A 72,089-nucleotide genomic window follows, 5' to 3' on the forward strand; every position below is an offset into this window, starting at 1 on the left:
AACTTTAGCTACAATGATAACACGGTTGATTTAGAAGTCATCAAACGGTTCTGAAGAACTAGTACAATGTTTAGGGCATTTGCTCTGCATACAACCAGGTTTAATCCAAAATGGTTGGTCGCTGAGCACCACCAGGAATAATACTGGAGGGCAGTGCTCGAAGTAATTCCTGAATATCAGTAAGTATGGCCCAAAAGAAAAATAAAATAAAATAAAGTAGCCATAAAGAAATTTTATTCCAGATCTTACACACACACACACACACACACACACACACACACACACACACACACACACACCCATCCATATAAAACAAAATAGTGAAAAGTTTATATCTAGTGTTTGCGTTGAATCCTTTGTTTTGGGACCACACCAAAATCTAAATAAGAAATTCAGATAGAAAGTCAATCCACTAAATTCTCTTAGAATTTAAGGACTGGAGAGATAATATAGAGATTAAGGCACTTGCCTTGCAAGTGGCTGATCTGGATTTAGTCCTAGCACCATATATATATCCTGACCAGCTCTGGAAATAACCCCTGAGCACAGTGCCAGTAGTGGCCCAAAATAAAATAATAAAGGAAGAATTTAAAAACAGGTGATCCAAGGCCAGTGTGATTAGCACAGTGGGCAGGGTGTGTCTACCTTGCACACAGGCCATCCAGTTTCGATCCCTAGCATCCCATATGGTTCCCCAAGCCTGCCAGGAGTGATTTCTGAGTGTAAAGCCAGGACTAACCACTTAGTGCCACTAAGTATGGTCACAAAAAAAATAATAATAATAATAGATGATCCTGTTGAGCTACCTAAAATTTTAAAATGCAGAGCAATTTGTCAAACTTCATCTTTTTACTTAAAATAGATAAATTATATGTCAGATGTCCCATTAGTCATTTAATATAAAATGAGTAAATTTTTTTGAGCACCACCAAAATATGCTTAGAAGTTACTCCTGGCTCTGTATTCAGAAATGATTCCTGGCAGTACTCAGGGTACCATATGTGAAAACAGGGATCAAACCCTGGTCAGCTGTGTGCAAAGCAAGCACCCTACCCATTCTACTATCTATTATCCAGCATCATTTACGATTCTACTATTTTTGGGGGGGCCACACCCGGCTCAGGGGTTACTCCTGACTCTCTACTCAGAAATCGCTCCTGGCAAGCAGGAGGGACCATATGAGATGTCGGGAATTGAACCACCTTTGGTCCTGGGTCGACACTTGCAAGGCAAACACCCTACCGTTGTGCTATCTCTCGGGCCCCATTATGATCCTACTTTTAAAGGATACATTGGTGGACACTGAGCTTCAAGGGAAAAAAATTTTTTTTTTGTTTTTTTGTTTTTGGGCCACACCTGGCTGTGCTCAGGGGTTACTCCTGGCTGTCTGCTCAGAAATAGCTCCTAGCAGGCACGGGGGACCATATGGGACACCGGGATTCGAACCAACCACCTTTGGTCCTGGATCGGCTGCTTGCAAGGCAAACGCCGCTGTGCTATCTCTCCGGGCCCTCAAGGGAAATTTTAAAACAAAATTGTCATCGGCTCTAACTAAGTAGAAGGACCAGAGAGAAAATTCAAAGGGCTGAGCACATGATTTGCATGTGGGGGACCTGGGATCAATTCGCTATGCTGCACAGTCCCATAACATCTCCAAGGGCAAACCCTAAGCAACAATGGGCGTGACAGAAAAACTAATAAATAAAACATTTGGTGGACTCCTGCCCCATTACTTACTATTTCTTTGACCTTGGGGAAGTTTTCTAACCTTTCTGTTAAATGACTCTGTTGAGCAAAGATTCTATTTCCTTCTAGTAAGTGGTGTTAGAAAAAGTAGTAATAATAGAATTATGAGAATTAAGTCTGCTGTGATATGTAAAATGCTTGGAACAGTGCCTAACATATACTTAAGTACCCAACAAAGATTAACTTTTATTTTACAAAACTAATCAGTTGTCCATAACCATTTTTTAAAACCAGTATGATCTCATTTTTATTGAATAACAGTAAATTTCTACTTGATAATCTTGTGACTGATAGATAAGATGTTGGAAGGATGGGCCCAGAGAGATAGCACAGTTGTGTTTGCCTTGCAAGCAGCCGATCCAGGACCAAAGGTGGTTGGTTCGAATCCCGGTGCCTGCTAGGAGCTACTCTGAGCAGACAGCCAGGAGTAACCCCTGAGCAACGCCGGGTGTGGCCCAAAAACCAAAAACCAAAAAAATAAAATAAAATAAAGATGTTGGAAGGAAAGCAATGTCATTTCTTCTCCAAATACAAGTCCTTTTAATAAGCCATTAAGTCACTCACCTTTTTTTTTTTAAGATTGAACAATTGGATGAAACTCCGTTTCTTTTCCTGACCGAAAAAAAATTTTTTTTGGTTTTTGGGTCACACCTGGCAGTGTTCAGCGGTTACAACTGGCTCTATGCTCAGAAATCGCTCCTGGCAGGCTCAGGGGACCATATGGGATGACGGGATTTGAACCACTGTCCTTCTGCGTTTAAGGCAAATGCCTTACCGCTGTTCTATCTCTCCAGCCCTGACAAAATTTTTCATAGTTGGGTTTCAGACATACAATCCTACCACCAGTATCGACCTCCCTCCACCATGATCCCAGAGTGTATCCTTTACCACCACCCTTTACTTCCCGGCCTGCCCGTATAACAGTCCCATTTAAGTTTAGATTGTTTTAAAGTTTAAGTCTCTTGAGTCTATTGTTGTTGACTTTGGCTGTAGTTTTGACCATTTTTTTTCCTTCACCAATGCACCTGAGGTCACTTGACCCCTAATCGCCATCCTTTTTTTTTTTTCTTCTCTTCTTAATTTTATTTTTTAAAAAAATTCAGAAATATGAGGTCAAAGTAACCTGTGTTCTAAGGTTCTTTGAAAAAAAGTGGGATAAAAAGGGGTGTTGCAGTTTTTTGCATAGGTGCAGCAAAAGTTGGGGAAAATAGAAAGGAACAATCTTTGGCCTAAAAACTGGGTGTCCCTACCCATGAAGCAATCTGCCATAAACCAACTAAAGGTTCTGGGCATACTAAGATGTCTGACCCCAAAATCTTTCTTTATGGTTTCAGGAAAAGTTCTCACATTTGTTGCAGTCCTGACAATATTTTTTGCAGAAATTCGCTTGGCCACTGGAGGGCTCTCATAACCACTCATTAATGCTTCTAAAGGTGAGTCAATAAAAATAACAACCAAAAAGTCAACGTTACAAAATGTTTAATAGCACAAACTGAAGCATCTCTTTTCAAGAGCAATTTGGCAAAAAGAAAAAAATGATTAAAAATATGTATACTCGAGGCTGGAGTGGTGGCACAAGTGGTAGGGAGTTTGCCTTGCTACTCGCTATCCTAAGGCAGACTGGGGTTCGATTCCCCCCATGTCCCATATGGTCCCCCAAGCCAGGAGCAATTTCTGAGCTCACAGCCAGGAGTAACACCGGACGTGGCCCAAAAAAACAAAAAATATATACATATGTATACTCTTATCTACCCTTTTATGTTGTTGGGTTAGTTTGTGGGGGTTACTTGGGGACTCACATCTGGCAGTGCTCAGGGGCAAATTCCACAGTAAGTGCTCGGGGACCATATGGTGGTGGAGATAAAAACTCAAAACATCAAAAAATACCAAAATATTCACTCCAGTCCTTTGAGCTAACTCCCCATTCATGTTCTAGCATTTAATAGCTTTCTGGGAAAATTATTGTGAATGTGTTCAACTGATGTTTTTTCAAAGGTTCTGTGAAGTAGGTGATATTTTGTACAAATTTGTTTTGTTTTGGGGTCATACCAGGTGATGCTCAGGGTTACTCTTGAGTATCTACACTCGAGGAGAACCATATAGGATGCCGGTAGGGATTAAACTCAGATTGATCACGTGCAAGGCAAATGCCCAAATAATTGTACAATTTATTTCTCTAGCCCCTATTTTGTGTAAATATCAAAACCTCAAGTGCTAAATTTCAAAATAACGTATCAGTGGAGTTTTTTACATTAAATATTTTTGGAAAATTCACAGTGAATTATTAACCACCAATTCCTTTGGGTAGTGAGATTATTTTTTTATTCTATAGGTAATTTCTAGTTTTTCATAATAAATGAGTTTTGTGATAACTTTTAATTTTACAATGTTTTACAGTCTTTAAGTCACTGAAGGCCTGTAAAGAACGTACATGTGTGACCGCTGAGGACAATGTCATTACCTCACCAGCAGTTCTCATTTTCAGGACACAGTTCAAACTCTTTAGGATACAAGATCACACAGGCCCTTTCGAGCCCAGGGCGTCTTCTGGCACCCCATACTCTCTATGCAGCTCCCACCCCAAGCAATGACACACCCATCATAATGAATTCCTTGGCAGTTCCTCACAGAGAACATTTTCTCATGCCCTGTGCTTTATACCTGCCTCTCATCCTGTAGGAAATGACCTCCTCCCACTTTCCAGATAAAGAAAACTAGTTACCCCAATAACCTCCTTACAGGACTTTGTCCTGGCACTTCCTATGAAGTTCCTATGAAGGAATTTGTGCATGCTTTTGTCAAAATATGTGGGAGAGTGGCAGACTATATATACAAACTCAACAACACTAAAAATATGAAATCTAAACTACAGCCACAGAACATGGAAATATGCCTGCCAAAATGAGATGGGAAAGTAGGTGGGAGCATGGGAAATCTGGTGGAGAGATGTTAACATTGATGGTGGGACTGGTGTCGTAATATTGTACACCTAAAACCCAACTATCAATAACTTTGTAAATCAGTTGATAAAAAATTTAATTACCCAATTACTTTTCCATTTTAATTGTGTAGATTATGTTCTTAAATAAATGTATTGCATTATTAGCCTCTAATCTATGTTCATGCAACTTTCTGCGTGGAATACAACCAATACAGTCCCCTAGCCCTCTGCATGGAACTGAGCCACAGTGCTTGGAAATGATCTGTTCTTGTGTCTGGAAGTTCAAGGCAGAAACTGTGCCTGACTCATTCCAGTAAGTCTGGTATCTAGCAGTGTCAGACCAGAGCAAACAGTAATCATTGTTGTGGAAGTGAAACTTCTTCCCTTATGAAACAATGGTTCCAACCAAGATTATTGGGGGCGGGGAATGTTTCTGGTCCTATTCTGTGGTGTCCTCCACATTTCAAAATGAAGCTGTATGAACAGCATGCAACAGAAGTGATGGCACGTCACTTGCAAGATCTAGCTAGTGAAGAACAGGTTAGTCCAAGTTTGACTAAATAGGAGCTGTTTGCAAAATGAAGTAGGAAGTCTTAAACAGAATAACTGAATTCTTGGAAACACTTTGGAATGATCTTTTTAGAAATCGGGAAATAGTCAAAGGTTTATAGCAACCAAGCAAAAAGCCACTCAAGAAAAAGTTAAATTCAAATAATCATAAAATTTAGAATCATTCTTATTCACCTTTTTTTTACCTCGAGCAGCAATCTTGACTCTGAAGCAACAGGACTCTTTGAAGAGCATTATGTTTTCTGTTCTGACTTGCTTTAGGGAGACCTCAAATACTGATAGAAGACAAGGATTTTCAATGGCATAACTTGAAGAGGAAAAGAGTAGCGGGCACAGCTTGTAAAGTAAAGATACCAGGTAGACTTAACTCACAAGTCTGGGACAGGAATCAAAGGTAGAAACTATCAATAAACTCAGGATGGAAAAGACACTTAGCAGCCTTGGGAAAATTAAAACATTCCAAACTAGCCACAAGCAGGAGAATTTAGAAAGCTCTAGCTCTATGCATGCCCAGACAAATGGGTAACTTATAAAAAGTCCAGAGAAGATTTTGACTTTCACTTAAATCCTAAATTCAGAAGTGCTCCACCAGTCAGGCTGCAATGGCTGAAAGTGGCCCGACATTTTTAGTTCTTTAAAAAAGGTCATATTGTGTTTCTCGTGACTGCCCTTGCTTTTTGTTTTAAATACCTGGCAGTCTGGGAAATCTAGCAAAACAGAAGGGAGGTGTGGGGGAGGGGAACCCTGGGTGAGAGTTAGAGTGATAGTACAGTGGGTGGGTGCTTGCTTGCAAGCAGCAGGTCTGGGTTTAAATAAGCATTCTATATGGTCCTCTGAGCCTACCAGGAATGATCTCTACGTAGAGCGAGGAGTTGACCCTGAGCACCAACAGATGTGGCCCCAAAACCAATAAAACAAGCAAAAGCACTGGGTGAGCATCAGCTAAAGGAAGACAATTCTGTGATGACAAACAATAAGCCATAGTCTTTGTAAATGGGGAAGACAAAAGGATTATCATGGCCTTCAACCTTTAAATTAGCTGCCCTGGAAAAGAAGGAAAAGTCTAATTTTCAGATTTACCATATTGTAACTGTCAACTGCTCAATCATTAACCCAAAAAATCACAAGGCCTTTGAAGAAAATGGATATGCAACAAAGAGACTAAGAGAACGAAGGAGAAAATGTCAACCTTAAGGACAAAGTTCATATTGGCATTAAAAGATTTTATTTGGAATTTAATCCACAATCTATACAAGTTATTTACATGACATGAAAATGGAAAACAGCAAATTACAATTGAGGTATAAGCTAAAAGCGCAGTATGTCATGTTTCAATAAATATAATTCAAAATTTGTAAACTAAGTGACCAGATAGATGAGTCTTGTCTCGTAGTAAAACCATATAAAATATTTATTTCACGTGAGGTAGAGGACAGTTTTGTGTCATGTAATGCAACTAACCACAGCAATATTAATCATAAAACTGCACATGATTGGCAAAAATTGTAATTGGATTATGGCCAATGTATTTAAAATTTAGCAGTTGCAAAACTATATTCAATCAAATTTGCCTTCACAGATTAAAAATTCAGAAATAATTTAAGACGAATGTAGTTGGCCTAACTTTATCATGATAAACACTTCTAGTGAAATACAAGTGTATTTTATTTTTCAAACTACAATTCCTCAGAAGTTGCCTTAAATGTTCTAGATTTCGCGTTTCTTTTAGTAGGACTTTTAATAAAAGTCTGCTGTGCTTTATTTTTAAGTGAGGTATCTATATTGAAGAAAAAAATCTAAAAATTTATTTTACATTCAACTAACTTATGTTGTTTTCTGGGCATAATTTTTAAACTTGTTTTTATATTTGAGCACTAATTCAAAGAGTAGCACTATGTATGAATGTATGATATTTAATTCCATTACTGCAAAAAAAAAAAAAAAAAACAGGCTCCAAATTACATTATGGAGTTTAGAGTCCATTTATATGAAAAAATTTTACGGAGGAAAGAGACTGTCCTTTTAAATAAGATACAATATAGACTACCCATTACTGTCTTCCAATAATGGAAAAGCTTAGGGCATCCTGTGCTAGAATAAAATTTAAGCTGTTTAAATTATTTAATCCCACAATATATAAATACAGCAGTAATGTGTCCCTTATTGCTGACAGCTTCGATAAAAACTATTAACAAGTAGTTCCAAGCACAGAAATAGATGTACAGTATGAGCACAACTTTTTATTGTTTAATGTCCTAGAGTATGGATTAAATGCATAAAAGTAAATAAAAATGAGGATTCTTCATCCCTAGGCAATCAAAACATGTCTTCTCATTGAGAAGAAAATGTTTGAAGCTGACCAAAGATCTTCAGCACCAGCTTTACAGATAATTTTTGGGGAATACTCTGAGCTTGTTTTCACGAGTTTCCTTAGCATTTTACTTTCGAAAAGAAGTCATAGATGTGCAAATAAATGGGCTGTTCTGTCATGACTACTAAAATATATGGGTAACCTGCAAATATCATTGTACTCAATCTATTTCACCTACTTTACTAACTGGTTTTTAATTTAATATGTACAAATGATTTTATACCTAAACTTGTAATATATTAAATATGTTATAAAATTAGTTTAAGAAGCATAAAACATCCTAAGGGACACAGAAATTCAAGCAAAAGAATATGCCTTACAAAACTAAAACACAAGTCAAACTTACACTGCTGATCAATTCTTCTCACAAGTTGCATTTGTAAAATCAGGGTGGTCTAGAACTTCCTCATCTTTATAAATTTAGTACTGTTTCTAATAAAGTTTAGAGTATAGAAACTATCAGCACCCAAATAAAACATCACCCATTACCCAATTAGCTAATATTCTCAATGTTTTGTCCTTCTAAAGATGTTGTAGCATTTTTTCATAGGCATCCTTTAATGTACTCTTATAAGTAAAACCTATTTATATTTTTCCTAAAGAGAATATCATGAAGCCTGAGGAATAATCTGCCTAATAAATTGGTACACAAAAACACCAAAACAAATAGTAAGGTAGCAACCAACACACATAATGAGCATGCAAATAACAGAATAAAAAGTTAATATGAATAAGATATTTTAGCAGAGGTCACTTTTAAAGAATTAAAAATCTCTATTTTAAACTATACGGTGCAGATTAACTTAAGATTACTTTTAACTAGAATAGATATAATATTTACAATTGACTATAAACTTTTACAGGAAGTTAGACAGAAAATTATGGCACATCAATGAATCTTCTAGAAAATAAAACTATACACTTTCGTGTGGTGATTTTTCATTATGCAAAGGACCAGAAAAAAGTCCTTTATTCAATTCTAAATTAAGAATTGATGATCACTTAAAGGTGTCTAGTAACAAATTTCAAAGATTAGAGAAATTTATTTTTGAAGTTATGGATTGAAACTTAAAGTGAAACATTTACTTAGGAACATATACAAAAAAGTTTTGAGTTAATTAGGGGGTAAACTTGAGATAAACTTGGGTTTAGCTCAAAAAAAAAACTTTAGCTATGACACAACTAACTCATAACTACGATGAAACTTTTTCATTAAATATCTGATATTTCTTCCCCCAGACCTAAATAAAAGATATCAAGTGGGGATATAATTTTAGACTTTTATTCCTGGATATCACCTTACCATTATGCCTCCTTGTAAAAATCCCAAGAATCAACAATTAGGCCACTAATATAGTAAAACTGAAACAGAAAATAGAAAATATGCATTTAAATCATACTCTAGTAAAAAAAAAAAAAACTCTATTTTGGGAAGTAAAAAAAAATTATTTAATGACATGTAAGTACCACTAAGAAAAATATAAAAACGCGTAAAATGACAACCTATTGTTTTTTTGCCCTTCTATATTATCTATTTTCTATACTGGGAATATAACCTAACCCTTGCCAATTTATTTTTAAAAGTAAGTTTAGCTCTCAAGTAATTTCACATAGTACCATATACAGAAAATGAGAAAACATAAACTCAAAGACAGTGTCAATGGCAGTTTTGGGAAATTTCCTTTAAAAAGATACATACCAAAAATTTTACCTACTTTTATTTTCTGATTTGGGGCTTGAGGCCTCAGCTAGTGGTGCTCAGGAATTACTCCTGGATCTGCACTCAAAAAATTATGATGATTGGAGATGATGATTGGAGAACTATATGGGATGTCAGAGATCAAAAAGGCCAACAGTGTGCAAGGCAAGCACCCTACCTGCTGTCCTCTATCTATCACTCCAGGTCCCACCTAGTATCTTTTAAGCCAAAAGTTAACAAATCTGAAATTTTGCCATCAAAGTATGACAGAAATTTTTGTGCAAAACAAAAACTAACAGAAAAGTGCAGAAATGTTATCCCCTCCCAATGGAATTCCATTATCCTTAAACATTAGCTAGAAACCGTTTAGAAGCAGTTAACTCAACTTGCCTATGTTAGTCTATTATATAATATCAGTTAACTATAAATTCCTGACCTTGATATTAAATAGTAACTGAAAATGGTCCATTTGTGCAAAGTTTGATAAGACTTAACATTTAAACATACAAAAGTTCAAAATAATCTGGAAGGTTTAATATTTTACAATTTAAAGAAATACAAGCACATTACAGAAAACAAACCCATTATGTAAATTTCAGTAAGACAAATAACTACATATAAAAACTGTACAGGAGGATTGTGGATTGCATATAAATTGATAACATCAATGGCATTGGATTTTCAAGAACATTAACATTTTTATATCATTACTAACAACAAAAACAACAGGTCAGAAATTAGATTTTATTTCCTCTTAAGTTATTGCATAAAATAACTTTTCTAAGTATAATCACATTTAAACTGAAAAACAAATTACATCTGCTTCTACTGTTTAGCAGCAGTTAATAATAATGCAGTCACCTTTCCCCAAATATTTATGGAGTAGTACTATAACCTCATCAATAAAATTCCTCTTTTACCAAATGCCTCTTAGGAAGACACTAAAAAAAAGGAAAACAATTTACAAAATGTATCCCTATAACCTAAACAAAATAAGGGAATACTTTATATATAATAAACATACTGTATCAACCTTAAAAAAGAAGATTGTGTCGATGATAAAAATGGATGATTTGACCCTTGGGTGACTATATATTCGAATATTCACCACCATATCTAAAATTGTGTCTGAAATATGAGTAATATTGACAACTATTTTCCATCATACAATGAAGTTTTTTAAAAGTATACAACTGTTATATTTGTACTAGAAATATAAGCAGATTATTTTCTAGATGAAACCATATAGTACTGTTACTAAGCTGGTCAGGGGAAAAAGTACAAACATACATTTTCATTCATTTGGAAAATGTAAAAAGTTTTGTACTAATATATAATTCTTCACTTTCTCTGTTCTACAAATTGACAGACTCTCAAGTTATTTTCATGCACATAAATTGTTCAGAATTCAATTGCCAAAGAAAATAAACAAAATAAACCCTGTTTAGAACACACAAATGAATATCCTTAAAGGTTTCTATTCTTTAACAATCTTTGATGATTTTAAAATTTGCAGTTTCAAATCTTTTATCATCAACTCTAACTTCTGTCTTGCCTCCCGTTCCTGTCTGAGTTCATCTTGGAGTTCTTGTCTATCAGCCTCCGCATGGTCCAATCTCTGTCTCAGTTCAGCCAACTGCGTGATTTAAAACAACTGAATCAGTTTTCATTCAGTTTCGGTTTTCCAATTAACCCTCACATCATAAAAATTTTCAAATTACTTTTTATAAAATGAACTATTTCATTATACTATCTTAAGTATCTTAAAGCCATTAATATTCCAGCAACTTACATGACATAAAATTGAGTGGAAAAAAAGGTTCGAGAATAAATAAGAGGGCCAGAGAGAGAGATAGCACAGTGAGTAGGGCATTTGCCTTGCATGCAGCTAATCTGGGTTTGATTCCCAGAATCCCATATGGTTCCTCCATCTGGAGGCTCTACCACTAAAAGACATACTTTTTTTAGGAACACTTCCAGGAGTGATTCTGAGTGATTTCTGAGTGCAGAGCTAGGAGTAACCCGAAGGCCACCCGGTGTGACCCACAACAAACAAAAATTAGTTAAGGAGTTAAGGAGTTTTAATTTTTCTTTATTATAATTTACAAAACTGTTAATGATGGTTTCCTGTGTAGTAATCTCAATATCAAAACCCAACACCAGTGTACCCACTTCCCTCCCCCAGGAACCCCAATGCTCCACACCCAAATGCAGTTTTGTGGATCAGTGTTTTAGTTGTGGTGCCATTGGCTCAGTTAGTACCTTGCAGCATATCTTCAAGTTACAGGTATTAATGAGATCATTCTGTATCTAAATAGAACACTTTCATTATAGCCTACATTTTAATAAGTCTTCCATCAGAGCCTGCTCATATTAGCTACTGGTTCATCTTCCCCAAGATGTGAGTTACTATTCATTTTTATTCCTGTGCTTTTGAACACATGAACATCTGTAACAGCTGTTACTAATCTGAAAGTCTATATAAATTAAAGTAATATAATATTTGACACATAGCTAAAAATTAGTGTTTCAGACAATCAGACTATAAACAATAAGTTAAAAAGGTTGCTCACTCATTACCAAAAGGTCATTTTAGAAAATATAATAAAAAAGTTGGGGTGGTATTTTTTTTTCTTTTGGTTTTTGGGCCACACACAGTGGCACACAGGGGCTACTCTTGGCTCTACACTCAGAAATTGCTCCTGGCAGACTCAGGAGACCATATGGCATACTGGGGATCAAATCCAGGTTTGTCCCAAGTTGTTAGCATGAAAGGCAAACACCCTACCACCATGATATCACTCCGGCCCTTAAAAAGTTGGTTTTAACAAAATAGCTGAATAAAATAAGCCTGATAAAAGTTTTTTGTTTTTTTGTTTGTTTGTTTTGGTTTTTAGTGGCTCTCAGAAATTGCTCCTGGCAGGCTCAGGGGACCATATGGGATATGCCATGAATCGAACCAGGGTCCATCCTGTGTGGGCCACATGCAAGGCAAACAGCTGTGCAAGACAAACGTCCGACAGCTGTACTATTGCTCGGGCCCCAAAAGTAACATATTGAATAGAAAAAAAATAACAGCTTAAATTTCCATCTTAAATAGGTAAAGTTTAAGAAACAATAATTCTTACCTGTGCTGCATATTCAGCCTCTTTATCTTTTTCTACATTTGAGTCACAGGTACATTTTTGCTTCATTACCTGCTCTAACTTCTTCTCTAGATCTTTCTGTTCAACATAAAATTCTTCCATTCTTTGAGTATGTTCATTTTGCAAAGATTCAAGCTCTTTCTGTAAATTTTGCTGTTCCTCAGTGAGTTCCTTCATAGCTTTAGAGCTACTCAACATTTCAACTTCCTGTCATGTAAAGAATCACAAAACAAGTTTTACTTATTTTCTATCATGTTAAAAATGTTTATCAAGGGACATACTTCAGTGGTTCAAGTTCCTGATTTGTCTACATGAAGCTCTGGGTTTGATCACTAAAATACCTAAACAATAAAGTTCACCCAGGAAAATACCAAAGTTATCTAAAATTTAGCTGCCATCTGAACTTCTCTCATAAGTCTCTTGAAAATCACAGTATGAGATTCTGAATGCTAAGAACATTTGCAGCACCTGATACTGATTTTGAAGAATCTTAAGTGTGGGCCAGGTAAATAACTCAAGGACCAGAGTACATGCTTTGTGTGCAGGAGGCATAGGAGAAAGAGAGAATGGGGAAGTGGAGGAGAGAAGAGACATAAGGAGAGAGACAGAATAATTTTACTCTCATTAAGATAAAAACTTTACCATCTGAAGTTGTTGCTTCTTCTGCAAAATAGAGCTCAGTTTTTCCTGTTGTTTTACATAAGTTCTCATTACTTCTTCCATGATTTTTCCTTTGTCATCCTCACAAATAATATCTTTGACAAGATGTGAAGATAAAGCTGGAGTATCATGGTTACTTTCCATCTTGCCTGAATCTCTGACTAAGCTGCAACTGGTAGTCTCCAATTTCTTGTTACCAGAATTATTTGAGATGGATGGATCTTTGGGAGGCAAAATGAAATAAAGTATAATTATCACTTTTTAAAGGTTATTTTTGGGGCCTGGAGAGATAGCACAGCGGCGTTTGCCTTGCAAGCAGCCAAGCCAGGACCAAAGGTGGTTGGTTCGGTGTCCCATATGGTCCCCGTGCCTGCCAGGAGCTATTTCTGAGCAGACAGCCAGAAGTATAACCCCTGAGCACTGCCGGGTGTGACCAAAAAAAGTGTTATTTTTGAAAATCAGTATCTGAATTGCTAAAAAGTCATTGTTAAAATTCAATATCTGGGGCCTGAGAGATAGCCTGGAGGTAAGGTGTGTCTGCCTTCCAGGCAGGATGGTGGTTCGAATCCCGGAATCCCATGAATCCTGGCATCCCATATGGTCCCCCATGCCTGCCAGGGGTGATTTCTGAGTGTAGAGCCAGGAGTAACCCCTGAGCTCTGCCAGTGTGACCCAAAAACCAAAAAAAAAAAAAATTCAATATCTCGGGGCCAGAGGGATATCACAATGGATAGGGCATTTGCCTTGCATGCAGTGAACCCAGGACCAATCCAGGACCGACCTGGGTTGAATTCCCAGCACCCCATATAGTCACCCAAGCTTGCCAGGTGTGATTCCTAAATACAGAGCCAGGAGTAACCCCTGAGCATCTCCAGTGGCCCAAAATTAAAAAAAAAATTTTTTTAATCAATATCTGAAATTCATGGGGCTGGTAAGATAGCACAGGCATAGGGCATTTGCCTTGCACACAGCCAACCCCTTCATTAGCAGTAGTGCAGGCCACAATGTCAAAAAAGAAAAAGGAAAAAGAGAGAGAGTGAAGTAAAATGCCTGCCCCAGAGACAGGTTGGAGAGGGTGGGTTGGAGGAAAAAGGGCATCAGAGAGGGTGAGAGGAAGAAATTGTTGAGATTGGTGGCAAGAAATGTGCACTGGTAAAGGTTGTTATACATTGTATGGCCTAACTCAAATCATGAACAACCTTTATTGGTGGGAAAAAAAAACCAGTAGTATGAACAACCTTATAACCACGGTGTTTAAAAACTAAAGAATCACTGTACACTCTATAAAGGCCTAGACTTTTTTTTTTTTTTGGTTTTTGAGTCACACCCAGCAGCGCTCAGGGGTTACTCCTGGCTCTGTGCTCAGAAATTGCTCGGAGCAGGCTCAGGGGATCACATGGGATGTCGGGATTTGAACCACTGTCCTTCTGCATGCAAGGCAAATGCCCTACCTCCATGTTCTCTCTCTCTCTAGCCCCAGACCTAGACATTTATATTTCTTTTTTTTTTTTTTTTTTTTTTTTTGGTTTTTGGGCCACACCAAGCGGTGCTCAGGGGCTACTCCTGGCTATCTGCTCAGAAATAGCTCCTGGCAGGCACGGGGACCATATGGGACACCGGGATTCGAACCAACCACCTTAGGTCCTAGATAGGCTGCTTGCAAGGCAAACACCATTGTGCTATCTCTCTGGCCCCGACATTTATATTTCTTTAGCATCTAGGGCTAAAGCCATTCTAGAAAAGCATAGCACCTGAGGCCCAAAGCAACTCAAGAGTTTTGAAAGGTAGCTTTTTTTTTTTTTTTATAAAGTCTTCATTAATAGGAAAATGATCATTAAATCGAGTCTATTAACATATTTTTAAAAAAGATGATTTCTGGACATTTACCTTTTAAACGAGTACAAATTTCTCTACTTGTTTTTAAATCCATTTTCTCCTGTTCCTCAAGTGAGACATCTGGATAAGATACTTTTTTCTGATGTTTCCCACTACTGTGAGGCTTTTCTGATGGTCTTGATATAGATCTACTTGCTTCTGTCTTTGCGACTTCCTTAGACTGGGATACAGCAGACGTGAGTGACACATTTGGGGCAATCACTTTATCACACATATATAAGTAGTAGCTGAAAACAAAGAAAGGGGAAAAAAAGACACATAATAGATTTAAGTATAATGCAAAATGTGTTACATGTATTTCTATAGTCAACTTTTGTTCTTCACCAAAGCAGGCAACATCTCCGTTAAAGCATCACATTGCTGCCAAAAAATAACTCAAAGGGGTAGTAATTTGGAGAAAGGTTTCTCTTTCTCACCACCCCTCTAAATTCAGTAAGCTCTACTATTATGAGACTAATTCAGTTCAACACTGCATAGCTCTGTGGCATTCCCAGGGTCTATCTAAAATTAGCTCAGGGAGAGAAAGGTACTCTAGATGCCACCCAGATACTGGACAATTCTTATATCAAATTCCACGCAATAATAGTCCTAAATTTATTCCTATATTATTTTCATAGTTCCTACTTATTTGATCAAACAGCAATAATAAATTTATGTAAAACTAAGATTGGAGAGATAACTATCAATTATGCTCAGATGCCACACAAAATTGTTCAGCATATTTTTTTTTTTGTTTTTTGTTTTGTTTTTTGGCCACACCTGGCGATGCTCAGGGGTTACTCCTGGCTGTCTGCTCAGAAATAGCTCCTGGCAGGCACGGGGGACCATATGGGACACCGCGATTCGAACCAACCACCTTTGGTCCTGGATTGGCTGCTTGCAAGGCAAACGCTGCTGTGCTATCTCTCCGGGCCCAGAGATTTGAACTGAGTCTGTTGGACTCCAGGATGCCTGTTCTTTTTTTTTTCTTTTTTGGTTTTTCAGGCCATACCTGTTTGATGCTCAGAGGTTACTCCTGCTAAGCACTCAGAAATTGCCCCTGGCTTGGGGGACCATATGGAACGCCGGGGGATCGAACCGCGGTCCTTCCTTGGCTAGCGCTTGCAAGGCAGATACCTTACCTCTAGCGCCACCTCGCCGGCCCCTTGTTTAGCATATTATCTAAGAGATTTGTGGAACATAACTGAGCTACATATAGAACTACCATATAATGTGCAACTATTACCTGCATAACCTTTCATCAAAAGATGCTACCATGGGGGCCAGAGAGATAGAATGGAGGTAAGGCGTTTGCCTTTCATGCAGAAGGACGGTGGTTCGAATCCCAGCATCTCATATGGTCCCTGAGCCAGCCAGGAGCGATTTCTGAGCATAGAGCCAGGAGTGAACCCTGAGCGCTGCTGGGTGTGACCCAAAAACCAAAAAAAAAAAAAAAAAAGATGCTACCACGAACTAAAATATTCTTTTTTTTGTTTTGGGGCCACAACCAGTGATGCTCATGGGTTACTCCTTTCTAAGCCTTTACAAATCGCTCCTGGCTCAGGGGACCATTTTGGACACCAGGAATCAAACCCAAGTCCGTCCTGGGTCAGCCACATGCAAGGCAAATGCCCTACTACTGTGCTATTGCTCCAGCCCCATGAACTAATTTTTTTTTTTTTTTTTTGATATTTGGGTCATACCTGGCAGCGCACAGGGGTTACTCTTAGCTCTATGCTCAGAAATTGCTCCTGGCAGGCTCAGGGGACCATGTGGGATGCCAGAATTAGAACCACCGACCTTCTGCATGAAAGGCAAACGCCTTACCTCCATGCTCTCTCTCTGGCCCCCAAACTAAAATATTCTTAATTCTACATAACCTCTTATTTTAAGAGACTATATATTAGTGATAGTGGGGTAGGGGTTAAGAGAGACAGGGGAACACCAGTGGTATGAGCCTAACAGTTCAGTGTTTAAGACAGTGCAGAAGCCAACCCTCCCCCAGCAGCATTTAGGAGCTATCAGGTCCAAGTTTAAGCAGCATGTGTTACCAGGAATCGAACCCTGGGTCTTACATATACCAGGCATGTGCTCTATCATTTTAGGCCATATCTTTACGTCTTTAAATAATCTTTTCCAAGGGCTGGAGTGATAACACAGCAGGGAGGGCGTTTGCCTTGCACATAGCTAACCCCGGTTAGATCCCTGGCATCCTATATGATACCCCAGGTCTGCCAGGAATAATTTCTGAGCACAGAGCCAGGAGTAACCCGAGTGCCGCTGGATGTGGCCAAAATAACAAACACACACACACACACACACACACACACACACACACACAAATATTTCTCCTATCTTTTCTTTATCAATCATATTGGGAATAAAAACTCAATTTTCGGGCCAGAGAGATAGCATGGTGGTAGGGCATTTGCCTTGCATGTAGACAGTGGTTCAAATCCTGGCATTCCATATGGCCCCCTGAGCCTGCCAGGAGCAATTTTTTTGTTTTGTTTGTTTTTTTTTTTTTTTTTTTTTTTTGTTTTTTTTTGTTTTTTGGGCCACACCCGGTAACGCTCAGGGGTTACTCCTGGCTATGCGCTCAGAAGTCGCTCCTGGCTTGGGGGACCATATGGGACGCCGGGGGATCGAACCGAGGTCCGTCTCCTAGGCTAGCGCAGGTAAGGCAGGCACCTTTACCTCCAGCGCCACCGCCCGGCCCCGCCAGGAGCAATTTTTGAGTGCAGGAGTAACCCCTGAGTACTGCCAGGTGTGACCCCCCCCCCCTTGCAAAAAAAACTTTAATTTTTCTAAGAAAAAATTTAGTATTGCTCTAAGAAAATTGACAGCTTAATATTGCCCAGACTTTAAGTAGAAATGTTAGAAACTGGGCCAGAGATATAACACATTAGAAAGGGCATTTTGCCTTGTATAAGCTGACCCGAGGTCAATTCACAGTATCCCATATGGTGCTTCCAAGTACCTCTAAGAGTAATTCCTGAGTGCAGTCAGGGGGAACCTCTGAGCAGTGTCAGGTGTAGTCCAAAAGCCGATCGAAATATATAAAAATACTAAGTAAGATTCCTGATTATCATGCAAGAATGCTGAATACTTACAGCAGCAGATAAAAATTATAATGTAAGGTATATTTTTATTAAAAATACAAAAAATGGGCCTGGAGAGATAGCACAGTGGTGTTTGCCTTGCAAGCAGCTGATCCAGGACCTAAGGTGGTCGATTCGAATCCAGGTGTCCCATATGGTCCCCCGTGCCTGCCAGGAGCTATTTCTGAGCAGACAGCCAGGAGTAACCCCTGAGCACCGCCGGGTGTGGCCCAAAAACCAAAAACCAAAAAAAAAAAAAAAAAAAAATATGGTTACTATAGTAATGTTACTATGATTAAACATGTTTTCATTTTTTTCCTTTATATTCATTGATTACCTTTTCCAGGGAAATAAAAAAAAATTAAAGAACACTTTTTTTTTTTACTTTGGGACAAAAATAAAATGAATTTTTACTGGTGGTGACAGGACCTCACTCATACAAGAGAAGTGCTCTACATATATCCTACACTTCTGAGCTCCAGGGACAGTCTATTTCTAAAAGCAGAAATGTCAATAACAGGCTATTCAAACCAATTTACAATTCACTTCATATTTTTTTAACAAAGATATTGAATGAATCAATGAAGTGAAATGAAGAAACAAATACTCACCTGGGGTGTAAAAACGAATGTGTCTGAGAAATCTGATCACCTTCCTGCTTTATAACAGGATACCATGATTGCAATTCCAATCCTGGCGGTGTATCTATCTATAGAAAACATGCAGAAGTGAAAGATTTATGAGGGGAGATGTGATAGTTAATTTCACGTTTGAGCCTGACATTGCCATAGAGTGCCTCTGAAGAACTTTAACCAGATAAAAAGGAATTGTACTGTTTAAATGCCATCTGCTAAATTAGTTCTCTAAATTAAAATAAAATGTTGCCTTCTAATACAGTTGTATTTCCCCTAAACTACAGTGTTAACCATCCAAATTCAAGACTTACAATATGAACTACAACAAAAGTACGGTTTCAGTACACTGTTAACATGAATAGTTACGGACTCTATTTTAAACTATATTGTGAAGCTCTCTGATTCTTCTGGTTTTGATAATTAGCTAGAATTACACAACCCCATCTCTACTACCAGTTTTAGCAGAGTAGGTGACATTCAATAGCAGTACTTTACCACACAGAAGTTGACAACATCTCTTAGTAAACTACATTTTCCTCATACAGTTGAAAAACTTCAGCCCTGAAGAATAAAACTATACCACTAGGTAAGGAAAAAGGTAAGGTAACTGGTTAGTCAACGACTCATCTACCTAACAATAACTTTATATTTCTTCCTTAAAATACCAATGAATGGGGCCCAGAGATAGCACAGTGGCGTTTGCCATGCAAGCAGCCAATCCAGGACCTAAGGTGGTTGGTTCGAATCCCAGTGTCCCATATGGTCCCCTGTGCCTGCCAGGAGCTATTTCTGAGCAGACGGCCAGGAGTAACCCCTGAGCACCACCGGGTGTGGCCCAAAAACCAAAAAAAAAACAAAAAACAAAAAACAAAAAACCAATGAATGTCTCATTAAATAAGCATCATTATTTCTACTCTACAGGTTAGAACGCTGATAGTCTCAGTGCCATGGCCAGAGAGTACAAAAGTCAGGTATGTGTGGAATTAAACCAACTATAAGAGCATGAGCCTCACTAAACACCTGGCTGAGATGGCCAAGTGAGCAAGCCCCAGAATCAAACTTGACCACCACATCTACCACTATGTAAGCACCATGTTCAGGTATGTCTGCAAACCTCTATCTCTCAACAATAAGTGGAAGAGAGGGTGGAAGGAGGCAAAGAATAAAATAACTGGGGCCGGAGAGATAGCATGGAGGTAAGGCATTTGCCTTGCATCCAAAAGGACAGTGGTTCGAATCCGGGCATACCTTATGGTCCCCCGTGCCTGCCAGGTGTGATTTCTGAGCGTAGAGCCAAGAGTGACCCCTGAGCGCTGCCAGGTGACCCAACCCCCCCCAAAAAAAGGATAAAATAACTGAGAAAGGGGGCCAGCACAGTGGCGCTAGAGGTAAGGTGTCTGCCTTGCCAGCGCAAGCCTAGGACTAGGACAGACGGCGGTTCGATCCCCCCCCAACCGCATCCCATATGGTCCCCCAAGCCAGGAACGACTTCTGAGCGCATAGCCAGGAGTAACCCCTGAGCGTTACTGGGTGTGACCCAAAAACAAAACAAAACAAAACAAACAAAAAAACTGAGAAAGAAAATAACTTGTGGTTGCTAAATTCACACAAATTTTAATTTTCTCAGACATGCTGCCTCCCCCACCACACCCACCCACCCGCACCTATTTTATATTTCAATCGTTCCTGGGTTTTTGAAAAACAAACACTTGGCGGGGGTGTCTTCCAAGCAGTGCTTATGGGACCAGGTCGTGCCGGGGATCAAATCAGTTTGGCCACATGCAAGGCATGTACCTTAACCCCTGTACTATTTCTCTGGCCCCAATAGAGCCTTTTAAAAGGAGAAGACTCGGGGCCGGGCGGTGGCGCTAGAGGTAAGGTGCCTGCCTTGCCTGCGCTAGCCTTGGACAGACCGCGGTTCGATCCCCCGGCGTCCCATATGGTCCCCCAAGCCAGGAGCAACTTCTGAGTGCATAGCCAGGAGTAACCCCTGAGCGTTACCGGGTGCGGCCCAAAAACCAAAAAAAAAAAAAAAAAAGGAGAAGACTCATGAGTGAAAAAGGGAGGAGGAATGATCATTCAGGTGAGCAACAAAGACAAGGTCATCAGACATACCCAGCTTAGGGAAGCAGACTGTAACTAGAAATGAAATATAAAGGGCCCGGAGAGATAGCACAGCGGCGTTTGCCTTGCAAGCAGCCAATCCAGGACCAAAGGTGGTTGGTTCGAATCCCGGTGTCCCATATGGTCCCCTGTGCCTGCCAGGAGCTATTTCTGAGCAGACAGCCAGGAGTAACCCCTGAGCATTGCTGGGTGTAGCCCAAAAACCAAAAAAAAAAAAAAAAAAAGAAATATAAAAAGGACTGAATATTTCCCACTTTACTCCCTTCTGTAACTAAAAAAGGAATAGGGAGATGACAACCTCTTCTGATAATGTATAAGAAAACAGCATTCCAGAATAGCCAAGTTAGGAAAACTATTTGCCGGATATCCCAATAATGCAGTTCCAGAAGCTAAGTACAATGGATGACAACATCTCCATGTATTAAGCAGTTTGATTAAGGCAAAATAAATTCATTAAAGATACAAAGTTTGGGGCTAGAGAAATAGTCCATCAGGAGTCCATCAGATAAGGCCCTTGCCTTGCATGCGGCAAACCAGGTTGTTTGCCTGAGTCCTACCAAGTGTGATCACTGAGGATCCCTTAGCACAGAACCAGGAGTAAGCCATAAGTGGTTAGGTGTGGTCCCAAAACCAAGTGTGTATGATTGTGTATGTGGGGGAAGGGACTTGATTAGGGAGATCAAGCTAATAATGAAGAAAACCAATGAAGGTAAATAAACTTGGAAAGGAGCCAGAAAGAGTTCAGAAGATAAGGTATTTTCTTTGCATGCCACCAACCCAGGTTTGATCCCCAATACTGCATATGGTACCCACCTAGCACCACCCAAAGTGATCCCTGAGCACAGAACCAGGAATAAACCCTGAAGACCGGGCCCGGAGAGATGGCACAGCGGTGTTTGCCTTGCAAGCAGCTGATCCAGGACCTAAGATGGTTGGTTCGAATCCAGGTGTCCCATATGGTCCCCCGTGCCTGCCAGGAGCTATTTCTGAGCAGACAGCCAGGAGTAACCCCTGAGCACCGCCGGGTGTGGCCCAAAAACAAAAAACAAAACAAAACAAAAAAAAAAAAACCCTGAAGACCACCAGGTATAGCAGAAAGTAAAGGAGGAAAGAGGGGACAGAGTGATAGTACAGTAGGTAGGGCACTTGTGTTGCACACCACTCACTCAGGTTAAATCTCCAGCACCCCACATGGTCCCCAGGGCCTGCAAGGAGTGATCCCTGAGTGCAGAGTCAGTAGTAAACCTTGAACATCACCCGGTATGACCCAAAAACCATAATTTAAAAAAAGGAAAAGGAAACTAGGAAAGATCAACAAGAATCTGTGTGCTTAGAATACTGTTTACCATTTTCAGTCTATTACCCCCCAAAAATGAATACAACTTGATGAATCAGAAGATAATTCAAGGAAAATTAGAAACCAAAAGTAAAAATACAGTAACTTGTGTTCGTGAAAAAGAAACAATTCAAAAAATAAAATTGGGTGGTAGCATGGGATGCACTGTAGAAACACTGGTGGAGAGAGTTGACACTGATAGTGGGATTAGTCCTGAAACATTGTATGTCTAAAACCCAACTATAAAGAACTTTGTAAATCATAATGGTTTCAATAAAAAAATTAAAATTGGCCCTGGTAGCACAAATACCAAGAGCACCACCGAGTATCGCTGTCAATGTGGCCCCCACAATGAATAAAGAAAATATTGGACAAGGAATATGAAAGGCAAAACAGCAAAACTGTAGAGAAAAAGTAATATTTTGAAAAGATTTAAGAGTTGAGTATTCATCTAATAGATCAGGACTGAGAGAGAGGAAAAAAACAGGGAAGCCCTCAAAATATGACTCTGAATTAAATTTGATATCTCCATGTTAAAAAAAAAAAAGAGCTAAGTATTCAGTGAAGATCTCGAGTAGAAAATAAATTGAACCTCATAATCCTGATAAATATTCTAAAATTCAGAATCTGGAAGAAATTAACCTACTTATTTATAAAACCAACTAATCATTTATTTACGTATTTTTCAGCCTTCACCTTATATCCACCCATAAATCAGAATGGAAACTGACTGCTGGCTTTAATAGTAAATTGAGCTGCTAGGTGACAGCTGAGAGCCGAAAGGTGAGAAAAACATTACAAAATGCAAACATAAGCACTTACTCAAATGCAAGAAAAGCTGAGGGTCAGAACAAATAATTTATTATCTCATGTCCCTATTCCTTATCATAAAATACAGTATGCTAATCGATGTTAAAACTACTGAGCCAACATGGCATAGTTAAATTATATTCATATGTATATCTTATAGAAATAATGACTGCCATACCATACAAAATTTAGTTTTTGGAAACTAAGACATCTTAGAATTCAAGAGAAATATTTAAGTTATTTTCAAATACAGCTGAAAAGATTCACTATTTCTCTAGCTTAAATACAGTAATTTCTTCCCTAAAAGTTGTCTGTTAAGCTCATTATTTTGAAAACAATGCTCCATGTTAAATCATATTTATGGAACAAAGTAATTCTGGATGTAATTCCTAATAAATCATCTCCTACTTTCTCCAATTAAAATTAATGAGTGGGGCTGGAGCAATAGCACAGTGACCAAAGTTGATCCAATAACCTGAATGAATTCATCAAACAAACAAAAATAACGAGCTTAATTTACTTCTTTAAAAATGTTTTCATACTGTATTTGAAATTTCAAGTAATAAGAACAGCAAATACCTTGAAACCTGAGGTGTTCTGTTTTGTTCTGTTTTTTTTACTTCGGGGCCACACCAGGTAGTGGTCAGGGGTTACTCCTGGCTCTGCACTCAGAAATCACTCCCGGCAGACTTGGGGAAGCATATGGAAGGGACGCCAGGGATCGAACTCAGTTTGGCTACATGCAACACAAACAACCTACCTGCTGTGCTATAGCTCCAGCCCCAAAACCTGACTATTTTTATCATTAAGTTCATTTCAAAACTACTATTTGGTTTGTATTAAGTTTTGCTTTTTTAATCATGATCAAAACTCAGTGTATATTTTATGACATCTCTAAACATTAGATGTGACCTTAATATTTGGTTTATTTTACCATTTATTTTTAACTTTAGAGTTTAATCAATCTAGCTTCTATTGCTTTATTTTTTATTTTCAAGCCAACGCACTGACACACAGATTTATTTACTAAGAAATCTTTCCTATTTCAGGGGTCCACAGAATTAACTTAAGTTGCAGAACACATACATGACTCTAGTAAGTGCAATGTCCAAGATCTGATCCTCAGCGCTGAATGGCCGGCCCCCAACCACCACCAGGTACAGCACTGATGATCTCTGAGAATTCTGCTACTAAGACCAGGGCAACCCAACAGTCCAAAACACTGCTGGACTAAGAATCACAAGGACTGGCTCCCCCAGTACCAGTAGGAGTGGCCCTGAGTTTAAAAAAAAAATCATTGGGACATTAGGCAGACCTAGTTGATGTCTGAATTTCCTACTCAAAAACCCTAAGAAAAAAAACATCTTCATTCCTCCTGCAGTTTAAGTATTTTGCTAACACTTTAAAATGTATATCACCCATGGGGCCGGGTAGGTGGCGCTGGAGGTAAGGTGACTGCCTTGCAAGCGCTAGCCAAGGAAGGACCGCGGTTCGATCCCCCGGCGTCCCATATGGTCCCCCCAAGCCAGGGGCGATTTCTGAGCGCATAGCCAGGAGTAACCCCTGAGCGTCAAACGGGTGTGGCCCAAAAACCAAAAAAAAAAAAAAAAAAAAAAAAATGTATATCACCCAATTTCCCAGCATTATCTACCACAAGATGAACAGATGGCATCCTCATCTGAAACATGTAAGAAATATTTCAGACATATTACTTCACTGCAAAGGTTCTTTCAAACAAAAAATGTCTATAAACGTTAAGACTGAATCTCAAAAATATATAGAATTTATTTCAAATAAGTAAAAATTTGAAATTAAAAACTGTGCTCAATGCAGCACTCTACACAGGAGTCAAAATCTAGAAACAACCAGATGTGTCCATAATTGGATAAAGAAACTATGGTACAATACATAATGGAATACAACTCAGCCATAAAAAAAAAAAAAGATGGAAGTCATGCAATTTGATGATACAGGGATAGATCTGCAGAGTGTCATGCTGAGTGAAATGAGTCAGAGAGAAAGAGACAGACACAAATGATCTCTTTCATATGTGGAACATAAACAGTATGAGGATAATAAACTCCCAAAAACAGTAGAAATAAAGAGAAGAACTGCTCTTCAGCAAAAATCTGCCACTGAGGTAGAGGTGAGGAGTATAAGCAATGAAAGGAACAAGAGGTAGAATGATAAAGTGTTACCATTCAGACAGACTAGGGGCAAGAGGAAAACTGGGAACTTTAGTAGAGCGAAGTGTACACTGGTAAAAAATTTGTTCTCAAACATTCATACTCCTGAAACCTAATAAATAACTTGGTAATTCACAATGAGTCAATAAAAATTTTTATTTCATAATTTTAAAAAATAATCCCTGTTATGAAGCCTCTGAATAGCTTGAAGTCAAATATTGTTCTGCTTTTTTAGGGGGACTGGAGGGTGGAGCTGGAGGCACAGGAGATGCTCAGGGGTTACGCCTGGCTCTGCACCCTGGAATTACTCCTTAGCAGTATTCAGGGGACCTGACTTGGGATGCCAGGTCAGCCCTATGCAAGGCAAATGCCCTGCCCACTGTAATTCATTACTTCAGCCTCAAGATTATTCTACTTAACATTTATTTGTATTTTCAGTAAAGAAAATACATGCCAGAAAAAAAAAAACTAAGAAAATATATGCTAGTCTATAGAAAAGACAATAAAAATTAAACAATTTTTGAATGTCAGTTTAGGTCAGCTTAGCTTAATTCCCAGAGAAGCCTTTGGTAAGGTTACTCTACTATCATTAAATTCATAGTATGCACTATCTTTCAAATTTTATGTCCTTATACTCAATGAAATGTCAAAGAAGACCAACAATCTTTGACTGAAGAGGAAGTACAGCAAGCAGGGTATTGTCTTGCAGAGTTTAATCCCCAGCACACCATATGATTCTTGAGTACAGTTTAGTGTTCCCCAAAACAAGAAACTCGACAATCTCTATATTTTGGAGACCATATCCACAAATCAAGTAATATAAAGAAGGGCCGTAGAGATAGCATGGAGGTAGGGCATTTGCCTTGCATGCAGGACGATGGTTCGAATCCTGGCATCCCAGATGGTCCCCCAAGCCTGCCAGGAGGATTTCTGAGTGTAGAGTCAGGAGTAATCCCTGAGCGCTGCCGGGTGTGACCCAAAAACAAAACAAAACAAAAAATTTAAAATTTAAATAAATAAAAAATAAAACTAAACCCTACTGTGAAATAAATCACACATTTATTCTAACTGCATGCTAAGAAAAAACAATTTAGGGAGCCGAAGAGGTAGCATGGAGGTAAGGTGTTTGCCCTTCATGCAGAAGGTCGGTGGTTCGAATTCCGGCATCCCATATGGTCCCCTGAGCCTGCCAGGAGCAATTTCTGAGCACAAAGCCAGGAGTAACCCCTGAGCGCTGCTGGGTGTGACCCAAAAACAAAAACAAAGAAAAAACTATTTAGAAAAGCATATTATACATATTACAACAGAACATTTATAGGAATGCCAGATTTTTCTCATCTAATCTGTATTTGTGTCGATATACAAATTAGGCTTTCCAAAAAAGTACTGTATCACTAAAAAGAAACAGGAGTAACCTACTACTGAACAGGAATAAAAATTAGATACTAAGATATTAATATCTGTTGCCTTTAATCATATTTTTCAATATAGGAATAATTTATTCCTTTGTGTATTTAAACATTAAAATAGAATGCATTACTTGGCAAAGGAGAGAAATAAATCACTTAGTAGCTTAAGTTAGATTGCTAACACTTTAAAATGCTTATCACCCAACTTCTCAGCATTATCTACCACAAGATGAACAGATGGCATCCTCATCTGAAACATGTAAGAAGTATTTCATACATATTACTTCACTGCAAAGGTTCTTTAAGCCACAAACAACAAATGTCTAAAATATAAAACTTAATCTCAAAAATACAAAATTTATTTTAAATAAGTAAAAATTTGAATACCTATATACGCATGGTCTTCTTACATTATATTTGAGTAGTATGTTTATTGGTCTCACAATGACAATTTAGAGAACATGGTTTTTACTAACAAAAATAAGCACTTCTGCTTATATACACAGATACCCCAATATGTATATTTCTAAAACTTATCAGAACCCTTTCAGAACTCCTAGATTTATCTTCAATGATAAACTTTGTTCTTAAGAGTAGCTAGCTTTTAATTCTAGTATCAGATTAGTATCTTTTGTTTGTTTTTGGGCCACACCGGGTGATGCTCAGGGGTATGCGCTCCTGGCTTGGAGGATCATATGGGACACCAGGGGATAGAACTGTGATCCATCCTAGGTCAGCCGCATGCAAGGCAAATGCCCTACCGCTGAGCCACTGCTCTGGCCCCAAGATTAATATCATCTTTAAATCCTGATGAGAAACATGATGAACTTAAGAAATGTCTAAAATATTGGTAGAATTTATAACCTCAACTCAGAAATAGGTATCTTAAATATGTGGGAAAAGTTATTTCTTTGGGGAGAGGGTTGGGTCACACCCGGAAGCGCTCAGGGGCTACTCCAGCTCTACACTCAGAAATCATCCCTGGCAGGCTCAGGGGACCATATGGGATGGCGCAATTTGAACCACCATCCTTCTGCATGCAAGGCAAACGCCCTACCGCTGTGCTATCTCTCCAGCCCCTAAATCAATCTTTTTTTTTTTTTTTTTTTTTTTTGGTGTTTGGGCCACACCCGGTGACACTCAGGGGTTACTCCTGGCTATGCACTCAGGATTGGCCCTGGCATGGGGGACCATATGGGACACCAGAGGATCGAATCGAGGTCTGTCCTAGGTTAGTGCGCAGACACCTTACTGCTTACGCTACTGCTCCAACCCCTATTTCTTATTCATTTTAAGCAGGCATGTGAGGAACTAATAGGTTACTGAATTCTATAGTTATCTTCTGGTGCTTACATAAGAAATAAACTTAAATCATATTAAATACACATTTCTTTCCATATGCCCAACCCAAATCATTAGTAGTCTTACTAGACGTACATGACTGAATAGGTTAACTCTAACTCCATATTAAAACGAATATACCTCTGAGGTCCTTTTTACTAATATATTACAAAACATTCAAGTGGTCAATAAAAAATTTTAGCAGGACACAAAAGGCGCCCTACCAGACAGCTGCTAACAACTCAAGAGAAATTGAATCCCTCAGTAAAGAATCATTTTTCTTCCATACTTCCAACATGCTGTGAATGAGTGTTACAACTGAATAGGAATAGTGTTACAAAGTTAGCTAGCAGCAAGTTAAGATATTTTTAAAGGCCTAAATCTAATACCTCACTTCACTGTAATTATTAGAATTAACCAACCTAATGAAAAACTGGAACAATATGATTGAAGCACCTCTACTAACTTATCAAAGACTAACTTTCAGAAATTATATGTAAATGATGTCTATGGCTCCCACATATTAAAAGATCATACCGCCTACTTCCCAAAAAAGCTCATATTAGGTTAAAAGTCCTTAAAAGTGCTTAAAAACACAGAAAAGGCAAATGCTGATAACCTTACTTTTTTCTTAATGTGATTATTATCTTAAATCTTTTGTGGAAACAAAGCCATATTAAGACAGTGGTATACCATCACTCCCTTTTAGAGATTAAGAGAAAAAAACTAATAGAAATTTCCTGTTTCGGTCTTTTCAATCCCCTACTTCCATTAAGAGGAAAAAATAAATTTCCTATTTAGGTCTTCTCAACACTCTGCTTCACCCTCTGTCTCGCTCTTTCTCCTTCATTCCACTGCTCTACCTCCTTAGGTTTTACTAAATAAAACTTTTACTTTTTTAAAAGCCCTGTTTAATTCCCTGATCTTTTCAAAATAATAATTTTATACTGAAACTCAGCGACATTATGCTCACTTAATATAATTACTTGAAACTCTCCATGTCATAAACATTTTTTTTTGGTTTTTGGGTCACACCCGGCAGCACTCTACGCTCAGGAATCACTCCTGGCAGGCTTGGGGGACCATATGGGATGCCGGGATTCGAACCATCATCTTTCTGGTTCCAAGGCAAACGCCTTACCTCCATGCTATCTCTCTGGCCCCAAACATTTTTTTTGCCCAAATCTCAACTTATAAATCTATGTAAATACAAACATAATATATAAATATTGCTTTTCTATTCTATTCAGCATGTTTTAACATATTATGAACTTGTATAATTTCAGTTTTCAAATAATATAAAGTGAAAATATCAAAATGTAGGTAATTAACTTTACTGTGTAATGAACTGTTTTTTTCATGCATTTTTTTATATTCTAGTGACCCACTAAATTGATTTCATGACCTCCTAACTATTCTCAACTAAGGGTTCTCAAGAGAATTAAGCCCAAATGCTCCAAGGTATTCATTACAGCAACAAATTAGCATCTCTCCAAAGCATTAAAAATAGTACTTATACACTATCCTTGGGATAAAGAAAACTATCACACAAATACTTTTCTGCAAATTAAGAAAGGATATATGGGTTACAAACTACCGAAAAAAAAAAAAAAAAAGCCAAGGAAAAAGACTCAGTTGCTTGTATGCAAAAAGTCCTAGGTTCTACCACAGGCATGACAAAACACCAAACAATCTACAGTAACCCCCAACTCCTCCTCACCCCAGGCCCTGGTAACCAAAAGAAGATCATCCCACCACAAAAATAAAATTATTTTTATTTATACTTTGCTTTTACTTTTTGTATTATAATAAAGTTCTTAAATTACTGTATGTATAAGAATCCCAATAGGGCCCGGAGAGATAGCACAGCGGCGTTTGCCTTGCAAGCAGCCGATCCAGGACCTAAGGTGGTTGGTTCGAATCCCGGTATCCCATATGGTCCCCGTGCCTGCCAGGAGCTATTTCTGAGCAGACAGCCAGGAGTAGCCCCTGAGCGCCGCCGGGTGTGCCCAAAAACCAAAAAAAAAAAAAAAAAAAAAATCCCAATAGGGCAAAATTCTGTAGGTGGACCAAAGATAATGACCAAAGGTCATTATCAATTCATTCTTCTTCTTTACTTGAACAAACTGAGTTCTGGCTCCAGTCATAGAAGTGAGAAAGGGGAAAAGGAAGTATGAAAGAATTGAAATTAACCAATTCCTGGTTGCTTTCTTGTTCTGTTTCTTGTTCTGAAAACCACCTACACTGTAAGGTATGCATAGGTATGAGAACACTATTGGCTGCCAACATATTGGTTTACTGGTTCGGGTCTATTTTTTTTTCTTTGGTTCCTATATAAAGTTTCTTCATTTTACTCCTAGGAATATACCCTAGGAACACAAAAATACAATACAAACCCCCTTCCTTACACCTATATTCATTGCAGCACTATTTACCATAGCAAGACTCTGGAAACAACCAAGATGCCCTTCAACAGACGAATGGCTAAAGAAACTGTGGTACATATACACAATGGAATATTATGCAGCTGTCAGGAGAGATGAAGTCATGAAATTTTCCTATACATGGATGTACACAGAATCTATTATGCTGAGTGAAATAAGTCAGAGAGAGAGAAAAGTGCAGAATGGTCTCACTCAACTATGGGTTTTAAGAAAAATGAAAGACATTCTTGCAATAATAATTTTCAGACACAAAAGAGAAAAGAGCTGGAAGTTCCAGCTCACCTCAGGAAGCTCACCACAAAGAGTGACGAGTTTAGTTAGAGAAATAACTACATTTTAAACTGTCCTAATAATGAGAATGTACGAGGGAAATAGAAAGCCTGTCTAGAGTACAGGCGGGGGTCGGGTGGGGAGGAGGGAGATTTGGGACATTGGTGATGGGAATGTTGCACTGGTGATGGGTGGTGTTCTTTACATGACTGAAACCCAAACACAATCATGTATGTAATCAAGGTGTTTAAATAAAATTAAAAAAAGAAAAGAAAAAAAAGAAAAAGAAAAGAATGATAAAAAAAAGTTTCTTCATTTTGTTTCACCTTTCTTAGATCAAAAGGATAAATTTCTGATTTTTCCAAAAAGACTTTTAAGTACTTATCTCCTTTTTAATGCTAAAATTAAATATGATTGTAGACTCTTTGTTTCCTAAACCATAAGGGGGCACTATTTCCAAAGTCATTCTAAATATTTCATTAAAATTTTCTTTTAATTCCTCATAACATCTGCATAGTTTCTTTCTGCATATCTCATTTTAACAAATAAATATCAAACTACTGTAATCATGATGCACAATAACTAAGAGTTTGGAATCCTTCTGAATCCAACACGAATTATGCTACAGGTCTTCCCAATATGTAGATTAAGATGATGTTTGAGGAAGGGAAAAATTCCTAAATACCTATTACAAAGCATATTAATAATATTGTTCCTTTTTTGGGGGGGAGGGGGAATCACAACCGGCAGCGCTCAGGGGTTACTCCTAGCTCTACACTCAGAAATCGCTCCTGGCAGGCTTGGGGGACCATATGGGATGCTGGGATTAGAACCAATGACGTTCTGCATGAAAGGCAAAAGCCTTACCTCCATGCTATCTCTCCGGCCCATAATATTGTTCTTAATGATAATTTTTTTTTTTTTTTTTTGGTTTTTGGGCCACACCCGGTGACGCTCAGGGGTTACTCCTGGCTATGCGCTCAAAAGTCGCTCCTGGCTTGGGGGACCATATGGGACGCCGGGGGATCGAACCGAGGTCGTCTCCTAGGCTAGCGCAGGTAAGGCAGGCACCTTACCTCCAGCGCCACCGCCCGGCCCTGTTCTTAATGATAATTTTAAATGCCAACCTACATTTCTAGACTCCTTACTTCCAAAATGATTTCATATCCATTTCCTAATTTGATCATTTATTCAAAAGCTTCCAAATAACTTTTAAAATTTAAAACATACTTGCAAAAATAAATTCGAATTTTAAAATATAATTCAGTGTTATTTTCAAAGTTAATTTAGTTAAAAAAAATAATTATACTAAAGCTCCAAGAACAAAATTAGGATAGTGGAAACAAGAAAACTCATTAAGAGTTATTAAATTGAGAACACTAGGGCCCGGAGAGATAGCACAGCGGCGTTTGCCTTGCAAGCAGCAGATCCAGGACCTAAGGTGGTTGGTTCGAATCCCGGTGTCCCATATGGTGCCCCCCCCCCCCTCCCGTGCCTGCCAGGAGCTATTTCTGAGCAGACAGCCAGGAGTAACCCCTAAGCACAGCCGGGTGTGGCCCAAAAACCAAAAAAAAAAAAAAAAAAAAAAAAAAAAATTGAGAACACTAGAGGGAAAAAAATTCTTACTAGTTCCACATATATGCATGCACAAATAATTGATTTGATTCTGACCCTATCCCTTCTTGGCCAAAATTTATGTTAATCACAAAATATGTAATAAATTATCCTCATATCTACCACAATTATTAATGGCCACTTTCTGTCCTGATACTACTTGGGGTAGTCACCCATACTTCTGGACCTCACTTTTGTTAGTAATGAAAACTACACGTACTAAATCAAAGTATAAGAGGCATACAAGAGTGGGGAGGGGAGAAGTTCCAATGACCTCTACAGAAATGAAGAAAAATGTAAAGGCAAAAATAGTTTATAATCTATAACAAGCTTTCTGGAAAGAAAAAAAAAAAATGAAGATCATCTACTCGCACTGATAGTCTATTTTCTAAGTGAAAACTTTTTTTTTTTTTTTGGTTTTTTGAGCCGCACCCGGCAGCGCTCAGGGGTTACTCTTGGCTCTACACTCAGAAATTGCCCCTGGCAGGCTCAGGGGACCGTGTGGGATGACGTGTAAGATAAATGCCCAATCGCTGTGCCATAGCTTCAGCCCTCTAAGTGAAAACTATTCATCCATCTTAGAGCTATACCGTCTGTTAGAAATCTAAATTTTCACTTTAATTTATAAGAAAACAAAGGTAAACACCATCTTTAGCTTACTAAAGTGTAGATTGTCAACTACATGCTGTAATAATAAAAATCACTTCTATTTTTCTTTTTGGTTTTGAAACACAACTATGGGTGCTCAAGAGCTTCTCCTTTTCTCTGGATGTTGCTCAGGGAACTAGGCAGTGACAGGAAACAGAGGTCTCCCACATGCAAAGCATGAATTCAGCCTGCTTTGCTATCTCTCTGGCCCTATTTTTTTTTTGTAATTAAGACTACACATGGGCTTTCCTAATGTCCTTGAAAATGTTTGTTTTGTCTTTTTGGTATACATCCAACAGTGTCAGGGAACCGTGCAGAGCATGTCCTCTAACCCTTTGAGCTATCTCCCCAGCCCCCTTGAAAATAATCTTAATAGCAGCCTTCAAATTTTACTAACAAGTGATGAACTTATTTAAAAATTCCTTTTTTAGGGGCCAGAAAGATGGCATGGAGGTAGGGTATTTGCCTTGCATGCAGAAGGACGATGGTTTGAATCCCAGCATCCCATATGGCCCCCCGAGCCTGCCAGGAGCAATTTTTGAGCATAGAGCCAGGTGCAATTCCTGAGTGCTGCTGGGTGTGACCCAAAAAACAAAAACAAAAAAAATTCCTTTTTCCAAGATAAGTATGTAAGATTCAACAATATCAGTACCAAATCAAATATTCACTGAAGATATATTTCCATATATATAGAATGGGATATAAATGTAGATTCATAAGAAAAGATGGATTCTTGGGCTGGATTAGAAACAGTACAAAAGTTAAAGAGCTTTCCTCACAAACAGATGCAGCCTTAAACCAGGTTCAAGTCCCACATACAACATAGGTCTCAAAGCACTGCCAAGTGTGGCCCCTAGTACATACCCAAGAGTGGCCAAAAATCTTTGAAAAAAAAAAAAAAAAGAATTCTTGCGGTTGAATGAAACTTGGTTGGAACTCGAGGGTATTATGTTAAGTGAAATAAGTCAGAAAGAGGAGCATGTAATCATATTCATATGTGTTATACAGAGAAACAAAAATTAAAAATAGATAATACTATATGATGATGAACTTGCCTTTAGATTATAAAACTGAGATTGCTATGCAGAGAAATGAAGAAATGAAACTGAAGTAACAAAAGAACATTGGGTGTAGTGAGGTGCAGTAATAGTATATCAAAACTTAGATATTTACACTTAATTAGGCAAACATGTTATCTAAATGATAGCAATTATCATTTTTGGGGGGGTTTTTTTGGGCCACAACCATTTGTGCTCAGGGGTTACTCCTGGCTAAGCGCTCAGAAATTGCCCCTGGCTTGGGGGGACCATATGGGATGCCGGGGGATCAAACTGCGGTCCTTCCTTGGCTAGCGCTTGCAAGGCAGACACCTAACCTCTAGTGCCACCTCACCAGCCCCGCAATTATCATTTTTTAAATATTAAAACTCTAATAACCATTTCATAAAAGCACAAAAGATCCAAATAATAAGAAATATGTTAGCACCATTTTTCTTTCCTTTTCTTTTATTTTTAATTTGTTAACACTATTTTTCGATGCAACCTAAGAAGATCCTTAAAATCAAGTATGTTTTTTGGGGCCGGAGAGATAGCATGGAGGTAAAGCGTTTGCCTTTCATGCAGGAGGTCATCGGTTCGAATCCCGGCATCCCATATGGTCCCCCGTGCCTGCCAGGAACAATTTCTGAGCCTGGAGCCAGGAATAATCCCTGAGCACTGCCGGGTGTGACCCAAAAACCACAAAAAAAAAAAAAAAAAAAAAAAAAAGTATGTTTTTTATGGTGATCAAAGAAAAAAGCTCAAGCTTTATCTTTAGTTTACTCATGAAGAGACATTTTTCAGTAAGAACACTGATTTTCTCCCATCTAAATATAGTTATTAACTATGTAAATTAAATACAGCTACTGACTGCAAATAATGCAGTGATCATTGCTAATACAATTTCCATCCATAGAAATAATTCACCAACCCCAGAATGAGAATTCAATAAGAAGGGTGCTTGCCTTGCACATGGCCAACCCAGGGTCAATCCCCAGCACCGCAAATAGTCTCTTGGCTCCATTGGGATGACTGATCCCTAAGCACAGATCCAGGAGTGCACCATTGGTTTGGACACATGGAGACACACACACACACACACACACACACACACACACACACACTCATTCAATTGGCCTACATCAACTTCATAAACAAGCAAATTACATTTCTATTCATACTAAGTAAGCACTTACGGTTAACATCTTTAGTATATTACTTTTTTTTTTTTTTTTTTTGGTTTTTGGGCCACACCCGTTTGACACTCAGGGGTTACTCCTGGCTATGTGCTCAGAAATCGCCCCTGGCTTGGGGGGACCATATGGGACGCCGGGGGATCGAACCGAGGTCCTTCCTTGGCTAGCGCTTGCAAGGCAGACACCTTACCTCCAGCGCCACCTACCCGGCCCCAGTATATTACTTTTTTAAAAGACTATTCTATATCGGAAATTCAACTATGCAGAACTTTGTAGATCACAATGGTTTCAATAAAATAAAATAAAAAAATTTAAAAAAAACTATCCTGACTTTTTTTATCTCAGTCTATATAAATTGTCTGACTGACTCAGACAAGATAATAAAAAATGTTCTTTAGTTAATGACTAACTTGCCTCCTTCCCAATTTAAATACTTTAATTTATATACAAATTAATGCAGTTTTAAGAATAACCTTAGAAAGTTAAGTTGATAAGAAAAGTTAATGTTTCTAAAAAATTCAGTTTCTACTACAAAGTTTTCTTTATGTTGAGGTAGTGAAAATTACTAGCCTTTTATCAGAAGACCTACATTCAACTCCTAATTCTACTATCAGTTACACAATGAAGAACATCTGATCCACCCAGGATTGGTTTCTCAGATGAGAAGGCTTCTTTCAAAGATCTTCAAAAAAGAACCACCTCAAAATTTTGAGTGATTTTTTTTTTTTTTTTTTTTGGTTTTTCGAGCCACACTGGTTTGATGCTCATGGGTTACTCCAGGCTAAGCGCTCAGAAATTGCCCCTGGCTGGGCCGGGAAGGTGGCGCTAGAGGTAAGGTGTCTGCCTTACAAGCGCTAGCCAAGGAACGGACCGCGGTTCGATCCCCCGGCGTCCCATATGGTCCCCCCAAGCCAGGGGCAATTTCTGAGCACATAGCCAGGAGTAACCCCTGAGCATCAAACGGGTGTGGCCCAAAAACCAAAAAAAAAAAAAAAAAAAAGAAATTGCCCCTGGCTTGGGGGGACCGTATGGGACACCGGGGGATCGAAACTTGGTCCTTCCTTGGCTAGCGTTTGCAAGGCAGACAGACACCTTACCTCTAGCGCCACCTCATCGGCCCCTTGAGTAATATTTTTAATGTTAAGTATCAAGTATAATAAAGCACAAGCTTATAGCATATGTGAACCCCAAAATTCTAAGGCTTTGTCTGCTAGAAACCTTATTAAATAGCTTTTAAGTTCACAAAAATTGGAATAACAAACTGTGAGTAAAACCAAAATGTACCAAAAACACCAACAGCAAAAGATGGTGAAATGAATCCCAAAATGTTTATGTCAGAGAAACTAAGACTTATGGCAAAAATGAACAACTAAATATTTAGTAACTCAAAATGGCCACCTATGGACAAGTTAGTGTCAAGTCCATAACTAACATAGGGTGAAATACTCAAATGATTAAAAGGGATATTCCATTTTGAGAATTCAGGTAATCCCGGAGCATGGGACCAGTCCAGCTCTAAATCCAGCAATCTGAATACTAACTTGAAGTCAATCTTGCTTCAAAATCAGTTAATAACTCTATCTGAACAATCAAAACAGCCACAGGATAAGTAGTTTCAAAGAAACTGACCCTTCAGAAATGGTAAGTAGAAAACTGCTCTTAATTAAAATGAATCTAAAAGTATTCTCCTTAAAGTTCAGCAACAAATCAGTATCTTAAAACTCTACTGTCAAAAAAATAAAACTGTCAAAAAAATTTATTTCCAAACCCCTAAGGACACCAAATCTTTCTTCTGACCCAAACTCCAATGCTGCTTTGAATAATCTTGTCATTTAATACATCGGAATCATTTCTTCTGTGAAATAGGGTACAGGTTATTTCAAGGAATAAAAATTAATAGTGAAAACTTAGATTCTTAAAATGAAATATGACCAACTTTCCTTTATATGATTCAAAATTACACAAGAAAAACTGTTCAAGCATACTTGGCACATTTTAAACACAGTATAATCAAATGGAATATATATTTATAAACAATATAATAACTGCATATTTAACAACTCAAATACTGTCTATTACCCAAACAAACTAGTAGAACAAAGATGGAATAATTCAGACTGCAGGATAACACAATAGGAAAAATTTAGTTTTAAGATCTCTCTGCTGTGGGGGCCTGAGAGATAGCATGGAGGTAGGACATTTGCCTTACATTCAGAAGGATGGTAGTTCGAATCCTGGCATCCCATATGGTCTCCCGTGTCTGCCAGAGGCGATTTCTTAGCGCAAAACCAGGAGTAACCCCTGAGCACTGCCGGGTGTGACCCCCCCCCCAAAAAAAAAGTCTCTCTGCTGGTAGTTTTTTATCCTAGTATTTAGTTTAAAATAATCTTTTCTTTTCTGGCCATTAGTTAAATTTTTCCTTTTAAAAATAAAGAGCTCTGGGGGCCATAGAAATAGCATGGAGGTAAGGCGTTTGCCTTGCATGCAGAAGGTAGGTGGTTCGAATCCTGGCATCCCATATGATCCCCTGAGCCTATCAGGAGCAATTTCTGAGCCTATAGCCCGAGTAAGTCCTGAGCGCTGCCAGGTGTGACCCAAAAACCAAAAAAAAAAAAAAAAAAAGGAAAGAAAGAAAAAAATAGGGGCAGAGAGGTGGCGCTAGAGGTAAGGTGTCTGCCTTGCAAGCTCTAGCCAAGGAAGGACCACGGTTCGATCCCCAGGCATCCCATATGGTCCCCCCAAGCCAGGGGCAATTTCTGAGCACTTAGCCAAGAGTAACCCCTGAGCTCAAATGGTGTGGCCCAAAAAAATAAATAAAATTAAAGAGCTCTGCTGACAGAATCACATCTTCAGATAAATTTCTTTTCCATTTGTTTCCATGGTTTTCAATGATCAGACAAATACTTAAGAACAGAAACATCAAAAACTCTACAGGTATCTTTGCTGTTAGGAGCCCACCACCAGAATTGTTTTGGCTAGCTATTATACCATTTGCAAGCGGAAATAACACCAAAGTGTAAATTATCTTGAGTCCTAAGAAAACAGCAGGTTTAGTCACCAAAAAGTAGGATGTGTGAAAGAGGACAAGATTTGACAAAGACACCCCAAATCCTTACCCCTAACTACATAAAAACACTTGATCTTTCCAAGCCTCATTTTCTTTATCTGTAAAATGGGAATAATCCTATTTCTTTCACAAGGTTCTTTGGAAGATCAAATGAAATGACACACACCGAGAAAGCACTTTATAGCCTAAACGTGTAAAGCAAACCAGGTCTGCTGCAAGAGCACTAAGTTTCTAACAAACTTGCTCTATCCTAAATAAAGGTTCTAATTTCATATCAAACCACAATTTTCCAAAATGGGTTTAAAAAAATTAACTTGCCTTAGATTGAGTTCTCTTTCCATTTCTTATGCTAAATTTCTCCTTCATTTCTTCTAAAATTATCTTCAGTTTCTTTTCTTCAGGGGTCCCTAAGTATTTTTGGTTCACGTGAAGATAGCAATGCCATTTGGCTGATTCAAAGCCCCAGTGACAAGTCCTTTTGTCAGGTGATCTGTGGGAATGCATCACAAATGTCTGGGGTGCAAACATTCCGCAACACTCCAGACACTGAATGCATGGAGCGTCGGGCTGAACATAAAACTGGGGTGCAAATAGACCCTGACATTTGCCAAGGCATTCATGTTCCACTTCAAAAGCACTGCCAGTTTCCTTTAACTGGGCCAGTGAGCCTTTAGCAGGAAGTATGCTACCATTTTGGGGGAAAGTGCGTGGTCTCAATAAAGCATTACATAGCCGTTGTGCATCCGTTAAAGTGATCAGCCCGCAGGATGGGGCATTGAATGGAAGTATTCCCAGGACCTTTAAGATATGAAGCTGGTCTGAAGAACACCTTGAACAATAAATGTACAATTCATCACACACTGTATTTATTTGCTGGAGTGAAAATTCGCGGAGAACAGAATTTAAGACTTGGGGCAAACAAAGTCTCTTCTCTCCTCCAACTTGAAAACAAGAAATCGATTCTCCTTCCAACACAGTCTGTGTGAGTTCTGTGGAGCTATCGGAAGGGATAAGTAGTGGCCCCGGAAGAACCTGAGGAGATGGAAGGGGCAGAAATACCGTGGGTGACATGCTTTCTTGGGAATATCGAGCTGAAAATGCTGCTGGTCCACCTAAAGAGCTCTGGCTACTTAAGTGAAATTGGGCCAATGTGTGCTTCAAACTGGGATTTAGATGCAAAGGTTCAGGCACAGAGACGCAGGGTCGCTTGCTCTGCTCCCCATCTGTCTCCATTGGCGACTCCCCATAGTCATCCAGATGTTCCTTTTTTACTGTTGGCATTTTGTTTATCATCATTTTTCCACTTGCATGAATGTCCGTCATCATTTTTTTCGCCGGCGGGCCACCATCATCTTCCATCCCGTTCAGTTTTTTATTTGAGCACTGAACCAAGGAGAAACTTGTCTGTAGGTTTTCCATTGCTAACATGTACTGTGCTAAATAAGAAAGTCTGAGATTTGCATTGTTATTTAGCTGTTCATTTGAAGGAAAAAAAAGAGCAATGTATAAAGGTATTTATGATAATTCAGTTCTCATGAAAAAAAAAATTCAATTTCAAAAGAAATCGCCAAATTTCCCCTAAACTATTCCACAGATGTTTGTTTGATCGGGAAATTTCAATTTCGGCGCGAATGCTATGAAAGTTCTCCTTGCCCCTAACAAAAAATACAATTTTAATAGTCAGTCTTTGGAGAAAGTCTTTCTTCTATTAATTTTTCTCAATTCAAGATGAGTGTGATCATTTTGTCCTGTTTTAAGGAAGACTCAAGAAATGTATGCAACTCCTTGCGTCATAAAATTAGACACAAGCAAGACAAAATGCTGCACTCAAAATTAATTTTTGGCACTGGAGACACCAAAAAACAAGGGAAACGAAGTATCTTCACTCAATACTGTTAAGTCCTCATCCCAATAATAAAACCAACTCCACTTGAATTAAAAATGAAAGAAAAATTGCTGCTCTCTTCAAGAATTACTGTTTATTCTTCTCTCAAGTAATCTGGAAAAGAAGGGGGGTGGGAAAGTTAAGATGTGAATCTGCCCCAGAGGCCAGAGGGTCAATTTGAAACGAAATTCTTGATCTTTCTTAAACTTAGGTCACTTAGTTCAAAGGTGACACTTGAGTGATTTCTTGCAATCTAACACAAGTTAACTAAAAGAACCTTCATTTAAAAAAGAAAAAGCCACGAGAATGGGGAAAGGGAGTAGAAATACAGTGTCCAAAAGGAGAAAATACTCCATATTTCAGCATAGGTGGAAAGAACCTTAAACCCACCACCACACCCAAATTTTACTATCAGAGACTTTCGCAGGTCTGTCATCTGAACTATAACGCTCTCTCCTCAAATTTTCGAATTCTCCTGTTCAAAAAAGAAACGGGTTTCGTGCCGAAAATCAAATACCAGTGACCCTAATTGCCATAGGTAACTAAGTTGGGATCTCCAGGGCATGGATTCATCTACTTTCCTGGAGTGTCTATCAACAAAAATGAACTTTCCCTTCCAAAGGGGGGGGGGGGAGAGAGACTGTCAGTTTTGCTTCATGGAACCAAAAGCTTCCAGGCCTGGGGACTCTCCATCCTTGAACAAGACTAATCCGGGACAAAAAAAAGAAAAAATGAAAAAGAAAAGCACAAGGCACCAACCAGGCAGACAGACCTCACAAAGAATGCAAATGGAGGAAGAGGGGGGAAGCCAAGATCTTCTTCCACTTCCTTGAGAGAAAAGCCCCAAAAGCAGAATGTGCCCTCCGTCCGGGCTGGCCTGGAAAGAGACCCCAAAGGGTTAAAAGGCACCCCCGGACCGGCTGGCCCGCAACAGGAACCCCCTCGCCGACGTCGGCCCAAGCAGGGGGGCAGGGCGAGGAAGAGGGGGGAAGCCCCGAACCCGCAGCCTGCGCCCACGCACAGGCACCCAGCCGCCTCGAAACCCGGCAGGACGGGACAGGACGGGGGAAGTGGCTGGAGGGAGCGAGCGAGACTCGGGGTGCCTGGGTGGTGGGAACCCGAGGAAGGAGGAGGGTCGCCCCCCAAAAAAGGACGCAGCCGCCCGGACAGCCCCCCAAGAGCCTTCCCAGTGCGGAAAAAAAAAGCCCCGCGCAGCCTCCCCGGGAAGTTGTAGCTGGGGTGCTCCCCGGGCGCCCCTCGGAGTGCGCCCGGCCGGGATCCCCGAGCAGAAGGGAGCGAGCGGCGGGCTGGGCTGGCGTCCCGGGCATCCCCCACCGGGGAGCGCAGACGCGGGGGGCGCTGTCTAGACGGAGGGGTGCGGGCGGCCGGGGCTCCGGTCAAGTGCAGCGCCCTGCCCGCCCTGCCCAGCCCGCCCTCGCTGCCCTCCCGCCCCGGCGCCCCGCGCTTCCGGACCCCCGACTCCGGCCTCGGCGCGGCCCGGGGCCAGCTCCACGGACGGCGAGCTTTGTGACTTGCCCGGCCGCCGCATCCCGACGCCCGCCCGCCCGCCGAGCGCCGCCACCCGCCGGGGCTAGCCGCAGCCGGGCCGCACCTGTGCCTCTGCCTGCGCCGGTGCCCGCCGCCGCCGCCGCTCGCCCGCTGCCTGCGCTGTGCCGGCGCGACTCGCGGCCCCACACACATCGCTCCACACCGCCTCTGACGTCACCGGCCCTCGGCCCGCCCACGTCACTGCGGAGACACACGGCTGCCCGCAGACGCCGCCGCCGCCGCCGCCGTCTCCGGCCGCCCGCCCGCCTGCCTGGAGGGGGGAGACACGGGGAGAGCGGGGCGGGGGTGGGGCTGTCCCGCGCGTGCGCGAGTGCGCGTGCGCCGCCTCCCGGCTTGGACTTCTCGGGCTCGCGCGCGCCGGCCGCCTATTGTGGCTGCTCCGGACTCGACTCGGCGGGAGCGCGCCCCGCCCCCCTCTTCCGCCCCTATACTGCCGCGGGCGGGCGGCGGGCGCGCGCCTCAAGCTCTGGCCTCGCGCGCCGTCTGGGCGGCTGCGGCGCGCGGCGCTGTCTGCGGTGCACCCGGCGCAGACAGGATGTGCCCGCCCCGCCCCGCCCCCGCCCTCTCCCTCTCTCCCTCCCTCCCTCCTTCCTTCCGCGAGCCGACTCGAGTCGCCCAGCCGGCTGTCTGGCCGTCGCCGCCGCCGCCGCCCCGCCCGCGCCTGGGGGGAGGGGGAGGGGGAGGGAGGGGGAAGGGCAGAGCAGAGCAGACCCGACCCGGGGCCGCCCCGAGCGGTCGGCTGAGGGGCGGGGGAGGCCGGCCGGGCCGAGCCGAGCCGAGCCACGCCGCCGTGCACTGCGCGCGACCCCGGCCGCCGGCGCCGGGTCAGGCGCGGGCGACCCTCCCCCTCCTGCCTCCCCTCCCCCCGCGCCGGCCGCAGCTGGTCCGGGCCGCCCCGCCCCGGAGGCAGCCGCGCCCCCTCCGAGGGGCCCCGCTCCCTGAGGCGCGCCGGGCCGCCCCTCGCCCCCGCCGGCCGCCCCGCCAGCTGCTGGCGCTGCGCCTCGCCTCGCTCGCCTCGCCTCGCCTCGCCTCGCCTCGCCAGCCGCCGCCTCCGCCCAGACGCCCGCCCCGAGCTGACCTCCCGCCGCCCTCAGGGCTGGCCTGAGGCGCTGAGGTGCTGGCGGCCGAGCCCCGGGGCGCACCCCACCCCCCAGAAACAGGGCCCGGACAGAATAGAACTCGCTGGGGTGTCCCCGAAAGCGGGCTGGGGGAGCTCGCACGCGGCGGCGCCGTCTGAGGGGACCCGGCGCCAAGACGCCGACCTCGCGCCCCAGCGCGAACCCCGGAGGAAGCCGCCTCGAGCGCCCCGCCCGCCGCCGCGCCTGGGGAACACTCGAGGGAGGAGCCGCCGGCCGGGCAGTCGCGCTCCCTGGGCTCCCCGAGGCCCGGCCCGGCTCCCCCTGTGCTCGCTCGCGCCCGGGCATTTCTGGTTTGCTTTGTATTGGTTTGGGGTGCTTGGGGGGGACTCGCTCGGACCCCACGTTTGGGATCGCTGGAAAGGCGCTGCTGCTCGGAGATTTGGGGTTTTTATTTTTGGGGCTTCACACTACGCTGGTGCTCGTCAATTTTTATTTGTACACACATACCGCCCAGCAGGCTTGAGGGTTCACTCTCATAGATTTTTATTTTTACACACACACACACACACACACACACACACACACACACACACACACACCTCCCAGCAGGCTTGAAGGTTCACTCTCATAGATTTTTATTTTTACACACACACACACACACACACACACACACACACACACACACACCTCCCAGCAGGCTTGAAGGTTCACTCTCATAGATTTTTATTTTTACACACACACACACACACACACACACACACACACACCCTTGAAGGTTCACGCTCATAGATTTTTAATTTTTTATTTTTACTTACACACACACACACACACACACACACACCTCCCAGCAGGCTTGAGGGTTCACTCTCATAGATTTATTTTTACACACACACACACACACACACAAACACACATGCACACACCCTTGAAGGTTCACGCTCATTGATTTTTAGATTTTTATTTTTTATTTTTACTTACACACACACAACACACCACACCACACCACACAGGCTTGAAGGTCCACTCTCATAGATTTTTATTTTTTATTTTTACACACACACCACCACCACCACCACCTCTGACTCTCTCCCCCTTCCCCGACCCCCCACCCCATCACTGTGCCCCTTGGGTCGTGCCCCTTCACCCACTCTCCCTCCCCTCCCCTTCTCCACGACCGCCTTTCCAGAACATGAATAATTCCGCAGCACTTCCCATCTGTTATTGCCATAGAGACAGAAGCTCGGCAAAGATAATGATGTTCTGTGCAGAGCCGGTGGGGGAAGAGCAGCATCTGCGAGTCTGGGGGATAAAAAAAAAAAAAAAAAAAAAATTTATTTTTTAACCGCTAGAATATTCAGAACCAGGCCTGGTTGAAGAAGATCTGCTGGAGAAAATAGGACAGGACGGTCGGTCCTGACACTTGGTCAATTTGCAAGCACCTGGCTCGAGTGTCTAGCGAGAAGAAACAATTTTAGAAACCAAAATGACAGATCTTGTTTAAAAAGTCATTCCAACTACAATGAAAGCTAAATAGCTAGTACTCCCTTGTTCGGCCATACAAATAAAATACTTGCTGGTCTATCCAAAGGCCCAAAGATCTAGGTAAATAAATTAGGCAATACATAGACTTTCTGAACATTCAAACGTACTTCCCTGTTCTTTTGAGTTGCTTTCCCCCAGAAATCTTATTGGAAGAAGGAGCTTTGTGCCTGAAGTTTCATGTACAATAGTTTGAAAACTACTGACATTGATGGAACCAATGAAGCTTTAAAGAGCGTCTTCCCCCATTATTCATCAGTTAAATTCGACAAAACATACCAAGTTAAAATTCATTTTGCCCTTGAATTTCCAGGATCTCAGCCTCAGAGGTATAGGTTTGGACACAAGTGAAATAAGGCAATTTATAGATGAAAAGATTGTGTTCATATCTAATGCAAACAGTGAGGCGAGACTCACTCTAAGCAATGTTTTTGCTGAGATTTGAATTTTCCAAAGTTATCAGTAAATATAATTGTACACGTAAAAGGAAAATTTCTGAAACAAATTATTATGATTCTTTATCTGTAAAACAACTTGAAGGACACAATAAAGGCCTTGGGAAAATAGGTGCTTTGAGGTAATGAATTTGTAATTCCCACATATTGGTTATCTTTATCAGTACTGAAAGAAATGTCCTGTTTAGCAAATCTCCATTAGGTCAATTTCCAGTGATCTTCTACCTCTCTTAGCTGCCAGTAGAAGCCAAGCAAGATCACTGGTGCCCGTATGCATACAAAAATTCTAAAAGAGCCAGAGAGAGAGAGAGAGAGAAAGAGAGTACAGAAGTCAAGGCACTTGCTTCGCATATGGCTTAAAAATCATTTGAAAAAATAATTCCAAATGATTAAGGAGGACACAGGGTCCCCTACCCTTTGTCTCTCATAAGCAACACAGATAGGAAATCCAATTAACTGGTCATACAATGGCCTAGAATTTCTCCAGTCATTATGGTTGACTAGAAAAATACAGAAACCGTGAATGTAGAGGTCATAAATTTAAGACCTGTTCAGCCCTGCGGCCTGATAAATGGTTTGGAGCAAATATTTTCCTCTTATCTCCACTTACTGATCTATGCTGATAATAATCTTGTATATAGGTTATGAAATATAGGAACAATAGAATGGGAAATGAAAAAAATAGAGCAAAATAAATACTGTGTAAATTATTTTTACTTTTACAGAGGAGTGAAAATTAATGTCCAGTGCTAATCAAACATACACACACTGTCTTGGGGGGAGTTGTGTTTTTGTGTGTGTTTGTTTTGGGGCCACACCCAGCAGCGCTCAGAAGTGACTCCTGGCTCTGTGCTCAGGAATAACTCCTGGCAGGCTGGGATGGGTGGGAGCACATATGGGATGCCAGAGATCGAACCCAGGTAGGCCACAGGCAAGGCACACACCCTACCAGTGTGTATCGCTCTGGCCCTGTCTTGTGTTTTTATTATACTTCCTGCTCTTTTTTTCTTTTTTTCTTTTTTTCTTGGGGGCTTCCCTGAGGAAAGTGCTCAGGGCTTACTCCTGGCTCTATGCTCAAAGATCACCCCTAGTGGAAACATATGGAGTGTCAGGGATGAAGCCCAGTTTGGTGACTTGTAAGGAGACACTTTACCTACTGAATTATCACTCTGGCTCCTTTTTTTTTCCAAAGCTTCTATAGCACTAGACATAAAATTAAACATAAAATTCCAAAAGAAGGGGCCCGGAGAGATAGCACAGCAGTGTTTGCCTTGCAAGCAGCCGATCCAGGACCAAAGGTGGTTGGTTCGAATCCTGGTGTCCCGTATGGTCCCCAGTGCCTGCCAGGAGCTATTTCTGAGCAGACAGCCAGGAGTAATCCCTGAGCAACGCCGGGTGTGGCCCGAAAACCAAAAAAAAAAAAAAAAATTCCAAAAGAAGGACTTCAGACGGAAAGTTTCTGGTGCTTCTGTAATCTCTCCTTTTTTAGTTTCCAAGACTTTCTCTTGATTTACACATTTCTTAAATTGTCCTATCACTACACTTTTTATATGCTTTAGATTTTGTTAGAGCATCATCACTTACAGTTATTCACAGTTGAGTCTCAGACATACTGTATTCCAACACAAATCTCACCACCAGTGTCTTCCTTCCAGAGTTCCCTCCCACCACCACCACCCCACATAACCCTGACAGACACATTTTTAAGTTTGGCTGTTCACTTTTGCATCTCTTGTTTTCAATGTTGTTGACTGAAGTTTGTCTGTTTAGCTATACCACTCCTTTATACCACCATTGTACTATCCCCGTGATGCCCTTTCCCCCACTGCTTCCTATTTATCTTTTTTTCCCTTAATTTCTTTCCTTCTCTGATCATCTCCCTATATGCCAGAATCAAGGGTGATCCAGGTATTCTCCTTTCAAATATTGCATTCCTTCATTCAGTTATTTTATATACCACACTCAAGTAAAGTTATCCTGTATTTTTTTCTTCTGGCTTACTTCATTTAACACATTCAGCACAGTTATCTTCCAGTTCTGTCCATGTTGCAGCAAATTGCATGGTTTTATCTTTCCTGACAGCTGTGTAGTACTCCATTTTGTAGTGTTCCATTCTGATATATGCCATATCTTCATGATCCAATTATCAATTGCTGGACACCTAGGTTGACTCTATTTTTTTTTTTTTTTTTTGGTTTTTAGGCCACACCCAATAATGCTCAGAGGTTACTCCTGGTTATGCGCTCAGAAATCAGTCCTAGCTTTGGGGACCATATGGGACTAGGAGGGATCTAACGGCGGTTTGTTCTAGGTCAGCACATGCAAGGCAAACGCCTTACCGCTGCACCACCGCTCTGGCCCCTTGACTCTGTCTTAGCTAATGTACTAAATGCTGCAAGGAATAGCGATGTGCATATATCTTTTTTCAATAAATGTTTTTGAGTTCTGGGAGTAGATGGCCAGAAGTGGAACTGACTCACATTGGCAACTCCGTTCTTAGTTTACTGTTTTCCATAAAGGTAACATTCCCAATAGCAGTGGATGAGAAATCAAAATCCTCTTTCACCACACCTCTGCTCTTGCTTAAATAAATAGTTTGTACCCTTGTTGTTCCAGTGCCTTCTCGTCCCCCATGATCTTGAACAGTAACAACAAAAAAACTTCCTTGAAATATTTCTAAAAATTTTCTTTTCTAATTTTTTAATTTTTATTTTATTTTTTAGTTCACACCCAGCGGCACTCAGGGGTTGCTCCTGGCAGGCTGGGGTGACTATATGGGATGCTGGGATTCAAATCATCGTCCATCCTGGGTCTGCTGCATGCACGTCAAACACCCTACCGCTGTGCTATCTCTCCAGCCTCTCATTGAAATACTTCTTTGCAAGAAGTCAAATGCTACTTGATCCTTCAGTTTTAAAAAATTTCAACATTTTTTTCCATCTTTGTTTTGTTTTGTTTTGTCTTTGGACCACACCTGGTAGTGTTCAGAAATCACTCCTGGCAGTCTCAGGGGACTATCTGGGATGCCAGGATCCCTGGTTCAAATGCCCTACAGCTGTGATATCTCTCCTGCCCTACCCATCTCTTTTTTTTCCTGTAGCTTTTCATTGATTTCAGCTATTAGAATTATGATGCCTTTTAATTCTTTTTTTTTTTTTTTTTTTGGTTTTTGGGCCACACCCGGCAGTGCTCAGGGGTTACTCCTGGCTGTCTGCTCAGAAATAGCTCCTGGCAGGCACGGGGGACCATATGGGACACCGGGATTCGAACCAACCACCTTTTGGTCCTGGATCGGCTGTTTGCAAGGCAAACACCGCTGTGCTATCTCTCCGGGCCCGATGCCTTTTAATTTCTTCAAAACATCTCTTTTATACCTATCCTCTCCCCCACTGTGCTTTACTCCTATAATAGTTTAGCACTACTTAGTATTCTTTATTTGGGGGGGGGGTCCACACCTGGTGATGCTCAAGGATTACTCCTAGCTATGCGCTCAGAAATCGCTCCTGACTTGGGGAACCATATGGAACGCCGGGGTCCATCCTAGGTTAGCGTGTGCAGGGCAGATGCCCTACTACTTGCGCCACCACTCCAGCACCCTACTTAGTATTTTTTGCCAGTACAAAGTTCCTTTACCTCACTGAGTAGGTTTCTCTTTAGAGCCCCTTGCCCCCAATTGCCAAGGCCAGATATGTCGTTCAGTGGACATTAAGAGGACATACACACACAAGCACACCCCAAATAAGATTGCATTTTGGGGGGCCGGAGAGATAGCATGGAGGTAAGGCATTTGCCTTTCATGCAGAAGGTCATCGATTCGAATCCCAGCATCCCATATTGCCAGGATCAATTTCTGAGCATGGAGCCAGGAATAACCCCTGAGCACTGCCGGGTGTGACCCTAAAACCACAAAAAAAATTGCATTTTGGTGGGCCAGAGAGATATCATGGAGATAGGGCATTTGCCTTGCATGCAGAAGGTCAGCAGTGGTTTGAATCCCAGCATCCCATATAGTCCCCCAAGTCTGCCAGGAACAATTTCTGAGAGTAAAGCCAGGAGGAACCCCTGAGCGCTGCTGGATGTGATCCAAAAACAAACAAACAAAAAAAAAAGATTGCATTTTTTTTTAATCCCAGGGCCCAGGGAAATAGCACTGGGACTTAGAATATCTTGCCTTGCAAGTATGTGGTCACAGTTCATTTGTATCATACATAATCCTGGCTGCTCTGCCATTTGAACTCTGTTGCTGTGACGCCAGCACTGCAAGTAATTTCTGGCTGCAGCACAGCCAGGTCTGTGTGAAAATCACAAAAAAGGGGGAATGACTCTCAGCTAACACCACAACAAAAAAAGATGTGCAGTCATTACAAACAGGAGGTGCCACCTCTGGCAAGCACATGTGTGAGCACTGCAGTGACATCTAGTAGCACTATAACCAAACCTTTGTAATTCAACTCCAATGGTAACTATAACAAGATAAAGGCTCGTACAGATACAATTAAAGGAATAGAGCCTTCAGCAAGCACCTCAACCTGAGTGGCCAAACCCACAGAGAACGACACATTGAGATGTATGTGCAATGCCTGTCATCAACATCAACAATGAAGTGAAGGGGGACGAAATAAAATAATGAATTAAAAACTTATTTTAAATATCCCCGTTCCCAATTTCATACCCTAAGATAGAGGAAAACCAGATGCTTGAAAACTATTCCTGTTTTTGAGAGGAGGGCACAGGCAGGGAAAAAAAAAAAAAAAAACGATTCCTCATTTTTTCCTGAATTATGTCCCAGAGAATGCACTTCCTTCCTTCCTGCCTGCCTTCTTTCCTTCCTTCCTGTCTTTCTTTCTTCCTTCTTTCCTTCCTTTCTTAAAAAAGTTTTAACTTGGGCCTGAAGAGATAGCACTGCGGCGTTTGCCTTGCAAGCAGCCGATCCAGGACCAAAGGTGGTTGATTCAAATCCCGGTATCCCTTGGGCCCGGAGAGATAGCACAGCGGCGTTTGCCTTGCAAGCAGCCAATCCAGGACCAAAGGTGATTGGTTCGAATCCCGGTGTCCCATATGGTCCCCCGTGCCTGCCAGGAGCTATTTCTGAGCAGACAGCCAGGAATAACCCCTGAGCACCGCCGGGTGTGGCCCAAAAACAAACAAACAAACAAAAGCTTTAACTTGAGGAGTCAGAGAGATACTACAGTAGGTAGGACATTTACCTTGCACATGGACAACCCAGGTTTAGTCTCTGGTACCATGTATGGTCCGTGGACCATCAGAAAGAGTGATCCCTCAACAGACGAATGGCTAAAGAAACTGTGGTACATATACACAATGGAATATTATGCAGCTGTCAGGAGAGATGAAGTCATGAAATTTTCCTATACATGGATGTACACGGAATCTATTATGCTGAGTGAAATAAGTCAGAGAGAGAGAGAAAAACGCAGAATGGTCTCACTCATCTATGGGTTTTAAGAAAAATGAAAGACACCCTTGTAATAATAATTTTCAGACACAAAAGAGAAAAGAGCTGGAAGTTCCAGCTCACCTCAGGAAGCTCACCACAAATAGTGATGAGTTTAGTTAGGGAAATAACTACATTTTGAACTGTCCTAATAACGAGAATGTATGAGGAAAATGGAGAGCCTGTCTAGAGTACAGGCGGGGGTTGGGTGGGGAGGAGGGAGACTTGGGACATTGGTGATGGGAATGTTGCACTGGTGATGGGTGGTGTTCTTTACATGACTGAAACCCAAACACAATCATGTATGTAATTAAGGTGTTTAAATAAATTAAAAAAAAAGAAAGAAAGAAAGAGTGATCCCTGAGTACAGAGCCAGCAGTAAACCTTCAGCACTACAGATTGCGACCCCAAAACAGAAACAAACAAAATAAAACTTCACTTGAATTCCACAACATTGAAAGGGAAATAATAGGAAGAAAGCCAAGAAGTGTATTAAAATAGAAAAAAATTATGTTAGGAATTCTATTTAAATTGTCAATATTTAAATAGCAGTAAACTCTAAAATCAGTGAACTGACATATGATATTAAGTTGGTTTCATGTAAACTCAAGGCACTCCATGAGTGTTTAGAAAAAATTGTGAAAGTATACTTATTTCAATTCAAAGAACTTTTCTGGTACCTCCCCCAAATGGGAGAAGTCATGACTAGACAAACATATCAATGTTGCCAAATTATGATTCACAGCCTGCAAGTTGATAAGTGTTGCCTAATATATAGTGTTGGACTGTAAGTGGTTCAAACTGCTTCACACTTGCTTATGAAATACAGGCAAGACATGATCTCTTTTTTTAGAGAAGAGTAGATCCCAGCAGTGCTCAGAGCTAAGAGTCACTATCAGCAATACTTGCCAGCCAGCTAGTAGTTCAGGATGGAAGATACAAGGATGCTTGGTACCATGGTGCTGCGCATCACAGGGCCACCCCTGCTGTGCTTAGACCCCCTCAGATCTACACCCAGCAATGTTCCCAGACCTCGTACTGTTGGATTGAATCTAGATTGGATATATGCAAAGCTTATATCCCAACCACTGTACTTCTTCAGGCCCCAAATTCCTTCTTTTAGTAACTTATTTGTCATTTACTTGGACTTCAGTTTTGTTAAAAAATACCAAATTCTGGGGCCGGAGAGATAGCACAGCGGTGTTTGCCTTGCAAGCAACCGATGCAGGGCCCAAGGTGGTTGGTTCAAATTCCGGCATCCTGTATGGTCCCTCGTGCCTGCCAGGAGCTATTTCTGAGCAGATAGCCAGGAGTAACCCCTGAGCACAGCCGGGTGTGGCCCAAAAACAAAAACAAAAACAAAAAAAAACAAATTCTGAAATGCAGATTACTTAGCCTTGTACAATTCAATGTAGTCTATTTATCATATCCATCTTCTCTTCTCTGACATTTTATTCTGTTCTCTACTGTACATCAATTCACTACTAAGGCATCTAATCTACAGTCTATGGAATAATGCATTAAAGAATAATTAACATGTTTAAGCATTTGCAACTGCTAGAATCTGTTCTAAACCTTTACAAATAAAAATAATTTAATCTTCACCATTGCCTATGAGGTAATGGCCTTTATTATCCCATTTTATAGTTGAATAAATTGACAGTTGTGCTCAAGGAAACCCAGAGATAGTGCAGCTATTTAGGCATTTGTCTTGCTTGAGGCTCATTCCTATTCAATCCCTGACTCTGCATGGTCTCCCAATAACCTCTAAGAGTGATCCCTGAGCACAGAGACTGGGGTGATCCCAGCTCGGATGCACACAAACAGACACACACAACAAAGAAAAAGAAAAAAGAAAAGTTGTTCTCAAAATCACACAGCTAGGGCCCGGAGAGATAGCACAGCGGTGTTTGCCTTGCAAGCAAACAATCCAGGCTCAAAGGTGGTTGGTTCGAATCCCGGTGTCCCATATGGTCCCCCGTGCCTGCCAGGAGCTATTTCTGAGCAGACAGCCAGGAGTATCCCCTGAGCATTGCTGGGTGTGGCCCAAAAAACAAACAACAACAAAAAATTACACAGCTAGATTAAGCACTTTCCCTTGAACTGGAAAAAGGCTACATATGATTATCAAAATGGAACTAGATGCAGAGTCATTCTGAAGTAAAAAAAAGTAAATAAAATTAAAGTTTATATTACATGATGCAAGAGTACACAAAGCATCTAAGGACACGTATGATATACTCAGAAGATACTTTATGTCCATGAATATTCAACATAAACTGAAAATGTCTGATTTCAAAAAATTAGGAACTTTTGGGGCTGGAGAGATAGCACAGTGGTAGGGCATTTGCCTTGCACACAGCTGACTCCGGACGAACAGTGGATCAAATCCTGGCATTCCATATGGTGCCCCAAGCTGCCAGGAGCAATTCCTTTTTGTTGTTGTTGTTTTGTTTTTGGGCCACACCCAGTGACGCTCAGGGGTTACTCCTGGCTATTCGCTCAGAAATTGTTCCTGGCTTGGGGGTCCTTATGGGACACCAGGGGAACCACATGCAAGGCAAATGCCCTACCACTGCACCACCACTCCAGCCTGGGGAGCAATTTCTGAGTGCAGAGCCAGGAGTAACCCCTGAGCACCGCTGCGTGTGACCCAAAAATAAAAAAAATAAAAATTTAGAAATTTTTATTCATTATAATTACTTTTTAAATTAAAGATAGATTACATCATCCTCATTTAATAGATGTGAAGAGTTATATTCCATTTACCTGAAATCTTTGCTACAGCTTGCTGATAGCTCAGTCCTCTAGCAAATTCCTATTGTAAGGAAAGACCAGCTAGAGAAATTCTGGTCAGAGAAAGGAGCAGTATATTCATGGCACAGCTCAGGGAGGAAAAGTTTGGGTAAAGGCACAAAGTGAAGAGTTTGGGACAACTAAATGGTGCACTGAAAACCATAGCGTATTCTTATGGGATTGACTGCACAGACTCCCTGCTTTTCTAGGATCCCTTTCTCCAAAGCTGGTTCTCAGAACCTAGTGCTGACTGTGCCCTCCATCACACCCAGTAAAGCAGGAACACTCACCTGAGCCACTGAGCACATTCTCTAGCTTTAGCCTGGCTGGTGTACTGAGTGGAGGAAGCATACTCTGGGTGCTGGTCATTCTCCACTCCCTGACTGAAGTATGAAAATAGTGGATCTGTATAAAGAAAGCAAACAAGGAGATGGAGAGATAGTACAGGGACTAAGGTGCTTACCTTTTACATGACTGTCCAGAGTTAGAATCCTGGTACATAATAGGATCTCCTGAGCACAGATCCAGAAGTAAAGTCTGGTCACCACTAGATGAGGGACCCCAGGACCAGCAAAAAGAGCAGAATAAAGCAGATGCTAAGAGGGGATCTGAGGGTAAGGAGAAAATGCCACTAGTGGGCTGCAGTTTGGTTGGAGCTTTGTTTGTTTGTTTTTGGGTCACACTGGGTGGTGCTCAGAAGTTACTCAGAAATTGTTCCTGGCAGGTCTCAGGGGACCCTGTAGGATGCTGGGAATTGAACCCGGGTCTGTCTCAGGTCTACCCTGGGCTGTGCAACGCAAATGCCCTACCACTGTGCGGTCACTTAAGTCTTGGTTGGGGCTTTGGAGCAGGGCTATGTTCCTGTCCTTGTATGCTCCTGTAACCTTCAACTGAATTTTTTTTTTTTTTGGCTTGAACTAATCTGCTGGATTTCTGTTATTGCAAAAACAAGAGTCTGAAATGAAAAAATGGAGAAGAGGCAGAAAACACCTGCCTCTCTAAAACATAGTTTTATAAGACATATAAGACATAGTTTTATAAGTCATTGCATTTGGTTATAACTGCCTACATTAGAATTGGATTCCTCAAACCCCTCTGCAAATCAAATCATCAAAACTCCCCCCCTTTTTTTTGGTCCTTGGCATAATCTATGTTACAGTTGAGAATCTGCTTGCTTATTTTTAGTGTAGGAGTCTGAGGCCAGAATTATCTCATGGAACTATCTGCAATGGTGAATCTGTCCCCAATCTGCATTCTTTAATAGGGAACTGCAACTACTTGTGGTACCGAGTACTTAAAATGTTATTCTTACAATCAAGAAATTGAATTTTAAGTCTTATTTAATTTTAATAAATTTGAATGTAAATAGCCACCATATGTGACCAGTGGTTCTCAGTGTAGAGACTAGAGCTCTTTAATCATTGGAAATGGGGTTTCTTCTGTGACAAGATGCAAGTAGAAAGTTGGTTTGTAGTGTCAAGAGGAAAGTGGAAATGAATAGAGCAGAAACAGCAGGGGAGCACGTGAAGTGCCTGCCCCAGGAAATGTAAACTATATACCTGCCTCCACCACACCTCCCATTCTAGAAAATCACTTGGGAAAAAAAATTAAGATATGCAAAGAAAGATAGCACAGTGGGAGGGTGTTTGCCTTGCAAGCAATCAACCCAGGACCCAGGAAGGTAGTTCGAATCCCAGCCTCCCATATGATCCCCTGAGCCTGCCAGAAGCGATTTCTGAGCACAGAGCCAGGAGTAACTCCTGAGCGAGCTGGGTGACCCAACCCCCCGAAAAAAAGAGAGAGATTGGAAAAAGAGCAAAGCGGTTAGAGTAGGGCATTTGCCTTGCACTCACCTGATCCAGGACAGACAGCCTGTGGTTCGAATCCTGGCATCTCATCTGGTCCCTTTTGCCTGCCAGGAACGATTTCTGAGTCCAGAGTCAGAAGTAAACCCTGAGCTCCATGGAGTATGACACAAAAACAAAACAAAACAAAACAAAAAACAAGAAGATATGCAAAGAAAGTTTTAAAAAATGCCTCTAGGACAAAGAAAAAAAGAGAGAGAACTCTTACAAAACTCAGATTTTTTTGTTTTGGTTTGGTTTTGGTTTCTGGGTCACACCCAGCAGCGCTCAAGGGTTACTCCAGTCTCTAAATTCAGAAATCGCTCCTGGCAGGCTCAGGGGACCATATGGGATACAGGGATTTGAACCACCGTCCTTCTGCATGCAAGGCAAGCTCCTTACCTCCATGCTAGCTCTCCGGCCCCTGAACTCAGAGATTCTATTTCCTGGCCTCCCTTATTTCTTTTCCCAAGATCATTTTTGCTTTTTTGGGCCACACTCAGTGGTGCCCTGCAAAATGCACAGTGCCAGATATCAAATCCCAGGGTGCCATAAGCTTATGCTCCAGCTTTTCAAGCCATGTATCTGCCTCTCCAAGGTTTCTTTTTCCCTCCTCCCTTCCCCTTACTTTGTTTGCTGCTATGATGATCAATCAGTGTTCATGTTCTTGGTTATGGTGCTTGTTGGAGGTCATACACTTTTCATTCACTCTTTCTTCGCATATAGTAGTCTCAGTGCACTAGAAATCATATCCCTCGTTGTGGCACAAAGTATCATAAGGGAAGTGCCAGGCTCAAGTGGCGGCCTGATGCCTGAAAGAAATTGGGGGGGGGGGGGAGGTCAAAGCCCAGCAGTGGTCAAGGGTTACTCCTGGCTCTGCACTCAGAAATCGCTCCTGGCAGGCATAGGGGACCATATGGGATGCTGGGATACGAACTATCGTCTGTCCTGAATCAGCTGTGTGCAAGGCAAACACTCTACTTCTGTGCTATCTCCCTGGCTCCTAAAGCAGGAATTCTATTTCTGAACTATATTTGCTCCCTACCCTGAGAAAACTGTTCTCAACTACCGGTATATGTTAGCCAAGACAGTCAGCAACATGACTATAAAAAGAGAAAATAAAAATCTCTGGTCAGAGTAATATTTAACTGGTTGCATTAGAAAATCTACAAAATAAAAAAAAATCTACAAAATCGGGGCCGGAGCTGTGGCACAAGTGGTAAGGCATCTGCCTTGCAAGCGTTAGCCTAGGAAGGACTGTGGTTTGGTTCCCTGGTGTCCCATAATAGTCCCCCAAGCCAGAAGTGATTTCTGAGCACACAGACAGGAGTAACCCCTGAGCATCACTGGGTGTGGCCCAAAACAAAACAAAACAAAACAAAAATATCTGCAAAATGATGGGTCAGCAAGATTGGGACAGTTACCTCCGCTGTGGAAATGAATGCATTAGCCTCCAAGTATCCAACAAGAAACACGGATTTAAATTCTCTTGTTTTGATTTCTTGCCTCTGAAGAAGTTGTTAGGGCTCCCTAAAAACTTGCATAAGTAGAGGTCCATTCCAGTGCAAGTTTCAGCTCCTCTGCAATTATAAACTCATCCATGATATGCACTGAGACCTGTGAGTTTGCTCGTCATGAACCTACTCAAAAATTTATCTTGTCTGTTGACAAAATTTGGCCAAATTTGTCTTTTCTGTTGACAAAATCAAGGGTCTGAACCTCCAAGGCAAAGAACCAGTTTCTTTTCTTTCTTCCTTCTTCCTTTTCTTTCTTTCTTTTCTTTCTTTCTTTCTTTCTTTCTTTCTTTCTTTCTTTCTTTCTTTCTTTCTTTCTTTCTTTCTTTCTTTCTTTCTCTTTTCTTTCTTTCCTTCCTTCCATCTTCTTTCCTTCTTTCTTTCTTTCCTTCCTTCCATCTTCTTTCCTTCTTTCTTCTTTCTTTCCTTCTTTCTTCCTTCCTTCCTTCCTTCCTTTCTTCTTTCTTCTTTCTTTCCTTTCTTTCCTTTCATTTCTTTCTTTTCTTTCTTTCTTTCTTTCTTTCTTCTTTCTTTCTTCTTAAATTTAAGCACCATGATTATATGGCTGTTCATACTACAGGGTTGTTTTTTTTTGTCACAGATAAAGTTTTTCATGATTGATTTACGTCATACAATGTGTAAAACCTTCACCAGTGCTTATTTCCTGCCAACAATCTCAATAGTTTTCTTCTCACCCTTCTTGATGCCCTTGTCCCTCCCACCTATCCTCCCCTGCCTGCCTCTGAGGCAGGCATTATTTATTCTCTGTCTGTCTGTCTCTCACTCTCTTCTCTCTATATCTCATTTTTTGACATTGTGGTTTGCACTACTGTAAATGAAGGGGTGCCATTAGTGTCCCTTTCACAGTAGACCCTTCTCTACCCTAACTGCACTCTCCACTCTTTGTGGCAAGCTTCCTCTAGATTCTTGCCTTGCTCTCTGGACTTGTTAAAAAGATGGATGATATAATTTATGTGGTTTAGAATAAGTATATAAAAGAATGCTATGGTTTAAATTAGGGTTGTCAAGAATATTCTTGGCCTCAGAATATAATAAGGAGAAGAAAAGAAACTGAGTGGAAGATGAAAAAGACAAATGTGAAATAACGGGGGACAGGGGCTAAGGGGACGCAGGTGCTTTGGTAGTACTAAGAAAGGACAGAACTGGGCTGGAGAGATAGCACAGCAGTAAGGCATTTGTTTGCCTTGCATGCAGCTAATCCAGGACAGACACTCCTTCGAATCTCAGCATCCCATATGGTCCCCTGTGCCTGCCAGGGGCGATTTCTGAGCGCAGAGCCAGGAGTAACCCCTGAGTGCCATCGGGTGTGACCAAAAACAAAACAAAACAAAACAAAACAAACAAACAGAAAAAGAAAAAGGACAGAAGTAAATATCCAAGCCAGAGTCAACAATAATGAAATCATGAGATCCAAACTTTAGCACTAAAATTAAAAAATGGGCCTAGGCTAGGGCAGGTGGTGGTGACATGGGATGGACTCTGGGAACATTAGTGGAGGGAAGTTGACACTGGTGGTGAGTTTGATGCTGAAATAATGTATGTCTAAAACTCAACTCTGGATAACTTGGTAAGTCACAATTCTTTTTTTTTTTTGAGGGGGGCATACCCGTTTGATACTCAGGGGTTACTCCTGACTAAGCGCTCAGAAATTGCCCCTGGCTTGGGGGGACCATATGGGACGCCAGGTCCTTCCTTGGCTAGTGCTTGCAAGGCAGACACCTTACCTCTAGTGCCACCTCTCCGGCCCCAAGTCACATTGCTTTAAATAAAAAATAAAAGATTTCGGGGCCAAAGAGATAGCATGGAGGTAATTCATTTGCCTTGCATGCAGAAGGTCAGTGGTTCGAATCCCATATGGTCCCCCAAGTCTGACAGGAGCAATTTCTGAGTGTAGAGCCAGGAGAAACCCCTGAGCACTGCCGAGTGTGACCCAACCCCCCCACCCAAAAAAAAAAAAAAAACAAAAATAAATAAATAAATAAAAGATTTTAAAAAGGAGGGATTAGAGAGATAGTGCAAATTTATGTCACTGCCTTGCATGTAGCTAACTCTAGTTCAATCCCTGGCACCACACGCTCCCTGAGCATTGCTGGATATGCCCCTGGAGGTTCCCGAGTATCAAGGTGGCTGAGGTAATACACAGCATTGCAGGGCCCAAGCAGCACCATATCAAGTTTCTAGACTTCCTGAAACTGCTTGGAAAATGCCACTCCCCAAAATGATGGACAGTAGAAATATATAAACATGCTTTCTTTTCTTTTCTTTTCTTTTCTTTTTAGGGTGGGATGGTGGTCCCACAGTGCTTAGAAGTTAATTCTGTCTCTATGTTTGTGGGGTCACTCCCAGTAGTGCCAGGAACTAAACCCAGGACTCCTGCATTCAAGCATGTGCCCAAATGACTGAGCTATCTCTCTGACCTTGTGGTCATTCATATCCTTTGTAAGAAAGTTGTTTGAGGGGCCAGAGAGAGAGATAGTACAGTGCACAGGGTGCTTGCCCTATATGTGGTGGACCTAGATTTGATTCCTGGCACCCTATGTGTTCCCCACATCTGCCAGAAATGATCACTGAGAGCAGAGTCAGGAATAAGCCCTAATACACAACTGGTTGTGCCCCCCCCAAAAAAAAAAAAAAAAAACAAAAAGTTGTTTAACTCTGTTCATTGGAGAAAAGACACTGACACTGGGTGTGGGTTTGGAGTTGGAACATTGAATGCTTGAAGTTGTTATCAACTATTAGCTGCTTTGTAAATCATCATGGTCATTATTTTTTTAATTTTAAGCAAAGCCACACCCTGTTAAAGGTTATCAGGGGATATTCCTGGCTCTGCACAAAAGAATGAATCATGGTAGGCTTGGGGGACCATATAAGAGGTGGAAGATTAAACCTGGAGTGGCCAGGTGCAAGGCAAGAACCCTATTCATGATACTCTCGCCCAGGCACCCAAAGAAATAATATTTGATAATCTCCATAATGTACTTACTGAAACTTAGCATGATCAACATTTTCAAGAGTAAACCTTTTGTGGGGGCTGAAGCGGTGGCGGAAACAGTAGGGCTGTCTTGCACACGCTAACCTAGGAGGGACCACTCTTTGATCCCCCCACCCCATCCCATATAGTCCCCCAAGTCAGGAGCGATTTCTGAGTGCATAGCCAGGAGTAACCCCTGAGCATCACCGGGTGTGGCCAAAACCAAAACAAAACAAACAAAAAAAGAGTAAACCTTTTGATTTTGTTATGGACCATATTGAGTGGGGGATGTGGACCATTCACTGTTTTGTGCTGGGTGCTGTCTCCTAATGGTGCTTGGAGAACCATGCAGCGTTGGGACTCAAACCTGAGCCCCCCGCATGAACAGCATGTACCCCAAACTTATGAATCATCTCCCCAATCAACTAGAGAAACTTGTTTTGAATAGAAAACTTTATTATGGGGCTATCGTGATAGCACACGGCGGGAGGGCAGTTACCTTGCATGCGGTCAACCCTGGATAGACCTGGATTTGATCCCCAGCATCTCATATGGTCCCCAAGCCTGTCATGAATGATTTCTGAGTGTAGAGCCAGAAATAACCCCTCTGGCCTCTGAGTGTGGCTTCAAAATAAAAACAAACATAAAAATTAAAAAAAAATTGTTTTCATTATGATTTCTTCTTACCCAAAAATGTACCCATTAAGTTTCTCAAAACAATTTTTACTCTAGATGGGGTCTATCAAGTAATTACATCATACATCACCTCAGAAGCATCTTAATGCAAATTCTTGGGAATCAGTTGGTATAGGGGTTAAGGCACTGGCCTTTCATGATGCTAACTTTGGTTCCATCCCCAGCATCATATCAATACAAGGGAATCACCTGAGTATAGAGCCAGGAGTAAGCACTAAGAATTACTGGGTATGACCATAACCCTACCCCCACCACCAAAAAGGTAAAAAAAAAATTTTGTCTTTTGTTTTTGGGTCACACCCAGCAGCGCTCAGGGATTCCTCCTGACTCTATGCTCAGAAATCGCTCCTGGCAGGCTTGGGGGACCATATGGGAGGCCAGGATTTGAACCACCGCGACCTTCTGCCTGAAAGGCAAACGCCTTACCTCCATGCTATCTCTCCGGCCCCATAAATTCCTATTTTTGTCCTTTTGCTTTTTAGGCCACATGGGGGGGTTCTACGGGGGGTTACTCTTGGCCATGCTAGAGGAACCATATGGGGTGCCCGGTATCAAACCCAGGTGAACCCTGATCTCTGGTCCCAAAAGGTGAATTCTTTTTGTGGGGGAGGGGTTGGGCCACACCCAGAGGCACTCAGGGTTACTGCTGGCTCCGCACTCATAAGTTGATCTTGGTAGGCTTGGGGAACCACATGGGATGCCGGGAATAGAACCTTCCTCGGCATGTAAGGCAAACACCCTACTGTTGTGCTATTGCTCTGGTTCCAGAAGGTAAATTCATGAACTCGTAAATGACCAAATTAGATTTCAGAGCTTAGGATGCAGAAAGCTGCATTTTGAAATGATTCCCAAGCCCCTTGACTTTGAGAAATCCTATGTCGAGAGGAAAGGGCAGGCTGAGGAGAAACTTCCTGGTCAGTGTGGCCAGAACCAGCAGACAGCAGGCCCAGCACCCTCAGGCAGAGAAGCCTCAGCCTCCCTCGAGGCTAGGTCAGACCCAGACACAGGTTCAGCTCTTCCATTCCCCTGAAGGCAGTCTGGGTTGGTTCCTTTGTGTTGTATCCAGTTTGCAAGTTAAGTAAAAAGGGCTCTTAGAATGTTCTCTTTTGTATTATAGCAGCAAACAAGCCACCCACTTTTCTTTTCTTTTCTTTTTTTTTTTTTTGTTCTTGCTTTTGTTTTTGGGTCACATTGGTGACTCTCAGGGGTTACTCCTGGCTATGTGCTCAGAAATCGCTCCTGGCTTGGGGGACTATATGGGATGCAGGGTGGGGGGACCGAACCACTGTCTGTCCTAAGTTAATTCATGCAAGACAAACGCCCTGCGGCTTGCGCCACTGCTCCAAGTCAGAATTAATTTCTGACTTGCTCTTCAAGCTTATGTTACCCCTTGCACAAGCATCTCCTTAGCTTGTTTCTGTTTCTTTGGTTGCTTATTTCCACTCTGGAGAAGCCTGTGTTCTCTCTTAAACACACACTTCCCTCATGCTCTCCTCTCACATCCCATTTCCTTGTTTGGTTTTTCCTTCCTTCCTTCCTTCCTCCCTCCCTCCCTCCCTCCCTCCTTCCCTCCTTCCCTTCCTCCCTTCCTTCCTTCCTTCCTTCCTTCCTTCCTTCCTTCCTTCCTTCCTTCCTTCCTTCCTTCCTCTCTTTCTTTTTTTTTTTTCTTTTCTTTTTTTTTTTTTTTTTGGTTTTTGGGCCACACCCAGTTATGCTCAGGGGTTACTCCTGGCTATGTGCTCAGAAGTTGCTCCTGGCTTGGGGGACCATATGGGACACCTGGGGATCGAACCGCGGTCCGTCCAAGGCTAGCGAAGGCAAGGCAGGCACCTTACCTTTAGCGCCACCGCCCGGCCCCCTTCCTCTCTTTCTTTCTTGGAAAAGTGTACCTGGTGGGGTCAGGGCTAACTCCAAGCTCTGCACTCAGGGATCACTACAGCCTCAAGGGGCCAAAAAGGTTTGCTTAGGATTAAATCTGTTTGGCTGAGTACAAGGCAATGCCCTCCCCACCTTATCGCTCCAGCCCCATCCCTTCACATCTTTCCATGTAAAAGTTTCAATAAAAACTACCTAGCTCTGGCCAGAGAGATAGCATGGAGGTAGGGCATTTGCCGTACATGCAGAAGGATGGTGGTTCGAATCCCTGTATCCCATATGGTCCCCTGAGCCTGCCAGGAGCGATTTCTGAGTGTAGAGCCAGGAGTAAACCCTGAGTGCTGCCAGGTGTGACACCCCCCCAAAAAAAAAAAACCCAAACAAACAAAACTACCTAGCTCAGGGGCTAGAGAATTGGCACAGCAGTTAGGCATTTGCCTTGCACGTGGCAGACCCAGATTTGATCCCCCCAGGAGTAACCCCTGAGCAATGTCGGGTGTGCCCCCACAAAAAAACTATCTTGCTCATAATAAAGAAATAAAATATAATTAATTTTTGTGGAGACCATATCTGGAGTCTCTGGAGTTCTCAGGAACCTCGGATTACACCAAGAGATGCTGTAGGGGAAGCATGTGGGACTGAAGGTCAAACTCAAAGCTTTGCACAAGCAAATTATACTCTTACTCAAACTCTGCTATTTGAGCCATATTCCCAGCCTCTATTTTAACCTTTACTCTCTTTTTCCTATTTTTTGAGGGAGGTGTTGGACCACACCCAGTGATGTCCAGGGATTACTCCTGACTCTGGTTCAGGAATTACTCCTGGTTCAGGGAATAGAATCTGGGTTGACTACATACAAGGAAAATGTCCTACCTCCTGTACTATTACTCTAGCCCATCAACCTTTTCTTTTTTTATTTGTTTGTTTGCTTGTTTTTGTTTGTTTTTTTTGGGCCACACCCGGCGTTGCTCAGGCATTGCTCCTGGCTGTCTACTCAGAAATAACTCCTGGCAGGCACAGGGGACCATGTGGGACACCGGGATTCGAACCAACCACCTTTGGTCCTGGATCGACTGCTTGCAAGGCAAACGCTGCTGTGCTATCTCTCCGGGCCCCAACCTTTTCTTAAAATAAAAAATATTTTAGGGCCCGGAGAGATAGCACAGCGGCGTTTGCCTTGCAAGCAGCCGATCCAGGACCAAAGGTGGTTGGTTCGAATCCCGGTGTCTTATATGGTCCCCCATGCCTGCCAGGAGCTATTTCTGAGCAGATAGCCAGGAGTAACCCCTGAGCACCGCCAGGTGTGACCCCCCCAAAAAATATTTTAGAGGGGGCTGGAGAGATAGCATGGAGGTAAGGCGTTTGCCTTTCATACATAAGGACGGTGGTTCGGATCCCAGCATCCCACATGGTCCCCCGAGCCTGCCAGGGGCGATTTCTGAGCATGGAGCCAGGAGTAACCCCTGAGCGCTGCCAGGTGTGACCCAAAAACCAAAAAAAAAAAAAAAGAAAAAATATTTTAGAGATATGGATAGTTCCCCAAAGAAGATGAAAATTCTTTCATACACCTTATTCAATGAACAAGGACTCCCACTTCGGTGAGCTAACTAGAAAGCAAAGCTTTATTTCTCCTTAATGTTTACACATGAAAAGCAGCAGTATTATATTCTTGGCATCCGATAAGTAAAACATAAAATACCAAGAGAAAATAATGGGGAAATATAACAGGATAGGGAGCAAAAAATGTTTTGCATATCCATGATCTATACAACCTCTCTACTCTCTTCTAACAGTCCCTGTCCTGCTCAGATGTTCTTGCTGTGATCTGAGAGTAAAGCCCTTCTGGGGTGTCATTGAGGGGCTGCAGAGATGGGGCAGAGACTAAGGCACTTGTCCTGCATGTTCTTGACCTGAGTTCGATCCCATATGGTCCCCACGCACCATCAGAAATAATTCCTGGTGCAGAGCCAGGAGTAAGCCCTGGGCATCGCCAAGTGTAACCCCGCAAATAAAATAATAATAATAATAATAATAATAAAATAAAGGTTCTCACTGAGTTATATATTATATACATAATGTTACATAGTGAAAGCTCAAGCTGAAAGAAGTGAAAAACATACTTTTAATGAAAGCAAAGCTGTACAATAATCATTTGCAAATCTGTGTACAATCACTGTATTTTTAAGAAAAATATTAACTGTATTCTTGTTTTATCTCCACATGTATGAGTTCAATTTATTGCAGTAGGTGGTCAACATATTCTCTCAATAAAATTTTATACTTATCAAGTTAAGTATCTTGAGTTTTAGAGCTCCACAGAATTGGCCTCTGTGGAATATGAATATTGGCTCTGTTACCCGAACCAAAAGACTTTATTTCCAGTGGATAGTTTTTCTTGACACAGGTAATATAGATTTTAAAGAAACCATATGTGCTCATTAAAGGTTAATATAAATATGAAGTTACTACCCTGAAATTCCATTAGCCATATTTTTTTATTTTTAAATAAATCAGCTTGTTGGGCCAGAGTGATAGCACAGCAGTAGGGCTTTTGCCTTGCACATGGCAAACCCAGAACAGACCCGGGTTTGATCTCTAGCACCCCATATGGTCCCCGAGCCTGCCAGGAGCAATTTCTGAGTGCAGAATCAGGAGTAGCTCCTGAACACCACCGGGTGTGGCCTCAAATAATAATAATAAATCAGCTTGTCAAACAAAGTTCTATTAAACATGTTACTCTTGTTCTATAGACACATATATCCTGGATAGATATGTGTCAGGCATTCAGTATGTTTTATACATTTGAAAATAGATTTAAAAAATAAACAGCACCAGGGTAATTTTAGGACAATGGAGGCTGTCTTGCCAAAAAAATTTTACAAAAGTATTTGGTTGTCAACAATTATCCACACTGAAGTTGTAAACAATTATCCACACTGAAGTAGGCCCCTGAAGAAGTCCATGAACTACACACAGAGGAGATCACTGTGCCAAGATAAATAGACACTAGAAGTCAGTCTCCCACAGCTTCTAGAACTCCACCTGCCTGTTTGTTTGGATAGTTGTTGGGGCTCCTACTTCAACTGTAAGAGCTTCTGATGTCACCTGTCCAGGTCTGGCCCTACATTTTCAGAAGATGCCAACCATAATACCTCTTTCTTTGATCATCCACATATCAAAATGTCAGAAATATGTATCTGTGGTTAAAGCTGTATCGAGTTGCAGCCCTTCAGGATATAATCTGGTTGCTCTTTAATTCTTATCAAAGCACAGTTGTCAGGAGTTCTGTTCAACAGTGATCCACTGGAAGACGGTCCATGGCCTGAGGCCTAATATGTTGCTTCCTTCCCCATCTGCTTTTCTCCTTGCATCAAATCAAACTTTCAGAGATACTCCTGCTAAACAAGGAGCCTGTCCTTCCTTAACACTCTTCATTAGCATAGAAGATTTTTATTATATTTTATTTTATTTACTTATTTGGAGGTATAGGACTCAGAGACAGATCCTAGTGGGTCTCAACCAACTGGGGTAGAATATAGAATAGTTCAATGTTCTGCTCTGCCAGGCAGTACTCAGTGATCACCAGGGCCATATCTAAAAGGGCTGAGGAGTGGGCGGGGTATGAGATATAAGAGATAGAATTAGGGGTCCTTTTGCATGCAAAGCACATGGCCCTGACTATTGGACTATCTCCCAACCCCTGCATAAAAGATTTTTGAAGCATGAATCCCCCCTAGCATTTGCTGAGCACTCTGTCACATTCCATTTACAAGGGCTAGGAGAGAAATCTCTGTCCGGTCTCAACTGCTTTGCTTCTTATAAACACAGTGAAAAGACTTGTTAATGTTCCTAAACCCCCTTCAGAAGCACAGCCTCACATTTCTAGATTCCGTCCACTTGTAATTGTGTATTGGCTCCTGTAAAATAAAAATCCATGAATGTTGAGACCACCCCTATTTTTCTTACACCGTAGGCAGATGGGTCTTGATAAAGCAGGGTAGAGGCAAAGAAATAATACACCAAGCAGTCAGGAAAGGATGGCGAATATGGCATTCATAGCCTTTTTCCTTGTGCTCTCTATTTCAACCAGGACTCCTTTCTTTATTCAAACCAATTCCCAATACCAGGAGGAGGGAGGTCGAGTAATCCAGGTGGGCTTTTACATACCAAAAGAAGAGGTTTAGGGAAAGAGGAAGTTGAGGAAACACCTTTGTTTAGGGTTGTTAGTCCTCTCATCTCACAGACTCCAACCTGGTTTTATTTCTCACTTTAGTGTCTCAGTGTCTCAGCATTTCATCCTTGAGATGAGGAAGAAGGAAAGGAGGGCGAAATAGGACAAGGGAAAGAGAAACTGAGTTCACAGACCATTTGTAGGTCACAATCCCCTCCAAACACCAGGGAAATGTCCCTGTTGGAAATCTGAAGGTGGCTTTTACAGTACTTGATAGAAGAGAATTTCAGAGCTAAGAGGGAAGGGAAGGGAAAAACAACCTTATTACCAGTTTTATTCACCTTGTCCCTTGAATGGAATAAAAAAAAATGAAGAAGGAACATATTATTTCTGTTCATGTTATGTTACTTAGAGATGAAAGATTCTAAGATCTATAACTAGAAGCCTAGAAGCTAAAAGGTGGACACAGGCTCCTAGATTGATAGTCTCATATCACCTCCTTTGCTTTCTTCATGGCTTTGATATACATGGCATCCTCTCACTCTGTTTTCTCACTGCTCAAACCTTTATATAGCCAGATTGGCTCAAATGTCATTCTAAACTAGACCACGCTGGCCAGACCTTGTCTGGGAATGACATGTTCTGTGTCAGATATCCTTCTCTGACTAACCTTCTGAAACCAAGACTGTGGACTTTAAAACCAGGCCAAGGAGTGCTCAGTGGTAAATCACTCATCTTGCATGTGGGAAGCACACACACACACACACACACACACACACACACAAACACTTGTGTACTGACAAGCAGACTCTTGAAACTTCTTATATACCATGGATTAATCAGATAGGAAAGCTTTACTTTACCTCAGCACCCACTGAAATTGGAACCAGTCTTAAAATTTTCTCAGGTGTAACTCTTTGGTAGAGCACATGCCTGGTACATTTGAGGTCCTGAGTTTGGCCCTTTGCAGAACTTTGTTTTTGTTTTTGTTTTTGGGCCACACCCGGCAGCGCTCAGGGGTTACTCCTGGCTCTGTTCTCAGAAATCGCTCCTGGCAGGCACGGGGGACCATATGTGATGCCGAGATTCGAACCAATGTTGGTCCTGGGTCAGTGGCTTGCAAGGCAAACACCCTACCACAGTGCTATCTCTTCGGCCCCTCCCTAGCAGAATTTAAAAAATAAAAGAGAAGTTAAATTCACTTTCCAGATTGATGAAGCTTTGTTCATCTCACAATTATTTACACTGATCACATATCTTAGAATTTCAGCTATATTGTAATATCTGACAGGGCCGGACATGTATTTTGTGTTTGTATTGTCCCACCAGACATGGTATAGCTTCCTGCATGACATTCTCAGTAAGTCTCTTTTTTTTTTTACAATGCAGAAAGAAAGAATCTTCCTGCTAACACACCAAATAAAGTAATAATTCCATCTAGGAGCAAGGTACTGAAACACACTCCAGATTCTGTTGTCGTGTGTGGGGGGGTCTGAAGAGGAAGGGAGTGTCAGAGTGTCTCCTATTGCTAATTCCTGAGTACTTAGGTATAATTTCAGAGTTATTTTTAAGTCAAACCAAAGTCAGCCGATCACAGAGAGGAAGAAAAAATAAAAGAAGGTGATTTCCTGCCTCTTTCTTCATCCTTAATCCCTAACCTTTACTCCCTTTCGTGCCCAGGAAAGTCTGGAGATGCCCTTTGCCTTTGTGTGGAAGGGATGCCCTTTGGAGCCAATCAGTGTGGTCACTAGCTATCAGTGACTGACTCTGGCGCGACTGACTCTCCTCCGGAATGGATTTCCGGTGCTGGCTGCCACCTTCGTGTACAGATTTTTATCATTAAATCAACATTGTAGACTCTCCTTTCTTTTTTCTGGTAGTGCATTTCCTACTCAGGCTGGTTTTGTTCCTTTGATATGTATAATCTCTTCTAACTCTTCTCTGACAACTTTGCTAGAACTCTCCCCAGACTGTCCAAGAATTGGTGGATATGGCAAAAAGTTCTACCTCCAAGAAAAGCCTAGACTCCCCTCAAGTCTAGTTTAGGTCAGCTACAAGGATTCTGAGTTTGACTAAAGGGTCTAAGCTAGAATATAAATCCCTTGATCTCCAGACTCCTCCTTGTTCTAAGTCTCTCGTCTCTCTGTATTTCTTTTCTCTGTCTCTTCTCTCTCTGTCCTTCTCTAGCTCTGTCTCACCATCTCTTTTTCTCCTTTTTGTATCTCTTTTATTTTTTTAAATAATATCTCTATTTAAGCACCATGATTACAAGCATGTTTGTAGTTGGGTTTCTTGTCTCTCTCCTTCTGACTCCTGTCTCTCCTGTATTGTTCCTCTTTCTCTCCCATCATTGAGTTTTAATCCCTTGAGGTAGAATATGAGGCTATTTGCTCTTCAATTTACCAATTTACCAGACCTTCATTAACATCACCCTCTGCAATTGCCACTGGTCACACCAGCCAAATGTCCTGAATCTTTCTTAGTGCTGAAGAGCTAGACTGACCCAAGGGCCCAAGTTAGGAGGGCCTGAGTATCGATAGTCAGGTTTCTTTCTTCTTTAGGCATGTAATGGTCACCATCAGTGATCGTATCCCTCCACCATTGACCCAGGGTTTCGTCTTTCCCCCCACACAATCTATCTCCTCGACAGGCACATTTTTCATTTCATTAATGTAGTTTGGTCCTAGTAATGTCCTAGTTTGATCTAGTGATGTAGACATATGCAGAAACCTTATCTCTCTGCATCAGAGGAGTCCAAGGCCCCTGACCCTTGCCTCCAAGTTACCTTCAAGCTGCCTCTTCTGTACACTAGATTCTGACTGGTGTGACAAAAGTCAACCCCATGAGGTCGCAGTTTGGAACGGAAGGTAAAATACATATCATTAACTTGATATATTTCTCCAAACAGGTCCTTCTAAACAGTGCACAAGCACAATACCAGTGTCATTTGTTAAGTAGGGAATAAGTAGTTATTCCCTCCCCATAAGCTATCTCCTTGGCATTTGCATGTCTCTGCTCATCTCTTAAAGGATTGTTTACTCATTTTATAGCAGACACGTTTCAGTAACTGAGGAGCTAGTATAGCAGGTGTGGCACTTGCCTTTTATACAGTTTACCTGGGTTCAATCTCTGGTACCCTTGAGCCCCACAAGAAGTGACCTCTGAATGCAGAGGCCCCACAACCAAAATAAACCAATGAATGAATGAATAAAATGTAGTTGATACATTTCCATCAAGATGCCTCAACTATTCTCAGATATGAGTCTCTTAATCGATAGGCAATGCATTTGTTTGTAGAAGAAGCAATTGCCCTGTAAACTTCCTGATATTCTGATGTTCGACTTTATTAACAACCACTCCTATAATCTCAATTCATCATGTCTCTGTTTCCTGGTTCTTATTGTAGTTAGAGTAAAATCTAAACCCCATCAGGCTGCCTTTATGATAAAACTTTCCTATTTTTAGCACATGAGACATAATGTCTGCTTACCTCTTTTCTTGTAATTGTTTTCAGGTATATTCAGCCAGTATCCCATTAGTTTTCAGCAAGTAATTTTAATGATCATTGCTTAGATCTTTTATTTCATGAGAGGTTTTTTAAAATATGTTCCTTTACTTACTACCTGAAAATGCGTTTTGTACCATGTAAGAACTCTCTTATTGGTAACCTCAAAGCATAGCTGCTGGTTTTTCTTTTTCTAGAATGGCAAGCTATAGCTAATCCTTCCTTTATTTTTTATTATAATTATTTTATTTATAAACCATGGATACAAAATTGTTCATGCTTGACTTTCAGTTATAGAACACACACCACCCTTCACCTGTGCACATTTCCCACCACCAATGTCCCCAATCTCCTTCCCACCCCTTCACCCTTGGTTCCCTCTTGAGCAGATATTTTACCCCTCTCTCTCTCTCTCTCTCTCTCTCTCTCTCTCTCTCTCTCTCTCTCTCTCTCTCTCTCTCTCTCTCTCTCTCTCTCCTCCTTCTCTCTCTCATTCTCTCTCTTCCTTTTTCCTGTGGTTTGCACTATTGTTAATGAAGAGGTCTCATGCATTTCACTTTACCTCTTTCAGCACCCAGTTCTTGTCCAGTGTAATCAGTTCCAGCTATCATCATCAGAGTGGACCGTTCTCTGCCCATACAGCACTCACTGCTCTTTGTTAGTCCTCTCATTTTTACTTCTCACTTTCTAGAATAATACACATCCTCCAAAAAAGACCACGGTGTTGGTTTTATTCGTAAGGGTAAGGGGTGGAGGCTGTCTGTGTTTATGTTCTTATAAATGTATGGATTTTATTTTTGGAGGGGTGTCACATCCGTTGGTGCTCAGGGGTTACTCCTGGCTCTGAACTCAGAAATTGCTCCTGGCAGGCTCGGGGGACCATATGGGATGCCAGGATTCAAACCAGGTCCATCCCGTGTTGGCCGAGTGCAAGGCAAACACCTTACCACTGTGCTCTGGCCTTAAATGTATACTTTTTTTGGGGGTGGGGGTCACACCCAGCAGCACTCAGGGATTACTCCTGGCTCTATGCTCAGAAATAGCTCCTGAAAAAAAAAAAAAAAAAAAAAAAAAAAAAGAAATAGCTCCTGGCAGGCTCGGGGGACCATATGGGACACCAGGATTCGAACCAGGTCCATCCTGTGTTGGCCGAGTGCAAGGCAAACACCTTACCACTGTGCTCTGACCCTAAATGCATAATTATTGTTTTGTTTTGTTTTGGTTTGGTTTTTGGGTCACACCCAGCAGCGTGCAGGGGTTACTCCTGGCTCTACACTCAGAAATCGCTCCTGGCAGGCTTGGGGGACCACATGGGATACTGGGATTCAAACCACCATCCTTCCGCATACAAGGCAAGCGTCCTACCTCCATGCTATCTCTCCAGCCCCATAAATTTTTTTTTTGTTTTTGTTTTTGTTTTTGGGTCACACCCGGCAGTGCTCAGGGGTTATTCCTGGCTGTCTGCTCAGAAATAGTTCCTAGCAGGCACGGGGGACCATATGGGACACCGGGATTCGAACCAACCACCTTTGGTCCTGGATTGGCTGCTTGCAAGGCAAACGCCGCTGTCCTATCTCTCCGGGCCCGCAGCCCCATAAATTTTAATGTTATCATTACATTTTAGTATTGCTCACAACATTCTGCTTCAGCCATAGGAAAATGACCAAAAATTTAAGCCTTTGTTTTTTTCTTTCTTTTTTTTTTTTAGGCCTTTGTTTTTCTATATGATTAAGAAAAATTTACAAAGTCTACAAAATTATATTAAATTTAACATTTATAAACTAAAAGTAAAGTGTTAGAGGGGTTTGCTAAAACTACATTTTCAGGCTGGAAGATAATAACTTAACGATTTGCACGAGGTAGACCCTGTTTCCATCCTTGACATTAGTGGGAGTTACCCCAAGAATGGAGCCAGGAGTAAACCAGAAGCACTGCTGGTGTGCCCAAATATGATTATGTAATCATAGTAATATAAATATTCTATTGATAAACCAAAACTATGAAATTGCAACATAAGTGTATCAAGGCTGTGTGTTTGTGTGTAAGTGTGTGAGTCACTTTAATCTTCTTTGTTTTGTTTTGTTTTGTTTTGTTTTGTTTTGTTTTGTTTTTGGGCCACACCCGGTGACGCTCAGGGGTTACTCTTGGCTTTGCACTCAGAAACTGCTCCTGGCTCAGGGGACCTTATGGGATGCTGGGGATCCAACCGCAGTCCATCCTGGGTCAGCCTCGTGTAAGGTAAATGCTCTACCACTATGCCATCGCTACAGCCCCAAACTTTCATCTTCTATGGGAAGAAGTCCTTATACATAGGTAAAGCTCAAAAATCTCAGAAATAGGGCTGGAGTGATAGCGCAGCGGTAGGACGTTTACCTTGCACGTGGCAGATCTAGGACAGACCTGGTTCAATCCCCATAGTCAGTAGCAATTTCTGAGTGCAGAGCCAGGAGTAACTCCTGAACATCACTGGGCTCAAAAACAAACAAAC

At 41.5% G+C, this 72,089-nt stretch overlaps 1 protein-coding gene across 1 annotated transcript; it reads right to left on the reverse strand.

Annotated features, from left to right (window-relative positions):
* Nucleotides 1-10,307: 10,307 nt before the first annotated feature.
* Nucleotides 10,308-39,746, reverse strand: SKIL (SKI like proto-oncogene). Its single transcript, XM_049774450.1, has 6 exons — nucleotides 38,545-39,746; nucleotides 18,721-18,818; nucleotides 15,021-15,256; nucleotides 13,116-13,354; nucleotides 12,456-12,680; nucleotides 10,308-10,963 (listed from the first exon to the last, which is right to left on the reverse strand). Exons 1-6 carry the CDS (start codon nucleotides 39,652-39,654, stop codon nucleotides 10,805-10,807), a joined length of 2,067 nt encoding a protein of 688 aa, XP_049630407.1. The 5' UTR covers nucleotides 39,655-39,746; the 3' UTR covers nucleotides 10,308-10,804.
* Between the last annotated feature and the right edge of the window lie 32,343 nt (nucleotides 39,747-72,089).

This window comes from Suncus etruscus, chromosome 6, assembly GCF_024139225.1.
Source record: "Suncus etruscus isolate mSunEtr1 chromosome 6, mSunEtr1.pri.cur, whole genome shotgun sequence".
Lineage (NCBI taxonomy): Eukaryota > Metazoa > Chordata > Mammalia > Eulipotyphla > Soricidae > Suncus > Suncus etruscus.

Excerpts from the sequence above, each read along its gene's own strand:
- SKIL (XM_049774450.1), bottom strand. The coding sequence starts at position 39,654 with ATGTTAGCAATGGAAAACCTACAGACAAGTTTCTCCTTGGTTCAGTGC. Across the intron at positions 13,355-15,020 it reads AATTTGTACTCGTTTAAAAG|ATCCATCCATCTCAAATAAT; the intron begins GTAAATGTCCAG and ends TGCCTCCCAAAG. Across the intron at positions 10,964-12,455 it reads AGGCTGAATATGCAGCACAG|TTGGCTGAACTGAGACAGAG; the intron begins GTAAGAATTATT and ends TAAATCACGCAG.